General features: G+C 46.7%; 2 protein-coding genes across 2 annotated transcripts; one reads left to right on the top strand and one right to left on the bottom strand.

Moving 5' to 3' along the window:
* The first annotated feature begins 12,967 nt into the window (after positions 1-12,967).
* Positions 12,968-31,581, top strand: LOC149372029 (uncharacterized). Its single transcript, XM_089585622.1, has 9 exons — positions 12,968-13,043; positions 13,682-13,774; positions 15,710-15,962; positions 17,023-17,182; positions 23,736-23,863; positions 27,254-27,374; positions 27,935-28,093; positions 29,306-29,431; positions 31,348-31,581. The coding sequence occupies exons 1-9, from the start codon at positions 12,968-12,970 to the stop codon at positions 31,534-31,536; spliced, it is 1,305 nt and encodes a 434-aa protein (XP_089441748.1). The 3' UTR covers positions 31,537-31,581.
* A 5,152-nt stretch (positions 31,582-36,733) lies between these two features.
* On the bottom strand, positions 36,734-61,885 carry LOC149372028 (beta-galactosidase-like). Its single transcript, XM_089585619.1, has 14 exons — positions 61,791-61,885; positions 61,075-61,225; positions 58,430-58,493; positions 54,470-54,564; positions 49,979-50,159; positions 47,892-48,072; positions 46,524-46,567; positions 45,206-45,321; positions 42,966-43,043; positions 41,527-41,613; positions 40,273-40,380; positions 39,427-39,561; positions 37,667-37,903; positions 36,734-36,949 (listed from the first exon to the last, which is right to left on the bottom strand). The coding sequence occupies exons 1-14, from the start codon at positions 61,883-61,885 to the stop codon at positions 36,734-36,736; spliced, it is 1,788 nt and encodes a 595-aa protein (XP_089441745.1).
* Between the last annotated feature and the right edge of the window lie 10,037 nt (positions 61,886-71,922).

Genomic DNA, 71,922 nt, shown 5'->3' with positions numbered 1-71,922 from the left:
CGAAAGGGGTTGAGCTAATAGATAATTAGTCAGCCTTTTGCAAAACGAAGAGGGCGCTTGAAAGCTGCAAACGTTACAAGACAGCCTGTATATGAATGAAGTTACTTATTCGCTCTCTCGAGGTTACAAGAGTAACAAAGGAGAGAAGACGCAAGGCAAAATGCTGCGTCAATCCAGCTTGAAAACCACCCTGCTCTCCTCTGCCGAAGCGTAGAGCCCCAGCAGCTGATCATATCACGTGTAGTAAAAGTACTGGGGAGTAAGTGAAGGAAAGATGTTACTGCTCTAAAGAGGCTAACGAGAGGGTCGATGTACTTTCGTAGACTGAGAAGAAACAAAAAGATTAATTAGGGACATGAAGTAGTTGCAGTAAACAGTGTCATGAAGGACTTTGCAAGCACGAGAATCAAGCACCGGTCCCCCCAATGTGAAATTGAACAACCAGTTTGTACAAAAAGACGATTTTTTTTATTAATTCTGAAGTAATGTCGAAATTGACTTGAGTATCCTATACGAAAAGGAAAACTAATTGCAAAACGAGAAAAACTGGGCTTGTTTAGGGCCATTGTAGATTAATCAGTAAGTTAATTATCAAGCTTTATTCTATTTCATATTGCAGGGACCCGTACGTGCAAGCCAAGCAGGCCGCTTATAGGGGCAATGTTTTTCCTGTTGAGTTGGCATTTAACTAATGAAAAAAAACTTCTAGACCTTTTCTTTGGGTACACCGTCAGATATGCAAGGCCCATTTAACAAAATAGAGGTGTTTAGTGTCAGAGACAATACAGAATCATAGAAAGCTTCAGCAAAGGACAGGAGTGAATAAATTCCTTTTAAGTTCAGCACGCCATGCCAAGGGTAAGCATAGCGCGGGAAGCTGTATGCTTTACACGGTTAGAGGCAGTGAAAGTGCAGCTAAAATGCACACCAGGATAGCTTACCAGGCGTCAGTCTGCCGCCTACTAATGCTAAGCTGTAGAAGCGCAATGTATTTTGTTGGGCATGCCTATTTTTTACACTCTGAGCTATAGTTTCGGCATCCTGGCGCCCACGTTTCATATCCTGATCGTTTCCTCTTGCTGTGAGCACGCTGCTTTATTTTTAGGTTCACTGTGAAACTAATGCGGATTGTGCTCACAGATTCCGTGGATCACAGTTTCAGTGAACCGTTAATCTGGCTCTTAAATCACATGAAGCAGGCACTGAAAGCCAATTCATGTACAAAGAATTGGTGGTGACAACCCAGACCATCAACACCAAAAAAAGCGAAAAGGCGGGAATTGCCACTGCTCGCAGGTGTTGAGTTGTCAGCTGCTGGTGGGGTTGCCTTGCGTTTACTCTGCCGGCAATTGCTCGCAGCACGCATGAATTTTTCGTCTGAAACTGGCTCAGTAGCATATCAAGAGCAGGATGTGCATTTGCGCCGACTGAAGAGCTTTCGCCATAGCGAATCACAGCGACAGAGAAATAATATTTACGATAGCAGTTACTTTATTTCCCCTCGAAGTAAAGGCAATGATGGAGGCTTTGAATCGGCTGCGTTTCGAGAGCTCAACAAAACCTTTGTATTGGTAGTGACAAAAAAGAAAAATAGAAATGGCAAAATTTTAAAGAACTAACTCAGATGTATGCAAAAAATGAACGCCAACATGAACAAGAAACATGGCGAAAAGTCGTTATAAAAGCATTCAACTTGCAAATATTGTACGTATATGCATATTCGGTTGTCAGAATGTGAACTGCATCACATTAAAGCTTACTTCCCCTTATTAGCACAACATACTGTGCAGCATCTAGTGTACAAGCAGTCTACAGAGAGCTCTTCTGCGGATAATTATTTGGTGTGTTCCGGTTTTCATACACTCAGCGGTAAGAATTATTTCGCGAGTAGGACCAGTTTCTTAACGTGTGTTTTCAGAATCTGAAAATTAGCGAATCACGCCATCCGCTGTTAGGCAGCGTAATGCTCTTTGTTTTTTGCCAATTTACTTCAGGAGCGTCAACAAAGCCAGAAGCGACCTCTCATCGGCAAAAGGAAAAGCGACATTCGTAAGGCTGTGGGCATCCGGCATCTACCACTACGGGGTGCTTGACATTGCTGCGACGAACAAAACGAGAGAGAACGATATACAAGTAGCGTTCCGTCTTCTGGACGTACGTAAATCTTTACTATCTTTTTACTATTTTAGGAGATCTGACTTCAGTATAGGATAATAATATCTGCACTGTTCCCTTTTTGTTTGTCTGATTCCTTGCAGGAGATAAGTAACCTTTCTGCCAGCTACGTCCCTAAAAACGCCAGCTTGAACCAATATCTGGCCGTGGGAATCACATACCTCAAGACCGTCAACCAAAACATATACAGGGTTTTCGAGAACGCCATCAAGTGAGTACATCCTGCCACTTGTTTTGAATCTAATTCGTCTGACACGCGCTAACTATACTTCTCCTCTTATGTCAATTAAATTACTTCAGAAGAAAACAATGAGCATGGTAAACCTTTTTAGTCTAAGATCTCTTTATCCTAAGAGATCTAATTAATAAGGAGTGTATGTACGTAGAAGGTCACCGACAGAGTCAGCACTGAGAAGTACTATAAGCAAACGTTCCAAAAATATGGTCTTGAGAAAAATGAAACAAGCACATTCCTGATATGAGGAAAGAGAGGCTCAATAGATGTGGAAAAGATTGACGTTCCATGTTCCTCGCCTGGATATTTCCTAGAATAAGACATACCTGCTATTAGAAAGCTTGCACATCTTACTTGACTCTCAAAATTTCTATCAGTTGTATCCGCTACTACTTTCAGTTAATTTCTTAGATGGCCGTGAAGCTATGACTTCGTTGTCTCATCGGATGAGCCAATGAAGAGCCTGATATTATGATAGGCTGTCGCGAACTCGGCTTTTTAAACTTTTACCGGCGAATATTTTGATCCGCGCTAAAAAATTTTCGCTTGATTGTTTATAGCATATAGTTACCCTATTGACGCAACGGATGCGTAGCCGGATTATGTGCAAGCTCATTTTTCTCCTCTCTGCTGCTGAGCAAGTTTTTTAAGCAGGCCAGGGTCCGGTCAAGCTGTTTTTACAACTTTTTGTTCTGGCTTCTTTTTTTTACGAGTGAGTGTGAAAAGGAAGTAAAACTTGACGATGTGCAGGGAACACAAGATCCCACTCGTCATTCTGCGGACGCACCTAGGACCAAAAGGCGATGCAGGCAGAGGGGAGTGCCGGATCTCTGGGTCCACGGTGTGGGGCAAGCCAGTCACCGACAGCCACCCCAACATCGCAAGTCCACACACTTTGTCTCTAATGCTTTGTGCTCGTTGTGGCTGACGTCATATTGACCCTGTTGTGCTCCGTCTATTTAGAAATGCCATCAGTGCTTGCTTTGGGAGTAATCACTGCAAAGGCGAACCCTCCCAGCGAAACAGACCAAAACTTCAGTGGGCAGTGTAGCAACATAGAAGATGGCATGATTTCCAGCTTTTCTCCTGACTTGCTGCATGCGCCTAAGTAGGTATACACAATTTTATTGTTTTAAATTTAACTTCATTTTGAAATTGATATCGGAAAAAATATTTTTTATAAATTTACCAACTTCTTGTAAATCTGCTACAGTAGGGCCTTGAGTAATGAAATTCTTTAAATTAGGGCCTTTTATACAACATTTCCTTTGTATATTCCGGGGGTAAAGGCCAGTGTGTGTACATCACATGGTCACGTCCATCCTCGTGATACGCGTATGTTACAGCTCGACGTGTTACCGGGAGACCTCAAATTCGACCCACGCTGCGCGTGCTCCTGAGGCACTCCGCCGCTTTTTCTCACGTAGCCAGTAACCACACAGGTTGTCCTGTGACGTCACAGTGGAAGCACTTCACCGTTAGCTCGTAACAAGCTTGCACAAACAGCATGCAGTATTTGCGCAGCCCTGAGCGGAATCTCGCCACGTACAGCAAACAAAAGAATAAAATAGGGCTGCTGCGGCGTCGATAGTAAGACCTGTGCTATTCAATCTTGCACGGTTAGAGGGCGGTGTTGGGGGGAGTGATACCCTAGCAGCAACAGGACTATTCGGCCCGCAGGGAAACACGCTGGACTACGTGCGGCAGCGGAGATCGTCCTTCGGCCAGCACACCAGGCTGTCGATGTCCGTGTCGTTGGCCGGCCGCTGGTATTCCTCTCTGGTGGGAGGCAGCAAAAGAAGCGCCTACGCGGTTGGTGCCAAGTGCAAGCCCCTCGACTTCGGAGCCGGCATGCAGGAAATGGACTCCCGCGTAACGGTGAGTGAACAATAACACCCTATTTAGCCCATGCTGTTCTGCTGACGTTAGCGCAAAAAGTTTTCGCAAAAAAAGGTTCCTTTTTGCTTTATTTATGCACTTCTAGCTTCTTATTTATGCACTTCTAGCACTTCTAACACATCAAATAACCAGCGAGGCTGATGTGACAGCGACGTCAGCGCCCCGAAATCGCTTGCATGGCCAATGACCACATGACCGATGCCGTCATGTAACGTGGCGTCACCCACAACGAGGAGCCGCCTAAGTGCGCTCCTCACAGTTGGTGGTGGAGTTACTGTATTTAATCGTAAATGGCCAAAGGACGAGCAGGTGTGCAAGAGGCCTATTAGATTTTTGCCGGTGCGCTGGTACATTCGTTATACTGATTTCCACCATCGAGTGTGCCACATCGCATTGCGTGCATTGTCTCCAATGAAACGAACCAGATCCTAAAATCTACTAGACGGTACGCAGTAGATTGAGCTAAATATACACTACAGGAGAAGGAGGCCAGTGACCGCACAAGATCTTTGAAGCCTGTTTTATATCTTTAGTGTTGTAAGGCTGGCCCTTTGCTGAACTTGATATGCCGTGGTCCGCATTTTAGTGCATGCTTTGCGAACAACAAACGGTTGTTATTGAGCGCTTATATTTTGCGGTCACTTTTCGTCTTCTCATGAGATTTCCTTTAATACAGCAACAATCGTTGAAAACCCGCAGCGTTTGGCTTCGGTACCTAGCCTCGGTAGAAGCTTTGTTTTCTTAACGAAGTGAGTAGTCTGTGATAATGTTATCAAAAATAAGGATGGGATGGAGATTAACTGCTGCTAATTCAACATAAATTAACTCGCGGAAGTTTATGCAGGCTTTGATTGTATGGGATCTCGTAGTGTACCTAAACAGACATCAAATTGAATTTCGGTTCAGGTTGTGTACTGAATCCATGACTTCACTTTGGTTCTCTGCCGCTCTTATTACCTGCCACACCTAGAGGCAGGTCTTCCCGATGGCGGAGGCATGGCGTCACTTGGGCTCATGACGAACAGCGAAATAATTAACACTGGAACAGAACAGATTAGTACATCGTCCATGCCATGGTGACTCTGCCTTGAACAGCGCTTCTCATGTTCCCATCCAGTATGAACAACTGCACATGTCCTCAGCTAAAGAGGCGCTGAATCCAAAATGTTCGGACGACCAGCGGTACAACCAAGGTGATTGTCCGAAGAGCTATGCGCACCTTGCACAACGAAGCCGGTTTTAGTGAGCGAAATTTAAATAAAACGTCTTCGGTCGCATGTGACCTATGCTCCACAACTTTCACAGGCGTGCACAGAGCAGCACTACGTGGCGAACGCCGTCAGGGACCAGCAGCACGAGGTGATGGACACCTACGACGACAGCGCCGCCCTGGCCTTTGTGTTTGACAGCGAGGGAACGTTGTTTGCCAAGGCGAGCATTTCAGTTGTCTTTCTAACACCATCTTTAATCAATCATAACGGTCGCAGTTCAATCAACTGTAACGCCACAATCGCTCCACATGGGCCACGTCATGAGACAGAATAGTATTTTGGTTGCTGCCAACACGATTGTGATCGTCCTCTTTGCAGGTATGTAAGGCATGGAACACCGTGAAGGAAGGCGTCCAGCACATTGGCCTCACCGTCTTCGACGTCGAGTTCGACGACTGGTCCAACACGTGCTCGAGCTGGAACAAGTTTGGAAACTACACACTCGTGCGCACCGCTCGCAAAGCCGTGGATGTGATCGCCGCACATAACACCACGCACGCTCTGGACTGCTCCGTGCTGCCCAAGTGAAGGTTCAGTGACCTCGTGAGCTATTAAAGGGGCATTTTTTTGTTTTGCTGTGTTGCTTTTTTCGCGAAAATGAAAAGCATAATTTACTCAAACCGGAGGGGGTACCGTCATTTGTACTATCCATGAATGACGCAAATGATGAAAACGAAAGCCAAAAGACCATTTATCCTTCGCACAATGGTCCTGTTGCTTGCATCGACGTCACCAATGTATCCATAACACCATTTTAACATTGCTTGCAGGTGACAGCTAACGCACGTATGACAGAGGAAGCTCAGGTAAGGCATCGTGTCCGCCGTTAAGGAGCTCGTGTCGCAGAAAATTCGGCGTCGCCGCCGGCGCCGTCAGCAAAAAATCCACGAAAAATTCCCATATAATCAACCTAGTAGGCAGGTGGGCCACCTAGATCACGTGGCCTCCCGTCGTCATCACAACCTGCCCACCAGAGAGTGAACTAACTTCCCGCATTGGTAGGCGGCAGTTACTTTAATGATTGGCTGCCCACAGGTGGCAGCACATGCCATCGCATGTTCAGTGGCACATTGCTTAACCACTGCGCCACTGCACCAGAAGGGGCATGCGGACTCGTAGGGATCTATGAATGTAAAGTATTGAATGACCAATTTTTCATGTAAGGGAATTAACCCATTACGCTATCGCGTCATACTCTTAAGTCCCCTCCAATTTTTTTATTGAAACCAGTATGACTTTGCCACAAATTTAAAACACTGACTGTAAGGCGCAACTGCCAACCTGCCGACCTAAATTTATTATTATCTCGTCAGTACTAATCTTCATTAGAAAAAGAAGCCTATCATGACCTATTTTGATATTGATTCTTTCAATAAGTACATTCTGAATTCTGGAAAGTCTCTCAACAATTCTCTCAGTTTTTTTTTCATTTAAATGCACGAAGCCTGCAAAACAAAATAGATGAAATGGTTGTGTTGCTGTCAACTTTGAGGTTAAAGTGGGATGTATTAGTATTTTCTGAAACCTGGTTTAGCAATGATAATGATGCTCCTAACATTGATAATTATAAATGCGTATCTTTGGCGCGACAACAGAAAAGAGGAGGGGGCTTATCAATTTATTTGAGGAATGAAATCGGCTATCACTGTTTACCTGAATGCTGTGAAATGAATGAAGATGTAGAAGCTTTGTCTTTGTGCTGCGGAAAAATTGTTGTTATAGGTATATACAGACCGCCTTCAGGTTCGGTATCTGCGTTTTGTAACTTTGTTGAAAAAACTTTGGAATATGTGTCTCTTAATAATTATGAAGTGGTTTTTCTTGGTGATATAAATGTTGATATTCTGGGTGAAACGTCCGTTACGAGAAATTTGCTAGATTTGTACAACAACTATGGATTTGTGAACTTAATTTCCTCACCAACAAGAGTTACTGACAACTCTGAAACGCTTATTGATGTGTGCTTTACGAATATTTGCACTAGTGATGTCCCGGCTGGCGTTTTGACATTAAGCATTAGTGACCACATGCCTATATTCTGTATAGTTCCGAGTCAACCAAAACAACACAGGAGTAAACCGGAATCTTCCACATTTAGGAGAATTGATGAAAACAGCTTATCAGAGTTTCGACGTCTTTGTGCTAGAACAGATTGGAGTAATATTTTAAGACAGGAGAATGCATGCCAATCGTACACAAATTTTATATCTACTATTCAAGAACACTACAATACTGCATTTCCGCAAGCAACGCGCAGAACTCATAGAAAATCAAGAAAGCCGTGGATTTCAAAACAACTGTATGACCGCATACAGGAAAAGAACAGACTTTTTTCGCGTTTTGTGAGAACAAAAGACACTGACATTCTCCGTCAATTCAAAACGTTCCGCAATAAGTTAGGCGCTGACATTAAAAAAGCAAGAAGTGATTATTACGCGAGAAAGTTCTCCATGTCTGATGGCTCGAAGGGAACATGGAATACACTTAACGATCTTCTAGGTAAAAACAGAACCAACGCACCCGTCTCACTCCACATTCATGGCGCGAACTATGATGGCGCTGACCTAGCGAATGAATTTAATGGGCATTTCTTATCTGTTTTTCCGCCAAAATCAACTGATGGTCCACATCAAGATGCCTCAGTCTATATAACCAGTAAACAAAGTAATTCCATGTTTTTGTTACCATGCACTGACTCAGAAATAATTACCATTATTCACTCCTTACGCAGTAATAGTGCTCCAGGTGTCGACGGCATAGCTCCAGTCCCGATCAAGAAAGTAGCAGATGTCATTGCGATACCATTAGCACATATAGTTAACCTAATGTTCACGACAGGCACATTTCCACATCAGTTGAAAATAGCTCGTGTCACTGCCATTCACAAAGGGGGTGACATTAATGATTTAAATAATTATCGGCCGATCTCCGTTCTTTCAGTTTTTTCTAAGATTGCAGAACTTGCAATCAACACACGTCTTTCTCAATATCTCGAGAAAAACCATGTCATCTCCAAGCAACAGTACGGATTTCAAAAAAACAAAACAACTGAGGCCGCCTTACTGGAAATCAAAGAAAAGCTAATTGAAAACATAGAAAATAAACTGCTAACAGTTGGCATATTCCTTGATATGAGGAAAGCGTTTGACTCCGTTAACCATAAGATATTGCTTGAAAAAATGCAGTGTTATGGAATACGCGGCGTTCCTTTAACCTTATTTGCTAGCTACCTTGACAACCGATCTCAAACAACTATCATTAACGGTATTTCATCTGGGATCGGTCAGATTGTGTCTGGTGTGCCACAGGGCTCCGTTCTAGGACCAACGTTGTTCTTATTATATATTAATGATATCGTCAACCTTCGTCCAGCAGACAACATTATAATCTATGCAGACGATACTAACGTATTTTTTTCAGGGCAAGATAGTAATATTTTGCAAGCAGCCTCCAATAGTTGGTTATCCCAATTGTCTGTTTGGTTAAAATCAAATAGGTTAGAACTTAATGTCAGGAAAACAAAGTACATACTGTTTAGAGCCAAAAATAAGGAAGTTCCGAACAACTTCCAAATTCACTTCGAACAAGCTCCTATAACTCGTGTCAGCTCTACAATGTTCCTTGGAGTCATTTTTGAAGAACATTTACTCTGGACATATCATGTAAACTACGTTTGCACTAAAATGGCTCGCTCTGTTGGTGTCCTAAATAAATTTCGCACAATACTGCCTCGGAAATTCAAACTACAAATTTATTTCTCTCTAGTCTTTTCGCATGTACAATATTGTTTGTTGATCTGGGTAACGACTACCTCAACCAATCTTGTGAAAGTACTTACTTTACAAAAAAGAGCTGTACGAGCGATTGATAATTTACATTACAGTGAGAGCACGGGTCTTTCCTTCCTCAACCATAGACTGCTAACCATCACGGCCGCTTACCACTAGAAGCTTGCTGTTTATATCAGAAACCTTATGAAAGGAAACTGGCAGACTTTCGAGAGCACATATTTAATTGCCCAAACAGCATACAGTCTTAGGCACCCTCAATACCATGCATCAAAATCCCGTACAAACTATGGGTTCCAAAAACTAACTCACATAATTCCTCATACATTAAACACCTATCCATATTTAACAGAATTGTCACTACAAAATATGTCCGAGGTCAGATTTAGGAAAACTGTTCATGAATATTTTTGTTATAGCTAGTTGTGGTGTGTTTTTACCTAATCAGTTATTGTCTTTGTTATGTTTTGATCTTAGTTTTGTTGTGCTTAGCTCTATGCATGCCTGATCTCTGTTTCGTTGTCAGTATATCCGCTGCTTTTCTAGTTTCTGTTACTTATGAAAACTTTGTACCATTGCCAAGTGCCACTTTGTTTTTGTTTTTTTTACATGGGGAGGGCAGGCCTCAGTCAGGCGCTACTAGGCGCCTTTAGCTTGCTCTCCATTGTTTGCAGTCTCTGTACTGGCCAAACAAAACCAATAAATGAAATGAAATTCCGCCTTTTTTTTAGAGAGAATCATAAATATTCCATGACATCAACCTCCTTCTGCATTGTTCCGTTCCTCACCTTAATTTCCGAATTGTTCTCCGGGGAAAAGAGAAAAATCATGGATGGCGAAGCATTGGTTTTATTCTTTCTTTCAAAAATTATTCTTAGGCTCCGTCTATTTAACTGCGGAAGATTATTTGAGCTGTTCTCATTTTATATCATGGACTCTAGATTTGCTTTTCTTTATTCATAGTCGCGTAAATAGCTGCCATGGTCTTTGAGAAATCAAGACGCACGTGATGTGAAAAAAGAGGTCGAGGAAGCAGAAAACAAACACGTTCAGCTGTTCTTGATTGACACCCTAACGTTTGCAGGAATCCTCCAAAGAATGAGTGAGTTGTAGCCAAAAAAGGCCCTTTTCTAGCAAACTTATCTTTGGACAGAATTCTTGTAAGACAATTCCGTGCTGGTATTTTTAGCTACAGCAACACTGGTGCTTGTCAGCCACGGAGCAGGAACTGCAGAGGTTTCAACCGTGTCATCGAAACCTCTATAATGACCCGCTTTTCAAGACTTGTTTCAGATTCCTTGAGACTCACTCGATCAAGTCCAAAACTCGACTTTACTAAGAAAAGTATGGCTGCGTGGTTCAAACAATGCAGTCACGAAGCACAACACTCAACGCGGCAGATATAGAGCAATGTGACCTCCGATTTCGCAGTAACTTTCCTTGGTAACCAACGCAATTTTTTTTTCGTTCCCTTTCAGCGGAGTCATCGGAAATCGCAATCATGTCTCGTAAGTATATATACGCAAATACGGTCGTGAACTGGCTTTTTTACCAAATAAATCACAGCTCAGCTTTGAAATGCATGGTAAAGCCGGCTGCAAGTTTAAGCCTTATACATCAATGCCGTGGTAGAGGTTTGAGCAAAAGTGGAGAGTCCTCGAAAACCGTGGCAGAACTGCTTGCCAGCACTACACGACGGCGCTTGCCTGTTGTTGAGCTATGTATGCGCAGTGCGCCCTTCTTGACATGCCGGCCTGTTCATTAACCCATCTCTGTTGAACCCTGCTTTTCTGTAGCACCACTCTTCACTTCCGCGGTGACAGACTGTCTGAGCGAGTGAGTTACCGCACTAGAACTGTTTTATAGGTAATTTTCTATCGCAATTAGTTATGGCGGCACAACCCTGCTGCACTTTTTTCATCTGGCTCTGCACGAATAATCCGTGAACGGCCAGCACGGCTGAAGCGTTCGTGCTGCGTATGAACTTGTGAGCAGAGCTCAATGATATGTCCTCTTTCGTTGACTGGTACAGGCGGCGACTTTCGCAGGAGCTCGGCGCGAGAAACTGGCTGAATAGCTTTCACTCTGCTTCATCGTCACGTGACAATCACCACCCAGTGGAAGGCGCGGGCTGCTTTAAACAGCATGCAGAACCTACGCGCAAAGTTGGGCTGCGATGGCGACTTGAGATAGAGACCGACTGACGGAACGGCCCATGTCCGCTAGCTCGTTCACCTAAGTCTGCCACTGCGGATAAGGCCCATCCCTGGCGACTTCTCTGTCGAAAAAGCCGTGTCCGACGGAAATACATGTGCGAAAATTCCAGCACATTAAGACAGCGTGCATTGCACATATCTCCAAACAGGCACGCGCCTTCAGGTACCGCTGACAAGCATTTGTTCCACTGTTCCCTAGGCCTCTCCACTTTTTCTCACGCCTTCACAAGAGCTATCTCGCGTTACTGGGCTTGTGTGCTGCTGAAGCAACCAAACAACGCCCCGCAATGGCACGCTTTTTTCTCTAATTGATACCAAGCAACCATTTCCAAGGTATATTCCGTCTTTTGCAGAGTCAGTGCTCCTAGCCGGCAACAGGAAACCGCCACGCCAGGGTGAGCAGTTGTGAATTATTATTTTAAAATTTAAGCGCAAAACCACAAAAGTAGTAAAATGCTGTTTCGGTAAATCTCCACTGAATGCTAGCAGTCGTAGAGATGAACTTTTTCCTTCAATTCCTATTTAATCGAGTGCTTAGGGAAATGTCTATTAAATATATTAGAGACAATATATGCAGTCGTATGGTTCATGACAAATGGCGTTGCAAATTATTGCTTGATCGTTTTAAGCATGCTTCTTCTGAATGAAATTTGGCAGACCACAATTATCGAATCACTTCCTAATTTACTTTGAAATTTTGGCTTATAGCAGTAACAAAGTAAGTACATACAAGACAACCTCATATCACCGGGGTTGTGTGAACACTTAATGCATCACAGGAAACAAGTGCATTCATATTTTAACCCTGCAATGCTTGGGCACTGAAAGTGGGGGATTGAAGTTACGAACTCCCAATATTTCACAGTAGTGGTCCTTTCAATGCTGAAAATTAAAACCTAGGAAATTTATTTGAAAAACCTTTATCGCAGCATAAATGAATCTTGATATTTTGTTGATTTCTGAATACCTTAGGAGGATAAAATTGCGCACAGCTACCCAGGCTTTGACTATTAAATAAAGGGAAAAAAATCAAACCTTCTCCATCGCATGCCAATACAGCATTACGACCTCAGACATTTCAATCTGTTCTACCTATGGGGTTAGATTTTGCGTGAATTTCTCTTACAGCAAGCCTCCTGCACATGTTAGAGCTGACACTTAGACCTTCCGTTGATAAATATGTCGGAAAAGGCCATTTTATCTTTTTCTCTAGGAGTTCTTCGGGTAAAAATTAAAATTATTGGTATTTTTACACTCTACGTCACACGCGATACACCGGGCATTACAAGGTTAAGAATTTCGAGGTCATACACCACCTGAATCCTTTTATTTACGCCACTTTTTTTTTTTTTCAGCAACAAGACTGCATGGAAACCTTTCGCTATGTGCAGTGCAGCACTATTAATCGGCGGTTCTCTGATCGCCGGCGGCATCTTCGTAGTCTTGCGGCAAGGCGAAGGTAACAAACTACCGTCCCACTGTAAGCCAACCCATCAAACCCTTAATTCGTCAAAGTCCTTAATACTTTCCTGCTGTCCTTTGGAATAGTTTCCAGATTTTCTGATTAAAATAATTTTCTGTAGTTCTTATTCGCAGCACAAAAGAATAGGCTCAAACAATGGAGTAATTGCCATTAGCACCCACCCGGGCACAGCCGAGTGACTACCAAGAAAATCTGTACAGCTTTCCCAATCCTAGTAGTTGCAGAATATTTTTTTCTCTTCCTAATGTGGAGCCTAGGATCACCCTTCCCCGGAGTGTAGTTGTTTTTTTTTTGTTTTTTTTTTAAACGTCTTTATTTCTGCATTTAGTAGGCCGATACCTTGCGGCAGAACTAAGGTGCTTCATGGAGGTTGGGGTGGGGGAGTGGTTAAGGGTTACAACCAATCTAACAGCGACAGTTGACACGAAGGACCAAAGCGCAGCCTGTGATGGAGTTACCATGAAAAGGGAAGGGGCTGCTTAAATATTATCGTATCAATGGTTTCTATTAAGCCGTAGCTTAGTGGCCGTGCCCAGGAGCCTCCTTTTTTCTTTTGTTTAATTTGTGTGTGTGTGTGTGTGTGTGTGTGTGTGTGCCTTCCCGCACCTCTCCAGCCACACAGACAGAGCCAGACGTCACGGACTCCTACCAGGCCATCATACATGTTGAGCCAGAGGTCCACAGCGTGGCCTTGAACGACACAGGTGGTAAGGCGCATCGGTCACGTGTTCTCGCGTTGGATGCGCTTGACAAGTGGACGTGTTTGCGTTATTTTCATCTCGCTTAGAAATATGAGTCGCAAGCATTCGGCGTTACTGAGTAATTGCTTGTGTCCCATGGGGTGGCGTCGACAGGAGTTGCCCTAAGTGTAGTCTACCTATCTCTAATCATTAAATCGCAGCAACAAGAAATTAGAATGGGATGAAAAATTAGTCATCCCTATCGCTTTGTTTACCTGCCTCAATGACATGTTACGTCGATTGCAGTTTTAGGTTGATAGCTTTAGAGGTATGTTGATATTCGAGAGGATGCGAGGCTAAATTTTACCCAGAACATTTTTCTCTTTTTTATTCTTTAATCTCACAGTTATCCTGTGTGCCACATTATAAAGTTTAGATGCGTAGATGAAGTATTTCTGAGAATACTGCATCTGCTTCGCCACAGGCACTGAGCTGATTGAGGAAACTACGGGGATGACTGCTGAAGACTAAGCCCAGAAAAAAAAAATCAGACATGTATTAGCAATCTTAATGCCAGTGCCCTTTTACAAGTTATCAGGATGTAGTATTGCGAATGGATGTGTCAACTCGTAGTTGCCGCAAAATAGCCAGCCATGTGGTCTCTTAACGATGAAGTGAGACTCTGAATGTTAATATCGCAAAACCACTCGCGAGCTCAGACACTCTCCTGGAGAGTCTGCCAATCAAGTCGACCTAAGCAGCCGAATGTGTGTCTGAGATCGTTAGACAAGGGATAAAATATTTAAGCTTTGCAATTCTGATGCCATGCTATTCAGGATGACTTGCATAAGAAAAGACGGTACCTCCTGCGCTGCCAAGCACTGGCACGATTACACTGGGATGAGCTGATGCTTTTTATTAATCCGTTAGTATTACGCGTGACGTTTGACGCGGTTCGAAACGTTGGGACGTCATTACAACCTGCCTACCGCGGCAGGTGAAAACCTGCCTACCGGACTGTGAGCAAAATGCCAACCGTTGCAGGTAGAAGACAAATCAGTGATTGGTCGCTAGACGTTGCTCGGCAGGAGCAACCTCAGGGGCAGCGGCGCATCGCTTAACCGCTGCACCACTACGCCAGGAGTAGAATCAGCAAGACCAGCAAACTATGAATGCAAAGTAGAAAATGACCACTTCCGCGTATAAAGTCATTAGCTTAAATAGAAGCAGCAAGAACAGAAAATGCTCACGCGTTCAAACAATCCGCCGAGGATCACTTAAGAGTTTTTTTTTTCTTTCCGCATTCTATCTGTTTTTTTACACTAAAGCAGAAAAAATAATCACATAACACTTGTCAATTCCTCCCGTTCCTAGTAGCACGTCTCACAAATGCGACAGTAAACGAACCATAAACGAATTAAAGGGTTAACGTTTGGGACCATTATATCCACTTTTCTAAATGGGTTCAGGGGTTAATTGCCTCAACCTGCAGCACACAGGCATCGCTGGTGAAAGATATGAAAAATGTAGCTAAATCACCAGCATGATAACAAAAAGTGAATTTCGTGCGGAGTAATTGGGCTGAGTCAAAGGTGTCTGGTCAGAGCGTAGAGATTTTGTTCCGGCTTCTTTCTTTCCAGTTTTTATGCATTGTATTCAGGTTATTTGGTGATCATATCACGTGCAATATTTTTATCTCCCTCAATTTTATTCCAATTGATTGGGAACGCTTTGAAAAATAAGAAATTTTAGCTATAAAGTGCTTCCTGACATCCAGCTATTGAGATTATTAAATTTGACTTACTTCTCATTTTTACGCACCTCCATTTACTCCTTCTCTCCCCAAAACCCACCAGAACATTCAACTGAGCAAAACAAGTGCAGACACTTAAAATCATTCGACACAGAATGGCGAGCCCCAGCTGTGTTTCTAACATGCATAACTCGTCGCTACGTTTACAGCAGCGGCAACCCGGCTGTCGCAGACGCCGTTCGTGTGCACGGTGGGCCTCTCCTTGGACGTCTTCAAGCACGCCGGCCTGCTTCGCGAGGACGGTCTCTGCGAGTACCTCATCTTCCACTCCACCTTCATGGTCGACAGCAGCGGCAGAGCGGACCTGTGGGACGGCCGAAACCGCACGCGCGCCTTCCACACGTTCCTGGCGTTCGCCAAGGTGGCCTCCAAGACAGCCTACGGCGTGGCGATTGCGCACAGGTCGGACCACAGGCCCGCTTCTTTACTGTGACCTCTGCTAAACCTGTTCAGTTCAGGTTTTAGCACTAAAGACCCCCGCAGGGGCATTACGTTAGGGGCGGAATTTTGCAAAGTAAATACAATGATTCCCACACGATTTCAACATGAAATATGACCTGTTACAGATTTCGACCAGATTGATTGGTAGGTAATAGCTGCGATGGTGTAGTAAAGGTATTTTCATTCTAATTCTCCAAATTAGAAGGATGCAGAATATGTTCTTGTCTGTCCTCACCTAGGCTATTTCATAGCACGACTTTGCATTGACAGGCGGAAGCCAACGAACGTCCGTGACCCTCAGCTACGGAGACCGACTTGCGATTTACTTGCTGGCTGCTTAGCACTCGTACAAAGTACAGCGGGTCACATACAGACACAACACAATATTCGTGTATGTCCCTTGTCTGATTTTATCAGTTCTTAACAGCACATGGAAACTAGCCAAATTATCTTTTATAACACTGCGCCACTTGCGAGCTCCGCCGTCGTGGGTGTGTTGCCTCAATTTGAGCACGTGATGCCAAGCTTTATGCGCCTGCGCATAAACTCGACGCTATGAACTGGTGTTGGCTAGTAAAAAATCGTACCTCCGCAAAGAACGCGTTGAGACTGGTTTGCAACACCTATCTTACTCCACACGTTTTCGTAATAACGTTCCCGAAAGAAATACAAAACTGCGAATGTATTTACCCGTCTCTGTGTCAAGAAATGACACCTGTGACTGCCACCATCCCCAGCGAGGCACCACGAAGCGAATACGTACAGCTCTTGCACTGTTGTGCATGTAGAGAGTCAACATCGAAAACGTCCTAATGCCACAAAAAAAATTGGAGATCACGTGACGCCTAATATAGGGTCGCTTTGCCTGATGCTCTCGCAGATTTTGCGGCTACTGACCCATACACAGGCAGCTATGTTTGTGAAAATGCATGAACCGTGTGAACACGCCCTGATTGGCTAGGGTGCCAAACGGCATCCGCTACTTTGTCACCAAGCAGTGGCTCTAAATGCGTGCATGCAGGAAATCTGGAGAAGCGCTCCGCCAGCTGGGCACTACGGTGGGCATAGGAGAATTCGTGACGTACTGGGCCAACGGCGTCCGCAACCACGCAGTGCTGGACGTGCACGAGCGCTACGTGAAGAGCCCGAAGGACTTGAGGCTCACCTTCTCCCTGCTCAAGGTGGGCTGCCTCGAGGCAGGAGCGGTTCCTGCTTTTTAACAGCGTTACTCATTGAGGCACACCTCGCCGCATTTGATATTTAATATGCGGCGAGAAATCTGAGCGCAGGGGAAAAAAATTACTGGCTAAGGTAGGCTGCAGCTTCTTCACATCCATTTCTCTCTCCAAGAAGGTGTCCCGCCGCGGTGGCTGAGTGGTTATGGCTATCGGCTACTGACCCCAAAGACGCGGGTTCGATCCTGGCCATGGCGGTCGAATTTCGATGGAGGCGAAATTCTAGGAGCCCGTTTACTGTGTGATGTCAGTGCACTATAGAGACCCCCCCTCATACGTGGGCGAAATTTCCGGAGCCCTTCACTACGGCGTTTCTTATAGCATGAGTCGCTTTGGGACGTTAAACTCCCATAAACCTTCGTTATCTCTTCTTCTCTCCTTTTCTTTCTCAGTCTTTTTCTTTTCTTCTTATTTTTCTTCTCTCTTCTCTTTCTCTCTTTTGGTTTGGCATGGCTCTTGTTTTGGAATGCCTTGGCTCACTGATCCTCATAGGGCCAAGCCAAGGCAAAGCCTGGCCAACGAACAACTCCAACAACGGGTGCGTTCCAATTCTCTAGGCGTCCGACAAGACGTCTAGTGTGACGTCTAGGAAGCCGTCTAGATGTCTACATATTGGAACGTGTCTACTTCACGCGCCGCCTTGCGGCATACAACTTGAACTAAAGTTTACAAATAGTTCCACTCCTGTGTTCTTAAATATAGTTAACAAAACAAGTTGAAAACACCATGTTAGTAGTTTGCTTGTTTTGTTTTGTTTTTGTTTTTTGCTGCAATAATGGTGTGTTCATCGCTACCACTTTAGCAGACGGTCTCACCCGCAAGATTTCCTTCCCCGCGATTCACACATATAAACTGCTATAGCAATCGTAGGTCCACAAAGACTGCTTTATTGGCCGCCATTTCTTATAAAGATCAACTTAACGGAGTGACTCACACTTGAAAGATGGTGTGTCTCCGTGCCCACGAAGAGCACGGCTCGCTCAGCTCCGACTGCACCGCCATCTTTAGACAGGAAGTTAGCCTGCATCGATGTTCACTGCGGTGAAGCAGTCTTCTTGGACGGCTTCGTGAAAAATGTAACGTGCCTCAAAATAACGGCTGTCCGGCAAGACGTCCAAGTAGACGTCTACTCGGGAGTATTGGAACGCACCCTACATATTCCTTCTTCTTCTTCGCTCTTCTCTCCCTTGATTTGCCTTGGTTTGACGCCGATCCGCTGGGCGCCAAGCCAAGACAAGCCAAGCCAAACCAAAACAAGGCAAAGAAGAACTGGTACTGCGGTCTTCAGCTGCACACCGAGTTAGGATGGGTTTCCATTAATTTAATGCGGGCCACATGCTATGCATCTTATTATACACCACGCTCGCTTTACTGCAGCTCATATTTGCCTCAGTACCAGCGGAGTAATGGTGGTGAACCGAACACACTGTGCCCCACCGCGGTGGCTCAGTGGTTACGGTGCTCGGCTGCTGACCCGAAAGACGCGGGTTCGATCCCGGCCGCGGCGGCTGAATTTCGATGAAGGCGAAATTCTGGAGGCCCGTGTTCTGTGCGATGTCAGTGCACGTTAAAGAACCCCACGTGGCAGAAATTTCCGGAGCCCCTCACTACGGCGTCCCTCATAGCCTGAGTTGCTTCGGGACGTTAAACCCCAATAAACCAAACCAAACTGAACATACTGTGTTCTCTATCAAAGTGCGGCCTAGCTTTCGAAGAGAGAAAAACTAGCGGCAGGCCCTTTTTACCACGAAAATTATGTTTGCACGGTGAGCAAAAAAAAAAAGTACATCTTAGCCCCTGAAGGTGATAAGTAATCCAATCTAGCTATAGATTGTTCACCCGAGGTTGCAAATACGTTCAGCCAAAATCCAGGAACCGGGGACAATTGTGCATTTCGGTCGAAACCTTGAAGAGTGCATTTGAAAAAGGTGGCTTCTCATGCAGAAGCCATTGTACATCTATAGCTGTTAGTGCGAAGGTTACATGGCACAGCGTATTCGTCGTCGTCGTCAAAGCGTGTCTGTGCACCCAAGCCCAACCGGCTGGAGGGGGACAGAATAAACACTGCGCACGGGCACTCCGCGCGGGGTGCCACCTCACGGAGATGCGATTGAACACGTGACCACTCCGTACACACAGCCCGTGCCTCGCGCTAACCTTCCCAAAACAAACACGGTCCTCATTAACTCATGCGCAGGAAATGCAACAGTTCCAAATCCCAAGAAGGGACAGCTAGCTCTGGTCATCCGCCTTACCACAGGTGTAACAACCATTAATCTTTATATATATATATATATATATATATATATATATATATATATATATATATATATATATATATATATATATATATATATATATATATATATATATATATATATATATATATATATATATATAGGTTGCGAAAGCGTGAAGTACTAGACTGCTTATAAGAATATATAGCGAAGTATACGCTTCGTTAAAGGAAACATATTTATTCAACTCGACGTTTCGATCGGAAGACCGACCTTCTTCAGGAGTGATTTTACATTGTGAAGGCATCCCCTTTTATAGGGGCGGGCACAGAACAGGAAAGTGGGAAACACAAAGCACATAGCAGAAAAATACACATAAAAAATTATTAGAGGCAGTGCGACCCACACACACACATACACCAAAAAAAAGAGTGCGAGGAACAGGTACTCAGTCAGAAAATACAACGTCCAGATGCGGCCTCTGCTTTGTTAAGCACCACAGGCTTGCTTATTGACAGTCGTGTCCAGCTGGGAGGTGCTCGACAGGTGCGTGGCCGTGCAACAACATTCGTAGAAAAATGCGAAAACTTGTTCCTTCTCCTGGCCGCGAGAGCAAAAAAATAAAATATGACCCTCCAACAGAGAGAGCCGACAACAGAAAAAAAAAAAAGGGAAAATGAACAGAGCAAGGAAGAAACCTCGGAAAAAAAAAGTGAAATAGGTAAAAGAAAACCTTTAAAGTAGTGCTTTTTCTTCGCACCCAGCTATAGTGCACCCACCCCTGGTTGAGGGGAAGTATTGGAAGGAATGTAAAAAAAGAAAAAAATATAAGAAAAAAATATTAAAAAAATGTGAGCTTACATAGTAAAATTAAAAAGAAAAAAAGAAATTGTGCGGCATTCGCGTGACCACAAGGTAAGCGCACCCGGGGGGGGGGGGGGGGGGGGGGGGAACGGCACAGGTGTGGCACAGGTGTGGCATGCAGAAAGGGGTATGACCTCAGACGACTTAGTCAGTGTTGCTTTGTTTAATTTCGTAGGCCCCTGACCTCGGAAGAGAGGTGAGGGTGCCGTAAGTTTCATTAATGCCATTTTGCACTGTGTTAAATTTAAAAATAAAATATGATTCTCGTTGCTCGCGCTCACGAGTGTTTTTGAAGCCACTCTGTAGTATTGTTACTTTAAGTTTGTCAAACTCGTGACCTTTCTCGCGGAGGTGTTTCGAAAGAGGGAGGTTGGGGAGGGATTGGGTATGTGAGCGGTGGTTATTAAATCTGAAACGGAAGGAATTGTCTGTTTGGCCTATGTATTGCATTCGACAGTCGCCACACTCGAGCATGTAAACCACGTTGCTGGAATCGCAATTCAGGTCTTCCCGGATAGAATGCTTGAAATTTGAATGGGTGCTTTTAGCCAGTGCCGTGGTTTCCATGTGTTTGCAGACTTGACATCGGCTTTTTTTGCATGGTGTGCAACCTACAGCTCTCGGTTTATTGACTGTCGAATGGACAACATGGTTTTGCAGATTTTTTGGTCTCCTATATGTTACTTGGGGGACCGTTGTGAAAATATTTGAAAGACGGTCACTCTGTTCTATGATATTAAAGTGTTTTTTTAGGATGTTGTTAATATTCGGGGATCATTTGTGAAGGTTAGTATAAGATTACAGCGCTGTGATGATGGCTGAGATTCCTTAATGACATGATTAATATTAGTTGCTTCTGCCTTTTTAATGGCATCGTTGATTATAGAAGACGGGTAATGTTGTTTTTTTAGAGTGTCCCGCATGCGATTAGCATTTTCGTGAAAATCTTCCGATCGTGAGCAAATTCGTTTGAATCTGATGGCCTGTGAGTATGGGATTGAAGTTTTGCAGTGGCGTGGGTGGCAGCTGTTGAAATGAAGATACTGTTGTCTGTCTGTGGGTTTTTTATAGACACTAGTGATTAATGTACTTCCTTCTACTCGAACCAGAACATCCAGGAAGTTAATTTTATTGGTTGAGTAGGTGTGTGTGAAAGAGATATTGGGATGGATTTTGTTGAATGAGGCGATAAAATGGATGAGTTCGTCCTCGGTTTCTGTCCAAACTATGAATATGTCATCCAGAAAGCGTTTGTAAAAAGCTGGTTTTGTTGGATATGAGGACAGAAAGTCAGATTCAATTTTGTTCATAAATATGTTGGCGTAATTTGGAGCCATTTTTGTGCCCATAGCTGTACCGCTAGTTTGAAGATAATATGAGTTGTTGAACTCAAAGGTGTTAAGTTTAAGAACCAAATTTGCAAGTGTCTCGACGGCACTTGGACTAGGGGTGTCTAGAATTTTGTATTCTTTATATGATCCAACCATTGCCTGAATTCCGTCGTCATGTGGGATGTTAGTGTAAAGTGATACCACATCCAGGGTAACTAGGAAAGCGCCTTGAGGGAAGGTGACATTCGATAATTCTTTCAGGAAGTGATTAGTGTCGCGTATGTAAGATGGATGTTTCGGAGGTATATGTTTGATGAGCGAATCGATATACTCTGAGATATATATATATATATATATATATATATATATATATATATATATATATATATATATGTAGAGCACCGGACGCGTAATTCGGAGGTCGTGGGTACGGATCCCACCGGCGGCAGTGGTTGTTTTTTCTTCTGCTTTTCTAATCAATTAGCTTTAAGCGATAACATGTTCAGTAATATTCTAAATTGATCAACACCACAAAATAAATAAATTAATTAAAAAAAAATCCCCTGTGCCCTTGGTTTCTGTGGCTGTTGGCTTCTTTCATATGTATATATATATATATATATATATATATATATATAGTTCTTTATTTCTCGACCGAAAAAAGGGGCCCTACCCTCTTAAAATATGATCTGCCGAAAACAAAGTTTTAAAGGGCCAAAATGCTACTGGCGGACAAAGCATTCAAATGTGCTCTAGGACGAATGCAGGCGCCCAGTAACATGCATTCTTATAAGTGCACGATTAATGTATTGCTTTCTGGTGCAAACTATATCGACGGGCAACTACGCTGAAGCAAGAACAGTGCAGCGAGCGCTGATATGATGTAATTCGAAGCGCCACTGGCTTGAAAATCCGCCTACTCAGCCAGTCTCGCACTCCGACTTCAGAAGCACAAGCGAAGCAGCAGGTACCATTTGTGTTCGCGCTCTCGCTTGAAGGTGCGCCCGCTATGTCTTTGCGAGAAAAAAAAAAAAAAAATTTTTAAGTACGCTACACGGCGCACAGTATAGTGGCGCCATCTATTCACAAATCTCGTAACGTTCGGCCAGGCTGTTTGGCGGGTAAAACGGTTTCGCTTTCTTAGACATCGTGAATCTCCGTAATTCACAAAGAACTAAAAATCTCTTACGTGATACAGGTTATGTATATTCTACGTGTTGTGAAAAGGCTTAAATGAGGAAATAAGTTGCAGGCTTTACTTTATATTTTATCTGTAGCGGGTCGGCCATCTTTTAGCTCAATAAAAGCAACAGTGTAATCTTCTAGGGTAGCGGGGGGGGGGGGGGGAGGGGGGGTGAATGTATTAGCATACGGTAACCTATTGCTTGCCTGTATTGTCCCTTAACGTCATATGTATTCATAACTCTCCTTTTTTCGATGTGTTAGACCAACAGGCCAGCAAGCAAAAATTTAGGCTACATTTTCTCTCATTGTACTTTTCCTTGCTAGAGATATACCAGCGTCAGATCATGACGAGACATCTCTTTAGATGCAATAACAGAATTCGTGTGTAGCACTGCTATGAACTCCACTTTTTGCATTCCTTTGGTATTTCTCGGAATCACTATCGGTTTTCTTTTCTCCTTCTCTGTCATTGTTAGAGCCTAAAGTGACTGCTCCTTTAAATCCTGCTTCTGATTCTTGTTTTCTACGTAAAACAAAAATAACCGGTTTCACTAAATATGTTCCAACAGACAACAATCTTTCTCCAAAACCGCTACCTTAAAACTTCCTCATAAAACTTTTCTTAAAATGCTCTTAAAACTTGCAAATATGTGAATAATGATCCTTAATTTTTTCTCCGTAAACTCTGTAACTTGTCCCTTTTTTGTGTCTGCTTTCCTGTGTTGCTACTCGTTTTGTAACCTTTCAATGGTACAAAATGTATGTTGCTGCCTTGTGTATACTTACGACGGCCCCAGGACAAAGGAACTTTCAGCTGACGAGACCGTCCAGTGCTGAGGAGAATAAATATGTGAATAAAGGTTTATCGACATTCGTCCACAGGCGTTCAGGTTGCTTCAGCAGGCGCAGCAGGAAAATGCCACTTCTAACGCGGGCGCCATCTTCTTCGGCTGTTCCTCCGCGCTGCCGAAGAAGAGCTTGCTACATGACGTTCTCAGGAAAGAATTAAGGTGAGACATGCTGAAAAGTTGTAGCCGTAACACTTCATTATGAAAAGCGCATGACAGGCTACTAATGCTCCTGCGTCTCATTCCTCTCTGCCGGCGTGAGAACGTGTTCTTTAATGTGCCCCCTGCACAGAAGTTTAGAGCCCAAGATGTTTGCTTCTGAGGCTCACCGTGTGGCTTATTTGCATATACAATTATGCATATGTAGTCAAATCTCTATAAAACGAGGTAACTGATATAATGAACACGGACTCATTGCCCTTGGTAGCCCCCATAGAACCCCGTGTAAATTACGTCTCGTTTTCAAGGAGTGCAATTTTCCTAGACGGGGATATACTTAACCTCCAATGACTACCTGTAGTCATCTCGGGCTACGTAGGTCGATTCGTAACGATACCTCGATTTGTAAAACATCCTTACGGATTCGCTGTGGCGAAGTTAAACAGCCGCGGATAGCCTACTTTACCGAACACCGCACAAAGCAACTTAAGCCGCCTCAAGTAGGGCCTGTACGAAGAGCTTGTCTGCACAATTCGTCAGCTTCAGCGCATGGTTTGACTCTGGCGCACTGCTTTTCAGCGAAAATTGTTTGCGCAGTGCGCTGAACGATGCGCGGTGCGCACCGCCAAACTGTGGCATGCTTCCGCCTCCGCAGAGTTGGCAACGCCTTCGGAGTTCCCCAGTTTCATGACCTCCCCGCCGCACACGGCCCACTGCAAGCGCTCTACCTCTCTAGAGAATTCCATGAGCAGTTAAATTTCTATTTTCCCAGCATGGCCGCTAAATAAAACCGCCTGGCAATGTGCTTGGTATGCTTTACGGTGACGTCCCACTGGTTTCAGAGGGCCAAGCGGCGGAACACGCAAGAACAACTTCCCTTGACCAGAAGGCGACCATCATCTAAAACTTCGCACAGGCGTGCGCATTCTTGACAAGACATTTCTGTCATGTGGTGAAGTGTGAGCGCATGATCGTGGGCTGTGCGACGAAGCCCACCAAAACGGGTGCTCTCAATGAAACCGCCACCACACGCCCTCTTTTATATCGGCCCGTTTCGGCTTAGGCACCTGCAAAACGGCGCTAAATATTCTGAACAGAATTCTCCGTCTTGTATGCAACATTATTCCTCCAAGACTCATGTTCTGGGCGTTGAGAACGTTGCGGGCCGTGGAATAAATGTGTGCGCGTTCAAAAGACTGATCTGCTGTGTTGGTATACGTATATCCTGCCGCGTGGTGGCCGCTCGGTAGTGCTGCCAACCCTAGGGATTTTTCCTAGATCTAGAGAATTTGGACGCCATTTAGGGGAAAAGAATTTTTTTGTACAATCTAGGGAAATTTCGTTTGCTCGGAGAGTTTTTGTTTCTCTCTCTCTCTCAAATTGGGAAGACAGTACAAGCTTTTCGTTGTTTTTGCTCTACAACTGACGGAGGCCCGCACAACACTGCCGCGCGCTCGGGTAAAGTTTGTTTCACATGCAAGTGCAAACACTTTTTTTTTTGCTGCGGCGCAAAAGCTTTTTAGAGCCATCGCGGCGGCTCCAGCAGTCAGAGTGGCGATGTTCCAACAAGTTAAAAATTTTTCGCCGCGCTGCGCTGCTCAATTTTCAGTCGCTTGCATGCATGTGAACCTGCCTTTACACGGACGTAGTCGGACGTGTATGGTCCCTGACGTAGCCAGTGGCACCCGCTGATGTGATCTGGCGCGCCACCGTCTTCCCTCAACACGCGCGCCCCTTCCTCACGCTGTGCTTGGAGCTCGCTGCACGGCGTGAATTTCCCATTTAGTAAGCATATCTGCATGTTTATTTTGATAATTAAGAAAGAACAAGGGTGCCATTTCTTTGATAAAGGAGCGCCAGGTTGGAAATCTTAGCTAGTCTAACTAGGGGAAGAATTCCCAGTTCACCCTCCGCGGTGGCTCGGCGGTTATGACGCTGGGCTGCTGACCCGAAAGGCAAGGCTTCGATCCCGGTCTCGGCAGTCGAATTTTGATGGAGGAGAAATTCTAGAGGTCCGTGCACTGTGCGATGTGAGTGCACGTCAAAGAACCATAGGTGGTCGAAATTTCTGGTTCCCTTCACTACGGCGTCCCCCATAGCCTGAGTCGCTTAGGGACGTTAAACCCCAATAAACCAAACCAATCGAACTGTTACGTCAGCCACCCTCTAGAGAAATCGCAGACAATGAACAAGCAGCTTTTATGTTGCAGTTTCTGTACACTCCTCAAGCGACCTCCAGGCATTTTGTATATGGTATCCTTCGGGTGAAGTCTAAACCGACTCAACATGAGGGAAAAAAAAAAACAGTTAATTCCACATTCCGATGCATGTTTACTAATATCTTGCTTACAGTGAGAAAAAAAAACATAAACGATATAGCGCGTTTAATTTGCAATTTCCAAAGAGCGCTATAGCTACGGTTTATCTTGTAGCTTCATTTAAAAGTTCTTCATTTCAGAACCTTCATTTCAAATTGAGAGTTAATTTTCTTACCAACGTCTGGTAATAGGGTAGCTGCATGATAAAACTTGCTACTGAACTACGCATAAATATACATTTTTTTTTTTTTTCACAATTGAACACTATATTTTGTATCTAGGGAAATCTAGGGATTTTTTGTTTGCATATTTGGGGAGAAGTGGCTCTGGAGGTTGGCAGCACTGCTGCTCGGTGCGCGTATTGAAGGCTCCCCCAAAGTGCATAGGCGGGACGCTTAATGTCAGCTATGTCGGCAGGCGAAAGTTGCAAGTAATGTCCCATATTGTTATAACTAAGCAATGGCTGTAACGAAGAAAATCGCGGGGCCCTTTCGAGTTCGTTATAACGAGGGTCAACTCTTTTCACAACCTGTTGCAAAGCAACGTTTTTCTTCAGGACGGGTAAAATACGCCATTACGTGTTCGCGTTTTATTTTGCCACAAGTGTTGGAAAAGCACAACGGAGCACGAGAACGACGCGGAAAAAAACTGCATCGCGGCGCGTTCTATAAGCTGCTGCGCATGCGTGCAGTAACGGCGCAGGTGGCACTTCTGGCTGACCACTGATACACTTTCGATGTCGCGTTATCTGCAGCAGATCGAAGGAAGCAGCGCAGTTGTTCTCCAATACGTGTGCTCCGTTTCAACTCGACAACAAATTCTGAAACTTGCGTATTAGTTTTATTAATATCTGCCCGTAACACCACGGATTGCTTAGCACTATATCTGGCTTCATTATATGAGTCGTACCGCTGAGGTAAAGATAGGAACGATACGGACAAGTTCGTCCCGATAAATCTGTCCGTAACGTACTAAGCTGCAGCTCGTTTCTGGCAGAAAATCTTGCAGCCACTTTGCTCTTCCGCTTCTGGCCTGCTCTGCATCCGAAGCTGATCCGTCTGATGCTATCCTACAGCCTCCTCCCCGTCGACGTCATGGTCCTGACCACTCACGCGATGGTTTCCGAGGACAGCGAGAGGCTGGTTGTTCCGCCCACAGCCCTTCGATCCTCGGAAGGAAGCTATCCGCCGTCCATCGTGAGTTATCTCCACTGACAGGCAACTGCTTATCCACCGGAGCGAACACGCTTGCTCTTGCGTATCTCAAAACTCGCACAGGGTTACAAGTAAATTGACAAAAGTCTTCTCTGCAACTAGATGCCAGGAAGTCCATCGAGCTATACCCTCTTATATAAGTATTTTTTAGAGATGGGAATCCTGTTCATCGCAAACCGTGAACAGGATTTGATATAATTTCATTTCATTTCATGGACGTAGACTCGCGAGAACGTATCTAGAGAGCTCCTCCCGTAAGGCCTCGGGGCGTCCGCGTGCCCAGCTGTGGGCGAACACTCGCTCGCAACCCTCTGCGGGTGAGTCGATTCCCCAGCGCAGTCCTTTCCCGAAGCTTCTCCCCACCAGTTTCCAGCCGACATGACTACTTTAGTAGCAGTGAATATTTTGTGTAAGCACTGTCCGCAAAAGAGCAAAAGCCGGCCTCAGGGGCTTACGGGAGTGTCATCGCTAATCCAGTTTACTGTACATGTTACTCTGCGACCTGTGTTCGCATGCGGCGCCCCCACATCTCCTCGCTGCAGCTGAACGTGGCGCTACACGCTGCTGAGGCGGAATACATGAGCCAGCCCACTGCGATCGCGTTCACGCTGACCGCGTCGGTGCTCGCCTATGAGGTGCCCGAGAGGACCCGCGTGGGAGCGGTCTGCGACAGGGGCCCCGTCCAGGCCGCCATGAAGGAGGTGCGTACACATTCACTCTCCTCTACTCGCGACTCGTGGACTGACGCAAGCGGCAAAATATATAGAAAGATCGATTTAGTATAATTTACAGCGAGCTTTTGTCATGCAGAGAGCTATGGAAAGAAAAATGATAGGTGTAACGTTAAAAGATCGGAAGCGGGCGGAATGGGTGAGGGAACAAACACGGGTTAATGGCATCCTAGTCGAAATCAAGACGAAGAACTGAGCTTGGGCAGGGCACGTAATGCGAAGGCAAGATAACCGCTGGTCCTTAAGGCTGACGGAGTGGATTCCAAGAAAAGGCAAGCGTAGCAGGGGGCGGCAGAAAGTTAGGTGAGCGGATGAGATTAAGAAGTTTGCGGGGACACGGTGGGCGCAGCTGGCAAAGGACAGAGTTAAATGGAGAGGCATGGAAGAGGCCTTTGCCCTGCAGTGGGCGTAGTCAGGCTGATGATGATGATGATGACAGGTTTTGCAGGGCACTAGCTTCGGAGGGTTACATACAAATAATAAACAAAATGTAAGAGTAACAAAACAAACACACACCTAACACAGAGCAGTTTCCTTCAAAGAGCAATCATGTCGAAACACGCACCGACACCGTCGGTCATAAACAGCTGACATCGCCTCCTGGACAGCGCGAGCGTTCAGGATCCGAGTCTGGCTACTCTGACGCGCTTCGATTCGATAACAGATGAACCAAGGTCTTGTTCGCTCGTATCTTGCAACTGGAGGCGCCACCACTACAAACACATTCTTGCAAAGCGCAGCGGATAGACTGGCTGCCACTGGGTGATTGGCTTGCATGCCAGTCAATACCCTAATTCTCGTGAGGAAAAACTCCCCGGACATTTGTTTAGCCAAAACGTAAACACTGATAAAATGAAGACTTTGTCGTATTCCGACAAACTGAAAATGCAGATGGGGCGAATTCTGGCATCGACTAATGCTGATATACTGTCCTCGCGATGTCTAATAACAAGTTGCCAACGCGGAACGCAGGCACACGGGCATTACAGAAAGATAACTTCTACACTCCAAACACGAATACGCCTATATGGGAGTAAAAAGGGAGTAAAGTTGTCCTCTAGCGCACACCCACTTAAAGAAAGGGCGGGCTCCAGGGGACAGTTTACTCCCCTTTCTACTCCTTTCTGTTTGGAGTGTGCTTTCCGGGCTGGACCTAGCGTAATTTATTTCCTTTTTCTGCAGGTGTGCACGAAAAGCAACTACCCGGTTTATGTCAAGTACGAAAACAGCACAATAATCGGTCGCTCTTACTCTCCGACGATGGGCCGCCTTTACCTTTTCGACACGAAGGAGACGTTCCACTTCAAGGTACGGCCCGATATCGCACACTCACGTTTCGCCAAGCAAGTTCAACGCCGCTAACGTCAGCCATTTGCAAGAGCTCACCTGGCATAATTAGCATAAGTGCTCACTAAGGCACGACAGCAGTCGCTTTCGATTATTTAGCCAATGTCGTTTGTGATCACGTGAGCCAAATGGCATTTCCATGTGGTGAACCTTGAAGTGGGTTCCCGCATGAGGTTTGGGGGAGGGGAGAACAGTGGGGCGATGGATGGTGAAGGTAGGGTAGTTAACCCTCCTCCACAAGAGGAAGGCGTAGAAGTCGGGAAGAGTCTCAACACCAGCATTTTTTTTTACCCCATCAAATTTTACAGAACCTTAACGGTACGTTTCCCCGCTGTTTTCTTGTCACTTGTACGAAATTTCGCAGCAGGGCGGCGTTTTGTCGCAGCTGAAATGATTTAAAGTTTCACTTTTTTTTGGCCCGGATCGGCGCGATTTCTACGGGCAGCGTTGGCTGCAGTGGCGAAGGAGAGGATTAATTGGAAAGACTTGAGACAGGCCTTTGCCCTGCAGTGGGCGTGGTCAGGCTGATGATGATGAGCTTGCTATTGAGGGCAATTATTCCTATGTCCGCATATCACATGCGGCTCAGGCATCAAGGCAACATTTTTTTTTTTAGCTTTGGCAGCACATAAACGGTGGTGGATGTTTACCACAAAACTGCAGCGCTGACGTGGACACTGTCTCCTCCCCAGAAAATGCCCAGTCAGGGAGATATTGCAATGAAATGAAAATTACGAGGAACTTTAGCGGCTAAAGTGCTGACAGGCGAAAGCCTGAGTGCTGCATTCTGCTACGCGATTGTTCACTTAACATTTTGTTGGTGCATTAATTAACTGCCAATTAATGACGCTTAAGCTTCGCCTTTAGGAGTGGAACGCGACAGCGTGTTGTAGCGCTGCCACGGAGTCCATTGAACGCCACCACCCGTTCGGCGCGATGTCTTGCCCTTTGAACGAAACCCTTTTTAAGGAAAGGAAATGGCGCAGTAATTCTCTGTCGTCTCGGTGGACACCTGAGCCGCACTGTACAGGAAGGGAGGAAGTGGACTGAAAGAAGAAAGAGGGGCCGTAATGAAGAAAATGAAAATTGTATTTGAGGAAAGGAAATTACGCATTAACTGTCTCGCATATCTCAGTAGACACTAGTCGAAAATTGTATTTGACGAAAGAAAGTTGCGCAGTAACTGTCTCACATATTTCGGTGGACACCCGTCAAAATTCGCGCGTGGTGACATCACGACAATTTGGAGCAATCTGAAACGCGGACAAATACGCCTTACTCGTTGGTAAATTGGTTTTTGAGGAAAGGAAATGTATCTGTCTTGCATATCTCGGTGCACACCTGAACCTCGCCGTAACGGGAAGGGAGGAAGATGGGAGTGAACGAAGACACCGTATTCACTAGACGCACCTTTGTTCATTCCAAACCATCGAGCTGGCATGGCGGAGTGGTAGCGTGCTCGACTCGCACTCCGGAGACCGGGGTTCGATTCCCAAGCTCGGCCAATTTCTTACTCAGTTTTATTTATTTATCTGGTCTGACTAGAAAGGTTAATTGGACTAATTGGTTAAGTAAGCAATTAACTAAACTCAAACTTACTTGGAGCATCACTAAACGATCCCTTTAATTGGTTGCAAGGTTAGTAGCCAAAGTACAATTGGCCCCGTTTGAAATTCGCGCACTGTGACGTTACGACCGTTTCGACCAACTGAAAAGCGTGGCATTTCTGTCGACAGCTCCTGCTTACAACGATGAGGCATTAAAGGCTTCCGCCTTAATAAGAACCACACACTGACCGCTATGTCGCTCTCAACGACACAAATTGCCGTATGCCCGACGATCCCACTCCTTAACTCGTGCGTTCCCCGCTGTCGCAGATGTGTACCGTTCGCGACGAGATTCCCGATTTCGTGCACGGCTGGGTCATCTTCAACGTGGACCTGGCAGACTACGACGGCTCGTGCAACGGCGCCTCCAGGACCCTAGAGCGCGTGCGCGCCATTCGAGAGACCTTCGACGAATACCGGAAACTGGACGTCGGTCAGCCGCCCGATGAAGCGTGCTGACGTCGTCCCCCCCAAAGCGCGCAGCTAGAGTAGGAGAATAAAGAGCACGTCTGCGGATTTCCATGCTCGCAAAAGCCGCGTATAGCTAACTCGATAAACGTAGCCGCAGCGTGCTCGCTTTTAAGCATATAGCGCTATACTTTCCATTTCCTTGACGCTTTGGTCCTCTTTCGGCCTCCAAACAAGTGAACCAAAACAATAGACGAATAGTCCTATGCATAATTGCAAAAGCACTACCTAGACGGCCGTACAGAAGAGAGAATACGTCACGTCAATCGCACACGTGTTCAACACTTTCATAGCCTTCCTGGAAGGCGACTCTGGGCAAGGTGAAGGCTTTCTCCATATCTGTAACGCTCTCTCCTATCGAGCTTCACGAAGCGTTTCAGCAACGCTCAGGCCGGAGCCCAGCAAATCTAAGTTCTCAGGTTGCACGAGGCACAATGCATCTGGCTACGCCTGTTTTCAGACGACATGTTCACTACAGACGAATTCATAAAATTGAAGCTAATCGGTAGAGTCTGCATCTTGACCAAAATGCTGGTCTGTACAGGCGACAATAAATTCCACCTCATCCATAGGCTTACGTACCACGAAAATCTTTCAGTCAGGGAGAAAGCAGAAGCTGTTTATGAGCGCACCGAATACATGTTTTCAACAAAAAGTAGCCAAGCCCGCTGCATTGTTGCCAGCGTCGAGGTTGCGCCACACGTGCTGCCAGAGCGACGATTCGTGAGTTGCAGTGTGCGTGCCCCGGTCGCTTCTTGTAGCTCTCTGCTGATGCTCACAGGACAGAAGGAGAGTGGTAGAAAAAAAAAAAAGCTCAAACTGACATCAGTTTATTCGCACTGTTCCTTTGCTCCGGCTGCTGTTCGCCAAAACACTCATTGTCGTTTCCAAGGTCGATCCCAACACTTACCTTCTTCGACAACGGCAATTTCCATTTCACAGTTCATGACAACTCTAATTTTAAGATTTCCTCTATTTGCCGCTAGGAATATCCATGTCAGCAGTCCAACAAACTCATCATTGTAGTTGCATCCGGAAAAAGACCAGCAGATGTACTAGAAAGATTGGCCACCGCTGGCTATTGAGTGATGTCAGAAACTTATTGCAGCGCAGCCTCTGCGTATTCAACAATATTTACGACGCGGGTAAGAGCTTGGATAGGCGTTTCGCAAAGCATTCAAAAATCTGAGCGGAAAGGAAGGAATTGCTGGTGAGATATCTACAAATTTGTTATACGATCGTCGTCTTCAGCTGTGTCTACCATGCTTCTGCTTCTTCTTTCTAAGGCAGCACAGGTCAATGGAACTGCGTGAAAAGCGATTCAGATAGCAACAAGAATCTTGGAGTGAGTGAGTGAGTGAGTGAAAACTTTATTAGCTCTAGATTCGGATTGTGTTCGGCGGTTTTGAGATGGCTTCGTCCATCTTGCTCAAAGGTCGGTTGCCCTTAGTCCAGGGCTCCGCTGGATGCTGCTGCCAGTTTTGCTCGCCGAATCAGACCTTCTTGGTCGACCCGACGATCGCTGGAGAGCACTCCCTCCCATTGCTCCGCACTCGGGTTTGTTATCACTGGTACCACGCTTATCCTCTGGCATGCCCACGTTATGTGGTACAGCGTGGGGGGTTCTTGGCACCAAGGGCATTTGTCATTGTATTGTGTTGGATATATTTTGTTGAGTACGTGTAGGTTCGGGTAGGAGCCCGAGGAAATATCCTATCAAGTTAATAGCATTTTGATCCATTACTGAGGCGCCAGTGGAATACTTGTTTTGTGGTGTCAGTTGACATCACCAGAGTAGAAAGAGTTAGCCCACACGGAACTGCGGTGCGCGTATAGCATAGATTCTTCCGCTGCGTTCTTTGAGATGCACGCGTTTCAAGTTTTCTTCGTTTTTCGGTTTTTCTGTTTTTGCTCCAGCGTGAATGCAGTTCGAACGAAGACATCGCTCAGCGACGAAGAGATCATGGATTATATTAATAATCTGCAGGAAGCGAGGAAAATTACTAAAGGAGCGGAAGTATGCAGAGATCACCACCATTCCTAAGCCAGGAATGAAGCCCTGCCTGGTGGCACTCCGACCCAAGTCATTAACGTCACGCCTAGGAAAGCTGTATGAAAGAGTGATCCTCAACGGACGTCAAAATCACATTCAGGGCGGGGCTTGCAACTCAAGACACCTTCCTACGTCTGAGAAAAGAGGTACCATCGGCCAACCCGAGAGGCGGAGAACCCCTAATCATGGCCCTGGATCTGAAGGGGGCCTTCGATAATGGCTCAAACAGAGCCATTCTGAACGAGCTCAGTGACCTGCAATGCGGGAAAAATATCAACTACGTTAAACCCTTCCTAACAGATCGAAAAGCAGCAAGAAGGATGGGAGAGGTGACGTCCGACAAACTGAGGATGCCAAACGAGGGCACTCCACAAAGCCCGATCGTCTCCCCTCTATTAAATATCGCATTGATAGGGTTAACTAAGAAGCTCGGGGAAATCAAGGGGATAAGCTACACCCTGTACGCAGACGACATACAAATATGGGCAAACGAGGGATCCCTAGCGGAAAAGAGGAAGCGCTCCAGCGAGCAGCGACATGCGTGGAAGAACACGATGCAAGACATGGCCTCAGATGCGCACCAGAAAAATTGGAAATCAGGGTCCACGGCACACACTGCAAGAGCCCGAGCGAACTAGACATCACGCTGGAGGGGCAGAGCATCTCGGAACTATCCATAGTACGTATAGTTGGCATCTGTATACAAAGAAACTTGAGAATATACAATATCATAAAGCATCTCAAATCAACTAGCCGACAAATTACGAGAATGGTTAGACACATCACCAGAAATTGAAAGGAGATGCAGGAATAAGGCAAGCCAATGCTCGTTCAAGCATTTGTACTATGCAGAGTACGGTTTACACTATCATCGACATAGCAAAAGAGGGACGAACAAAAGAGTGACGATAATCCGGAGAGAATACAAAACCAGCCAACGGACTCCCACAGTGCACCTCCACTGAAAGACTGGAGGAGCTAACGATCATGAACACCCTCGATGAAATCAGGGAAGCCCTACCGTTGGCGCCCATAGCCCGCGTCCAGAACACCACAGCCCAGCCGCCCCATTCTGGACAGGATTGCCTCCCCGACCGAAAAGAAGGAGTCTGGAACCAAAAACAGATCTGGCACACAACATCAGAAACAAAATCAGGGTGGCGCCTATACCCGGACAGCATGCATGCGAAAGTAGCTAAGAGTTGACCACCTGAGAAAGAAACGAAGACGATCTGACGTAGACGCCTTCATGTACTCCAACAACAGAGACGCGGTAGCAGTGGAGACTGACAGAAACCACAGAGGTTAACAGCAACAGCAGGAGAAACGGCCGTCGTTTTAGCCCCAGCGCAAAGAGAAGTTGAAAGCCGGGCACTGCGCATCACATCCGACTCTACACTAACCTGTCAATTCGATTCGATTCGGACTAACTGTTAACTAGTCCGTTGGACTACACCAACGGAAGGATCCCCGTGGAGGATAGCGATGGCGCTGCTCAAAAGGGTAGAGGAGCACCCTCTTAGCAGGGAGCATCATATCACGTGGGCCCAGGCCACGAGGGGCTCGAGGGAAAAGAGGCGGCAGACAGTCAAGCTCGTGAGTACACAAACCGAGCGGACGGCGAAAACACCTTCACTGCACTTCCCCGACAATATAGGGAAAAACTCGAGATACTCAAATCCAATAGGGCCCCGCTGCGGTGGCTCAGGGGTTACGGCGCTCGGCTGCTGACCCGAAAGACGCGGGCTCGATCCCGGCCGCGGCGGCAGAATTTCGATGGAGGCTAAATTCTAGAGGCCCGTGTACTGTACGATATCAGCGCACGTTAAAGAACCCCAGGTGGTCGAAATTTCCAGAGCCCTTCGCTACGGCGTCCCTCGCAGCCTGAGTCGCTTTGGGATGTGAAGCCCCAGTAAAAGATCCAATCAAAGCGAATAGGAGGCTCTACCCTCCTCCGGACAAAGAACTAAACTGAGAAGAAGCCACCTTCTGGCGAAAAATAAAAACGCGTACCCAAACCTTCATAATTACAGAGTAATCAATCCAGACCGATACAGGAAAGGATGCGCTTGGTGTGAGCAGGCACCGACTCTCTGCCACCTACGCGGGAGTGCTCAGGCGTAACATCAGCAGAAGAAACAACACATGCAACACGAGTGCATTGGGAAGCAGCCCTTACCAGCTCTGACCTTGAACACCGGCGTAAGCTGACTAACCGGATCCGGGAGGCAGCGCAAGCTACTGGCGTCCTGAAAAGAGGATGCCGCCCACCGGACTCCAGCAGAGCATCTAGGTTCAATAAAGTTTGTCTCCATCCCTCTCCTCTTCCTCCTCCTCCTCCACCTCTTCCGCTGCGTTCGTGGGAATTCTCGGCGTCCGAACGAAAGCGTTGTCACGTGACACCTGGACCTGAAGACCATCCGCAATCAGGTACGCTCGTACGAACCCACTCTAACCTCCGCAAAATGGTCGCAGCGAATAGCCAGATTTTGAATCGGAGTTGGGGAACCGGTATGACAAAATGGTTCTGATAATGGCTCGAGTAGGATGTTCGATAAATTAAGAGCTGGCAATTTTGGTTAGCAATATCGCGATAAAAAGCATGATTGCGGCCCACTCACGCAATCCAGTCGCCTGAAACTGCCTGAAAAGTGTCAACGTATGAGGAGTGCACAATCTATCCGCTGGTAACAATACAACGCAAATAGTTCGCGAGGCCAAATCTTTTCAACACGATGGTATACACGATTTTAACGTTTGTAAGCAAACATGGGTGCTGATGATTACACTGGCCCCAAAATGCTTCCCATATTTGTGGCGCGGCGTTTAAAAAGATTTTCGGTAGTGCAGACGACGCGTGCCGCGCTGGTTTTGACAAGGCAGCGCAGCAAGCCAAGCATTCCGTGCAGTGTTTGATAAAGCGCCGGTGCAGGTGACACTCTAGCTTTCGATGCTTCAGACAGAAAGAATTCTGGGGCTAACTCGCAGTGTTGCCAGAACAAAAAACGCTCGACAAAACCGTGCATATCCGCTCTTAACCGAAAGTTAAGAACTTAAGTTAACTTCAGTTAAGAAGTAACTTGGTTCTACGCCACAGGGAAGCGCACTGTGCAGAGGTCAGGGCGAGGTTGTTTATTATAGCGGCCAGCGCACTGGCGCGTCGAAGTTTGGTTTGGATACGAAGTTCACGCTGCATGAATCTTGCGACAAACACTTGGTGGATTCCAATTCCAGCAGCACCAGGAGGTTGACTCCACTTTTGAAGAGAACTCCGGGCACGTACAGCGTCCTCTGTGGGCCCGCGAGATTCCAGTACCGGCCCAAGTTGAAACCGTTGAGAAAGGCAACGCCCTGAAGGTGAGCAAGGCGGCTGTTGTCTCAGTCAAACAAAAGAATGCGCCTCCCATTTGTGCAATACATCATCATCAGCCTGACTACGCCCACTGCAGGGCAAAGGCCTCTCCCATGTCTCTCCAATTAACCCTGTCCTTTGCCAGTTGCGGCCACCGTATCCCCGCAAACTTCTTGATCTCAACCGCCCACCTAATTTTCTGCCGCCTCCTGCTACGTTTGCCTTCACTTGGAACCCACTCCGTTACCCTTAAGGTTCAGCGGTTACCTTGCCTTCGCATTACATGCCCTGCCCAAGCCCATTTCTTCCTCTTGATTTCAACTAGGATGTCATTAACCTGCGTTTGTTCCCTCATCCACTACGCCCGCTTCCGATCTCTTAACGTTACACCTATCATTTTCCTTTCCATAGCTCGCTGCGTTGTCCTTAACTTAAGCTGAAGCCTATTTGTTAGCCTCCACGTTTCTGTCCCATAGGTGAGAACCGGTAAGATACAAAGATGTCACTATTCCATGGTGATATTGTGCAGTACGAGAAAACATCAATCGATTCTTAGTGGGATTAGGCTAAGCTTGCTAAGCTTGTACCTAGTAAGAAAATTCGATAAGGACATGCGGAAACCACGCTCATGCATTTTGTTAGCGTTGACTGAATGCTAATGGAGGCAGGTTTTGGGCCTGTTAATTACTATCATGTCGCAGGCCCGGCTAGCGTACCTTCCCGAAGTCGTCGAGCTGCAGGAAGGTGTCGTAGAAGCTCTCGTTTTGAGGAAGCGACATGTTGGCCGCGTACACCGCAAGCCCTGTGGTCCCATTCTTCGGAGAGACGCCCCCGCGTCTTAGCGCAGCCAGAGCCTCGGTGTCACGGAGCCAGGATGCGTCGGAAAGGCCAATGGGGCGCATCTCCCAACCGGTCAGAAGACGGTCGTCCATGGTCACGTTCTCGATGATACCCTACATTCACGGAACAGCAGGAACTCTCTATTCATGTACCGTTCTCTGAATTCTTAGACGCACGTTAGTGCTTCAAAAGATGGCACACGCGACTTGACCCTTAATTTTTAGGGATGCGTTCAGGTTTGCAATCCTCCCAACATTCTCGTTCCCTTCAACCAATGTTCCAATATTTAGCCTTCGATTACTACATAAAGGCAATCCGCCCTACATTCTCGTTCCCCTCAACCAGTGTTCCAACCTTTAGTCACTTATTACTTCATAAAGACAATTCACAACATCCTAAACCTTGAAAGAAACTCACAAGACGGTTACCGCTGTGTTACATTAAGATGCGGCGACAGGTATGTTACGCTGTTTCAGTGGTCTGGATGGTTACTCTGTTTTAACTGCCTAGCCACAGAACAGAACGCGAATCCGCAAAACCACTCTTCAAGTTATGAAAGAAGGCCTAGACTAATCGACTGCTCGATTCGCCGATACAGTGCGTCACCATGCTCGGGACAATTACTGTGGAGAGTTACCGCGACGCCACTCATAGCTTCATTGTTTTCAGACCAGTAAAAGTGGTGAATCGCCCCTGTTATATTATGTCGTGCGTGATCTCAATCGGCGACGCGCGAAGTTGTGGCAGTATACCGGGGGAAAGCTTCCCGTTTACTTTCACCGCGACAGCTGTTGACGGCACGATTCTGTGGCGTCGGAGCAAAGCAGTACCTCACTGACTTAGCATGCAGTGGCGCGCCACGTTGACTGGTTCGAATGTAGTGACGTCACGAATGGCGTCCCTGCAACGCGCCAACCAGGACAGCGCAGCACGCTGAGTGGTAAAAACACAGTGACGCCACGAGTGATAGCATAGTTGCATCACGTGCACTCCGCCAGAGGAGACTGAATAAACAATATCGTATTCACCACCGCGAACAGCTGCCGCTCTATCTCACGTTACACAGTGGTAACTGTCCGGTGAGTTTGTTTTTTGTTTTCTTTTTTAATTAATGCCCTTTCTTTACCGCCGCCGGACGAGGGACGAGTTACGTTTTCACAATTCTCCTGATTCTCCGCTTGTGTGATCAGGCAACCCAAATTTACGGCGCTACCCACGAAGGTAAGGGTAGTTTTCTTTGTTAACCCTGCGTAATGTTTGAAATTGATTAATTTTAATGGGCAGGGTGTTAGTCAAATGTATCTTAAGCGAATTTCTCCAGAATGAGCCACTTTAAACACGGAATAAGAGAGCTACCGCACAGGCAGATAACCTTATTGTAATTTGTCTGCCAATTTACTTGACTATGGTCGTTTTCTCAAACATGATCGACCAAAATAGTTTCCACCTCAAGTTGCACAGTCATCGGCCTGTTGCCAGCTTTATTAGCTTGGTTGCTACAGTGACAGCCCTAAGTCCGCTTCGAACTTCATGTCACTTAAGAGGACCTGAGAAGATTGTGTATTTTCCCTAGGTGGAAACACAACGGCGCTCAGCTAAGTGGTAACTGCAATTAATTCTGCAGTTTTATGCCTACCTTAGGGTCACTGATGTAGGGTCCGAAGTTTATGCGTCCTTGATTCTCAACGAGAATTGATAATCGCTGCCCAGGTTTAGCCTCAGTGGTGATTTCAGACATGTTTTCCATCCGGGAAACAAGGCCTATGAATGTCTGGAAAGAAATGAGAAGAAAAGCGATTCATGAGGGCGTCATTACCTTGGCGCTTAAGTGTGATCACTCTCAATATGAAAATGGTGAAAAAATAATTCAACGGACGGCCGAATCAATGAACTGACAAAGTATTAACTGCAAAACTAGCCTCATGGTTTGTCGTTAACGTTGGCTAACCGGGTTACTTCTGCATCCAAGTCGAGGTGGAGCGAACGAGCGAGCCTGTGTTTAAAACGCCCAGTGGCAGGAAGCTCCAGCAGTACACTCGATTGTACATCGTCACTACGTGCAAGGCATCGGAAACTACACTGGAACAGAAACTGGGAGGATTTACTTGCAAGTTTTACATTAGGTACAACGCTGCAATCCGCAACCAAGCATTATAGTTGACGATAAAGTGAATAATGCATAAGTAAAATCATAAGCGCCAAGATGGAAACAGTTTTTCTTGTTTGCGATTGTCCGTAGTGGGTTATTCCTTGTACCGACTAGTGAAATATGCCGCATGCTGTTTCGTTTTACGAGACTGAAATGGAATATTCCTGTGACGTCAGGATCGGTATATGCAATTGAATGTAACGAATTAAACACTTGCCGATGAGTTTGGCAACACCGAAAGAAAAACATGAGTACAAGATACATCATTAACGGTGTTTTCTTTGCTCGTGTCACTGCGCGAGGTGAAGAATGGTCAAACGTGCAAGTACGTACATCGTCTACATAGACGTAGCCGCGATCCCGTATACCATGCACCGCCACAGTCGAGGGAAGCTTGGTATCGAAGTGGAGGATGGTATCGTAGAGCATGAAGCCGTACGCCTGCAGCAGTGAAATAAAGCGGGGAGCGCTGCATTTCGAAAGCATTTTAATGAGGACAGCGCGTGTAATTAACAATAAACGCCAAGGAAAGCGTGGTTTGTTTCACCTGGACAATAAATTTTAATTTTTTTTAAACTTTCCAGCCGACTTTGCCTGTCATCGTGGCAGTCAAATTGCGTATCTGCCGTTCTCCAGCAGTTCTAGGCTCTTTAGGAAGTGCGGACGTTAGACGGCACCATACCATGTTAAAAGCTCCAAAGGCGAATGAGTTCTGCAGAATTAAATAGGATTGTCTCGATCGATGCCAGCTGCCCCGTTTAAGGAGAAGATGGTCACTGTTCGGTCGGGAGACGCCATTTTCGGGCCCGTATAGTCCGCGTGAAAGGATGGTTTCCAGTTTCTAAACGTACACCTCAAATAAGACGATGACACCCGTCAGTATTGTAAATTGTGCAGGTTCACCGTACCCAAGTCACACATTGGCTATGAGGAACGCCATATTGCAATGCTCCAGACTGATTTAGAACAGTTCTTTATTGCGCGTAAACATCCGTTTTGTACGGCGCCTTAGTGCGCAACACCGAAAATGCTCCGATCTGTAGTATAACCCAGCGGCGAAAAACTACGTCTGTGCACAAGGAGTGGTATTCACCCTAGACGAATGAAGTGGCCCATTTTCATTTCTTTCCAGATGGCTGTAGACGTAACGCTAGCAGGTTAAAATGCTTCAGTCGGAATGCCTGCCTTTCGAGGTCTGACCGCGATATTAGTATGCGCGACACAATGGTTTCCGACTAGAGAAAATGCGAAACGTCTGCTTACAACGCTCCTTCCACAAAGCTTAAGATCTGCACATTCTAAAACGAAAGGAAAAACGGAACGAAAAAGGAGTTCACGGCGAGCGTTCACCCTGGAATGGGAGATTCGGTCAAGCTCCGAAGCTCCGACTACGTCCATCCCATGACGGTACGCAACAATTTTTTTTTTTAATTTCTAATCGACTTTAGCTAGTTTTTAAGCGGGGAAGTGTACAGAGAACTGTTTTTTTCTGACAAAGAGGTTACCAGTGTCATATGGCAAGAAGGCATGAAAAGCGAGAGCGGCACAGCCCAGCACCTGGGTGCGGCTCCTGAAAGCGCGTCTTACGTGGCCGACTTGTTCAAACGTCTGCGGGTAGGGCGACGCCACAGTCCTGTCGGCCATCAGCTCCCGCAGTTCCTTCAGGCCGAACATCTGCAGTGGCATGTGCGCATAGCCAGCACGGTTACTTTAGCGGTGGCGGGGAACAGCCCACGACAGAATGAAAGTGAGCATTATGAGGGCCTATCGCAAGGGACCATGATTCATATTGGATAGGCGATTTCTTTTTAATCAAGTTTTTTTTTTCTTTGGGGCTCCTGAAGTGCGCACGCGCAGACATTTTTTTTTTTTTTACTTAACGATACTGCACGGCCTCTTTCGGGCCCCTGTAGGAGTGTTTACAAAACATTCGTGTGGTAAAGACAGGAAGTACACACACAAAAAAACTGAAAGTTCACTCATCTAAAACACATACACGCAAATAAAGGGAGGCAGTTAAGCATCAAGGTTAATGTTCTGAAGAAAATTAACAAATGAATAAACAGACATACCCTTTACAGCCTTTTCTGGCAATTTATTCAAATAAGAAGTGGCAGCTGGAAACAGGGAGTACTTGTGGATATTTACATGGCTAAGTGGTTGAATTATTTTACCATGGTTCTAGATGAGTGTCTGAAAGTATTGCAAATTTGAATTTGAAGGAGGCAAGAATCTGCCTTTTGCGGAGACAAGATATATAAGAGTCTTCTCTAGCTGCTCCACTGGTGTCATGTGGGTTGAGGTAAAGAAATCCGCGTGCTGACAGAATTGCATGATTGCTTTTACAGCTTTGTTTTCCCTTGCTATGCTATGGTCTCTACGCAGCCTCTCTGAAGCGATTTCACTGACGCGTGCATCGACAATAGTTGTCTTTTCATCTACTTTGATGCGCATCAAGGGCCAGCTGTGGCTACCCTGGAAAAGTTGCGCATATCCCGCGCTTTGGTGCCGGCCAAATCAGAAAAGTGTGCACCATGAAGCAGCCGCCTGCTGTGATAGGTTGTTGCTTCAGCGCATTCTCGGCAGCTTTTTTTTTTTTTCTCAATGTATTCGGTGTCACTTTAAGGTTGCCATTATTCCAGCAAATCATGCAGCAACCTTCTCACTCTAAGTTAATCGAAATACGGCTGTGATTATAAGCAAGCCGAAGTGAATATCCCTTTATGCTGCAATACATTCGGGCAAAGAATAGCCCTGCCTGGGAATTGTTTTCTTAGGTATGTGACATTTTCAACTGCGACGGCGCAAAAAACGTAAAGAGCAAACAGTATGACAAGTGCCTCCAAGTGCTCTTCATTTGTTTGTCCCTTAGAGACGTGCATTATACACGCTTTCCAGAAATATTCACGAGCAAATTTTCTAGTTCAAATGATTAGCAGCTTTAAGCTCGAGGCCCAAACATATGATAATTCGGTGTAAAGCAAAAGAAATAAAAACGAAACTACAACTGGTATTTCCATGCTTACGCGTTTCATGTCAATTTTTCCGAGGGCCATTTTCTTCTTCGGGGCTGGAATTTCTCCCTTGACTCGGTCGGGAAAGAACTGTAAAATGTGGCACGATGAAACAACCATTAAAAGGCAAAAGGCAGCTTTCCCGGAGTCATATTTGCATAAATAATCAGAGGTTTACGCAAACATTCATTAATAACAAATACAACATTAATGTCGAATGCGAATGAACCTGCGGTGAAATTGAAGTTCCTTGGACTAACCCTTAAACAAGAAAGCCGCGAAGGTTTGGCACCCAGCAGGGTTTGCCTCGATAGACTTCTGCGACCACGTCGCTTTTTCAGACTCTGTGGTGAAAGCCACAGGGCAAGGTTGGATGCAATTTCCTAGAGCTGTGAATGCCGCATTCTTAGTGTTTTGACTGGTTGAATTGGACGCGCTAATAAAAATATCGGTATGCAAATTATGGACACTCAATTGCGCCGCTGCCGCTAAGAGAACTATGCATCTTCGTGGGCAGCCGTTACAACGCGTGAATAAAGCGCTTTTGTCCCCTGGAAAGCGCAGTGAACAGACCAGTATCCAGGCGCGAAAACGGGACGGCACTCATCGATGGGACGCGGGCTTTCCTTTCCACTGCTGCAGGTCTTTTTGCGCAAACAGGATATACTATTCTGCAGGATTCATTCATTCATTCATGTTCGGAGCTTACTCTTAATCCTCAAACGAAGCTCTAGAACCCCTTGAGGTTTGACCGCATCATGCGCGCTGGAGCAGTGGTGACAGCCGCTAAGCACTGACCGCCAATGGATTGTTTAATTCGTGGCTAATACCACAAGGTTGTTCAATGCTTCCTGCATGCCTTATCTAGTCAGTGTGAAGGAAAAAAAACGTTCAAAAGAAATCAGAAGTCCTCATGCCGGCACGTCGACTCGCTGTACTACTGACGTTAAGCCGCGACTAAATCATGAGATTTCTATGTACTGTCAGTAGACTGGATAGTCGTCTCTCTAGCGCAGCGTTGGAACGCTGACACACTTTAGCGACCGCAACGTTACAGCCGTTAAAACGTTTGAGATCACTGCGGTAACTCGCACTGGAGGAATGCGAAAGCATTGACGCATCCTCGCCCATTTTTGCCCTTCTTTGTCTCTCTCTTCCCCTCTTTTTCTCCTCTCGCCACCACATCACGCCACTGCTGACGTCACGGTGGTACGATCCAAGGAGGCGCACATGCATACTAGTCGTTTCCATGGCAACCCCCTTGGCGCGGCGGCGCACGGAGGCGACGCGGTGGGCGCGCTCATTCGCCGCCCGGTGACGTCACGTAACTTCACGCTATGACGTCACGACGTTACGTCATCCGCTCCATAATAACTGCGTTGATCCATCACCACCATGTTCCTAATTACATCATTAAAATTGTGGTTATTAGTACACTCATTGAACGTTTGTTTTTGATTGATTAGGCGATCGATGATTGGTCGATGATGGGTTGATCTACGCTCATTTACTTACTCGTCTTATTAATTAACCATCTAATTAATCATTGATCACTAATTAGATATTTATTCGTATCCACGACTTCTGTCTTTTGATTAATCATTAATTGATTGATTGGACTCCGATTATTGCCTCGTTTCATTTCAGTACCCATTTTGCGTTTTCAAATTTTGGCGCCACGCATGGCACCGCCCACACTTCCGGTTTTTCAAATTTGGCGCCATGCTTTGCCCACTTTTTGGACATCTCTGGCTCTAATTAATTAACTAATCATCCTATCAACATAATTATTTCTTCGACATCATCCTCACATCACCCTCTTTTTATTACACCACTCGTTCGACGATATCTCTTCACAGAACCTCACAACTGCTGCGGGCATCTTTTGGTGACACGAGCCCCGCCGACATAGCCTACAAATGCTTTTGCATTGGGTGGTTGGTTTATTGGTTTATTGGTTTATTGGGGTTTAACGTCCCAAAGCGACTCAGGCTATGAGGGACGCCGTAGTGGACGGCTCCGGAAATTTCGACCGCCTGGGGTTCTTTACGTGCACTGACATCGCACAGTACACGGGCCTCTAGAATTTAGCCTCCATCGAAATTCGGCCGCCGCGGCCGGGATCGAACCGGGATAAAAGGTGCATTTATAAAGCCTGCTGGTCTGCTACGGTATAACTCATTTACAATATCTCCCACCCTGCCCGCTGCTGGTGTGGGCCTCTCACGTTCCACCGGAAACGAGGCACTGACCTCGGCTATGGCGTCGCGGACAGCTTTGAACTTCTCGGTGACGTCGCCGGCCTCATTGATGGGTGCGTCGTAGTCGTAACTGGTGAGCTGCGGCCGGAAACCTGCTTCGTAGTTGGCTGCACGCGCCAGCAAGCGTGAAAAGTTGCGCGGCGTAAAGTCGCAACTGGACAGGAATTGAAGAATATAGCCATAGCAGTAGCAGTGGTCGAAACGACACAGTGACCTCGTCCGTACAAAAAAAAAAAAACTACGATGACGTGAAGTCCCAATGTTCAGTCCCCCAGTGCAGCCATAACCCTGCGCAGTATAGCCTGACGAGGCATGTGCGCGTGCGGTCATGTGACACCTTTTTTACACCTGCCTCTGCACAGGGACATTTTCGCGAGACTGCTGTAATGTGTCCTGCAGGATAGGAGCCTTTCCCACTCATCTCCCGCTAATCCAATCGAAACCTCATGTCCATGTACCAGAAAAAACGGTGGTCAGATTTGCCAGAAATTTGGGTGTTTACGGACTGTCGCGACGCCCGTGGTCAATAATGTAAACTCTGTTCAAGTGCCAAACTTTGGAATTGTTTATACACGTGCAACCGCCGGGAAGAAAATTCAAGGGAACAAAATCTATTAACAGGAATCCATAGATACTGCAATCCGAGAGATCAACTAAGAGGTAAAAGAAGCAGTAAAGAGCAAAGTTTTTAAAGAAAATAATGCCAACATATGGCGATAATTTTTGCTGGGCGCTTCCAGATGCCGCCATCCGTGAGTACCCCTCTCACCCCCCTCTAAAAAAACAAAACTTTGTATCTAGTGCAAATGTGCCAGTCGAACGAATTTCTCAATACTGCAACTTTCAGTTCAGCGAACATTTTGAGAGGCATTGTGGTATTGCTTACAGGTCAGAATGGTTTCAGAACACATGCACAGCAATTTTAGAAGAATAAACTTCAGATATTGCAACTGTGAGACTGTGCAGCAAGCGAAATTTTGCGTGGCCATACTTTCACTTGCAAAACTTGGAGATTTCATATCCGCCTCAGTTTCGTAGGTCTACGCCACATACTTGCACTTTGGATTTCAGACGAACGCATTCGCTAACCGCGCTTGCCTTCCGCTGTCTCGGGACGATGTCAACTAAAAACTTTTCCGAAGAAAATAACATGAGAATTTAGGCCGAAAGCACAAATGAATAAATAGGATTTGAAAGCCTTTGTTTATTTTTGAAGTCCTAAAGGTCTTCTTAAGGGCCTGACCTCGGACGCAATGACCGCCCGCTGGCGAGGTATAAGGTAGCTGCACCTGGAACCTGCAGCACTTACCACCAGCTTTGAATCCAAAGTTCGTCCCACCATGAAACATGTACCTGCAAAAAGAAGAAAAAACTAACTTTGCGAAGTTACGTCCAGTAATGGCATTCGAATTTGCAGAGGACAACCGGCCGCAGCGAACTCCCATCGCTTTCCACAAAGCTCGTAACACTGTAGCGTATACGTATAGTGGAAAGGAGGAGGAGAGCACCCAGACCAAAACTTCCCGGCAGTGCGATGCGCTCACAGGTTTCCGAAGCACTCGACGCGTCGAACGTAGCACAGGTTCAGCTAAGACTGTACATTTTTACACACTATCTGACCTCTAGTGGCTTTCACCAGTGCCATTGCATTCGATTTAACCTTAAAAAAAAATAGAAAGCATAAAAAAGCAAGTAAAGAAATTACTAGCCTAGCTGTTTGTCGGCAGCCAACATTATATGTTTCCGAAGAGCATAAGCTCAGCGAATGTTGCCTCTGGTGCCAGGCGAAATGTCCTCGCGATCTATGACGTCAATGCTGCGAGATTATTAGTGCGTCTACAGCTGTGTTCCAGCATGACTGCACCACAGAACGCGTAGCGTGTAGCTTGTACTCCGAAGGCCGGTGGTTCAAACCTATTGTTTCGCTGTTAATCACAATAATTCTCACGATATTAGAGATTTTTTTTTTACACTGCGAATGGACAGACTGTGAGCCATTCTGCGGAACGCGCTTCTATTTTCATCTAAACGGCGCCATTAAATCAGCGGAAGGCCGCTTATCAGAAGGACGCTCTGTCGGGCTAGCTGACGTTGCATGATGTTACAGTATTCCTCATTGATGCGAGTGTCCATATGTAGGCCAAACTGTCTGCTGCATCAGTGACCGGCTCCGGGTGCATGGAAAAAATATAAAATAGGGACAATACCTCGAACCTTGCGCTGCATTTTTCTTCCTGTGCAAACACGTGTAGAGCTAGATTTGAGAACAAGACTGTGGGCAGGAACATCAATCTAAAGGCTCGGCTCCTATCGAGGCCTTCCGTATCAAAAAGCTGGCTCGGCTCCTTCTCGAGGCCTTCCGTATCAAAAAGCTATCTGGTCGCGGCGCGAGTGACACTGCTTTGCATATTTATGATCCTGAATGTGCTTTTATCAATTATTTTTCGCCACATAAAAGTGCGGTTGCGTGATGTGTGTGCCTATACTGCCCGCCATCCTTGTGCATGCGCATATTTTGCTTTATATTCTCCGCTTTATATCTCAATAAAGCATTTGGAAGCAGTAGCGCTTGTTAATCGTCATGTGTATCACCTCCCTTGTCCTTTGTCTCTATTTCTGCGCTAATTTCTTCACATTCGGATCACTTAAAAGTGCTACTAATGTATACTTTACTGACAGATTGAAGGATGCGTTCATGGCAAGCAGCTCGCGGATACGGCTGCCCAGCTGCTTCGCCTCCAGTCTGTTCTTGGGCTCTCCCCAGTGGTCCAGCCAGCCGGTGTACATCTCCGAGTTCATCAGGGGGCCCGCCTTCTGGAAGCGCCGCTTCACCTCGAACTCGGCTTTGGGCTCCGCGTCTGCGCGGCACGAACGGGGAAAGAGGGCACGTGGTGCGTCATTTTTCGAATCCATAACTCTATACTGCCGATAACAAAAACGATAATTCAAGCATCGTGACTGCATGCCTTCTTCGCAAGGAGGCCTGCAACTTTGTCAGCTGTCTGTGCCTGCCTGTATCACGTAAGACCCCAGGTCACGTGCTTGCCGGTGACACCGCCAATAGTGACGTGACGTCATTTTCAAGTGACATACAAACCGGTCATTGTACGTTTACAATGTCATCGATAGGTCTCACACAGACATAGGTCTCACACTGAGGAACTCGAGCGGAAGAGGCAACAGGCTCACAAGCCTGTGCATTAAGTTCCAGTGTCGCCATCTGCCGACAACAGACTGTACAGTCCAAGGAGTCGGCGCCTCCAGCTCGCAGCTATTCCTCGTGTGATGCCTCTGCTGCAATTTACATCACAAGCCAGCACGAAAATTCACCACATAACAACGCCGCAACCATGTAACGCTGCTTTCGTCCTAATAAAGTCTGCATTTGTCACAAATAGTCGATGATTTCTATTGTTTTCTTTCCCGTCAAGCACAAATTCCTTCAAACAACGGATACCAAATGCCAGTACGTGACTCAGCTCACCTTGTACGCTCTGCGGTTGTCATTGCGAACTCCCTTTAAGACCACAACGCCCAGTGCGGTGTACAAAATGCGTTTCGCATAGTTCCGTGAAAGGTTTCGCGATTGAGGGCTAAAATTTAAAATTCTGATCAACTCGGCGTGTTTCCAGTTTTCTTTCTCATTCCACAGAAGCGACGTGAAATAATCAGCGACGTCTCATCAGCGCGCACTGACTTGCCTGATAATGATGGCGCAGGTTGCGCCGTCGCCTGTGGTGCTGCACTCACCGTGCGAAGCATGAGGCAGCATTGGCAAACACTACGGTTTATCGTGCAGTGCTTTTTAGAGAGCGCTAGCTCTGCACATAGGGATACAACTTCAGAAAATGCCTCATACCGGTACTTTGACCATCAAGATCAGCCAAGGTTGAAGCGGTACTTTGTAGATTTCGCTACTGTCTAGTTATGTATTTTAGTATATGTCACGTGATCGACCATGAGTGTGGACGATCAGTTTGGAACATTGGTTAATTACGTAGTTAGGTCGACTAATTATTGGACCATATTAATTAGCGTTAATTATGTAATCGTAATTAAAACCAAAATTTTCGCTTTAGAATCAAGTCATATACCGCTGAAAAGCTTAGGTCAAGTATATATGCACTGTGCTACTTTGCGACCCAAATTAATTGGCGCTAATTAGTCAATTGCAATTAAAACCAAAGCGAATCATAACCACAGAGCTAACGCTCTAGTAACAACTTTTACTAGAGTTTAACCGTTGCTGATTTTTTAACGCTCTTGCTGCTTCGCTTGACTAACGCGGCAACCCGCCGCGGTGGCTCAGTGGTTACGGTGCTCGGCTGCTAACCCGAAAGACATGGGTTCGAACCCGGCCGCGGCGGTCGAATTTCGATGGAGGCGAAATTTTAGAGCCCGTGTACTATGCGATGTCAGTGCACGTTAAAGAACCCCGGGTGGTCGAAATTTCCGGAGCCCTTCACTACTGCGTCCCTCATAGCCTGAGTTGCTTTGGGACGTTAAACCCGCCCAAACCAAACTAACATGGCAGTTTGGGCTCGTTGGTTTGTTATGCGTGACAAAACAAAAAAGCCCAACATGCTTCGCTTGGCGCGTTTCGATGGCGAAGCGTCAAGCCCAACACACAACACTCTACCCAGCGCCCATACGCAGCTAGCTCACCACCATATTGGCATCTGCACTCAACGAATAGCTCTAGTGCGGCTCTGTTAAGTTTCCTGCTGGGGAAGTTCGACGTTACACACCACTCCAAAGGCTTACATGCGTTGAAGTCGACGGTGGTGAGCGTTCCACCGACACGACCGCACTTCAGCATTCTGTCCCCGCAGCCGTCCGTGGTGAAGAGGACGACATCTCTTCCCAGTTGCGCCCTCATCAAGTCTCGCATGTACGCCATGTACCCCGAGTCGCACTCGATGTAGCTGCCGTACTCGTTTTCCACCTGAACAGAAAGGCACAAGCATACACCGACACCGTGTTTCCAAACGCAGGGGGCACTCACTGAAGCCAGAGGCGTCCCGACGTATCGTATGCGCCGTCGTCATATACACTAGCGGCGCTTCGCTTAGTTCGTTTATCATGCCGTTTGGGCAGCTTTCATGTAGAGCTGCCTATACTAGTTTCAATAAATTTTATCATCATCTGCTTAAATACGTCAACTACGGGAAAAAGGCATCTCCCATACCCCTCCAGTTAACCCTGTCCTGTGTCAGCTGCGGCCACCTTACCCCCCCCCCCCCACACCGCACGCACGCACGCACGCTCGCACGCTCACACGCACACACGCACACACGCGCACGCACGCACACACACACACACACCTTCGCATTACATGCTTTGGCCTTGCCCATTTCTTCTTTATTACGACTAAAATGTCATTAACTCGCGTTTGTTCCCTGGCCGACTCAGCTCTTTTCCTGTCTCAAAACGTTACACTTATCATCACCTTCCTTTCCATAGCTCGTTTTGTTTCCCTCAGTTTCGGCTCAACCCTTTTCCTCAGCCGCCACGTTTCTGCACCATATGTGAGCACCGGTAAGATACCGCTCTTGTGTACTTTCCCCCTGAGGAATAATGGTGAACTGCTGTTCATCACCTGAGAGTGCCTGCCAAATGCAGTACCAGCCCCCACTCTTGTTCTCTTAGCTATCAATGCGTTAGCGATAGATGGGTCAGCACAAGCGGAAATGACTACAGCCGTTTGTCAGTAGCCAGTGACAGGTGGCCCACATGCCCACAGGGCTGCGAACGAACTTTCTATACTACCATACGAACTTAGTATACTACCTCGGATATGACGAGCCCTAGTATTCCACCTCCGATACAGCGACTGTTAACCTCGGATAACGAACCTTAGTATGCCAGCTCGCACAAAATAAACTTTTACGTCTGGACCTTGGATGTAACGAACTGAGTGCGTTGACCTCGGATATAACAAGCCCAAGTGCTGTGGTGCTTCTCTCGCCTCACCACTTCACTGCTCCAGCGCGGGTGGAGCAGAGATTGTCGCGTGGTACGTGCGTCGCCGAGTGTCGTGATTTGATTTACCTCGCGTTGCACTCTCCACATGCACGCAGTGTTCGAAGAGTGCGAGAAATTGACAAAATAGTTCAGCCACAACGGCCAGGGTAATAGCGTTTTCGAACGTCTAAAAACTTATATGGCTGTTGCTAACGTTCTGCTATAAATATTATTGCGAGTGGACGCCTAGCGGTAATAGTTAAAAGTTAACTATTAGAATTTAGTTAATCGCTTTACTATACTCCATCTCACAAGTCGCTTGCAGCGCTGTGAAGGCTGCGGCGATCTGGGCCAATCAGAACAGCGTGCACTGCAAAAGCGTGATCATCTGCGCCCGTCACCTCGCGACTGGTGGCTCCATCCCTGGGAAGGAAGGAGCACCAGGTGTAGCACCAGTATGGAGCTGCTGCGGGCAGGTGTAGCGCAAGAGATTCGTCCGCGTCGCCGGACGCACCACTTCACAGCAAGTCTGCGCAGGGTTGTGTCCATGCAGACTTTCTGTGCTAATTTAACCAGTGAATAAAAGGCTGCTTTAATTTCAAAACACCACCACGAACTACAATTTCGGTTACTGCAATAACTGTTTGAAAAATAATCACAACACTACTCAAATATTTGAAGGACTATTTGTTGTCTTCCTCGACCCTGATTGGACGAGAGAGTCTACCTTTCACAGTGCTGCAAACAAACTGTGAGGTTAAGTATGGTAAACATGAATCGCCTGTTTTCTGACTTCCGCTAACGCTAGCGTTACTAGGCCGCAAAAAGCTTCTCTTTACGTCAAAAACCCTATTTCTGAAAATTCGTGGCGGGCTTCCCTGACGCATCTTGTATACCATCATGTACAGTTTTCTCCCCACAACTAGCGTCAGGGAGGGCATGTCCTTGTGAACAGTAGTTCCAACTGTGCGAAATGGATATTATGAAAATAAGTAGGTTAAAGGGACAACACTCTATAGGTGAAGAAATATGAAGGCTATGCGCCAAATTAACACAGTTTCAATGGCAACCACACGATGTATATTTATATGAAAGTTGGAGTCGTTATGAACGTAAAATTTATCGTTTAAATGCTCATGTTACAGTGCATACAACGGTACTGACCTCACAGAGAATGTAGCGAGGGGAATGGGATAGCCAGCAAGAGCCAGAAAAGTAAAATGTCTGGTTCGCGGTCTTCTTTGATCCTGAGTCGGACAAGACTACGCAGCAAGCAAAGCTACCCACGTAAGTGGGATGTCATCACCATAACAGTATGATACAGGGTCTGTTCTGAAAGTAGTAGGACTGGTTTTTTCCTGGGCGAACGGGTGGACGAGAGGCGGTCTGGGCGTGCAGGATCGTTGAAGGGGGATATTGGGAATGCTTGGGAAAATCGGCAGTCGGCTCTCGGCCGTTGAAGAGAGCAGGTCACTTGTACTGTGAACCCCTGTCGAAACGTCTCGTCACGCAGAATCATAGAGCGTTTACTGGATCAGCGCTACGCGATACAATTTTGTGTAAATCTTGGTAAAACGGGCAAAGAGACTCACGACATGATTAAGGAGGCCTATACAGTGACGCTGTCATGGGTAGATCAGGTGTTTTTTGTGTGGAACAAGCGGTTCCGAGAAGGTAAGGAGAGAGTGGAAGACGTCGACCGCTCCGGACGCCCTTCGACCAGCAAGACCAACGAAAATGTGTAGCGAGTGAAACATTTACGGAACTGTGATCGCAGGATGAGTATCACAATGATTGCTGATGAGATCGTGACAGAAAACTTAGCCATGAGGAAAGTGTTCGCGAAGTTGGTGCTGGGAGTGTTGTCAGAGGAGCAAAAGGCCAACCGGAAAGCGATCTGCCAGGATCTTCATCATGTGAATGAGGACCCCGATTTTTTGCCCAGCACAAGGCGGCAACGCTACCTCAGGCCCCCTACAGCCCTGACTTGGCCCCGCCAGACTTTTTTCTATTCCTGAGAATAAAATCGACGCTCAAGGGGAAGCATCACGGATCAGTAGAGGCGGTTCAATAGGTCGTGACAAGGGATCTAAACTGCATTCCGGTCCAGGCGTTCCTGGAGGCGTACGAAAACTGGAAAACTCATTGGCGGCAGCGTGTAGGTGCGCAAGGGTGCTACTTTGAAAAATTCTAATCGTTTGTACTATTCTCTTGAATAAATTTTATAAAATAAAATGAGTCCTACTACTTTCAGAACAGACCCTGTACCTTCGTCCACTCATGAAGAACTGTTGTGCGAAGGAAACCCGACAGGCAGACAGGAAGAAATGGACAGGAGTTATGCATTAATTAATGCGAAGTTAAGTGAACACAAAAATTAGCTTAGTGGAGACCCGCCACATATGTAAGTATAAAAAAAAAAGAAAAAGTGTGCCTCCAAGTTCTCTATGACAATCATTTATACCGTCTAACAGGTACCGTCTAGCAGGAGCCGCGCAAAAGAACTCACGGGTATTCAAGAGCGGCTCAAAAAATTGATGACCGTAATGTTGAGATAGCAAGGGCACATGGCATTCAAACGCCATCAGCCCTTGCTAACCTTGCGCCATGAAGCTCAAACTGTTCACGGCGCCAACTGCAATCGGACTCGCAACACTACGTATTCGGCGATTCTAAATTATTACAAGGGCTGCAGAAAGCGGTATCCACCACCGGACAACTCCCTTAGAAGAGAGGACTCTGTCGCGTGGAGGCAGCTACAGACGGGCTCCTACCCGAACCTACACGTACTCAACAAAATGTATCCAACACAATACAATGACAAATGCCCTTGGTGCCAAGAAGCCCCCACGCTGTACCACATAACGTGGGCATGCCAGAGAATAAGCGTGCTACCAGTGATAACAAACCCGAGTGCGGAACAATGGGAGGGAGTGCTCTCCAGCGATCGCCGGGTCGACCAAGAAGGTCTGATTCGGCGAGCAAAACTGGCAGCAGCATCCAGCGGAGCCCTGGACTAAGGGCAGCCGACCTTTGAGCAAGATGGACGAAGCCATCTCAAAACCGTTGAATACAACCGAATCTAGAGCTAATAAAGTTTTCACTTCACTTCACTTCTTAGAGATGAATGCTGTCGTTCGTCTTTTTCATGGCTTCCAGGCTGAAAGATTACCAGAAAAAATTGCGTCGAATTTAACGATCGTTACAGTTTTTACCGGTTTCGACAAGAGCTTGCCTTCCTCTTTAAAATGCACTATCAAAATAAGCACCTAGAAGAATAGGCCAACTTACTTGTACCATTATGATCGGTCCCCCATTCTTGATAAGAAGCGGTTTGACCTGCTCGAACAGCCTGGCCATAAAGCGCTCGACGTAGAAGAGGTACCCTGGGCAAAGGACGGCACACTTCATCATCATCGTCATCAGCCTGACTACGCCCAGTGCAGGGCAAAGGCCTCTCCCATGTCTCTCCATTTAACCCTATCCTTTGCCAACTGCAACCACCGTATCCCCGCAAACTTCTTAATCTCATCCGCTCCCCTAACTTTCTGCCGCCCCCTGCTACGCTTGTCTTCTCTTGGAATCCACTCCGTTACCCTTAAGGATCAGCGGTTATCTTGCCTTCGCATTACATGCCCTGCCCAAGCCCATTTCTTCCTCTCGATTTCAACTAAGATGTCATTAACCTGCGTTTGTTCCCTCACCCACTCCGCCCGCTTCCGATCTCTTAACGTTACACCTATCATTTTTCTTTCCATAGCTCGCTGCGTTGTCCTTAACTTAAGTTAGCCCCCACGTTTCTGCCCCATAGGTGAGTACTGGTCAAATACAAGCGTTTTATACTCTTCTCTTGAGGGATATTGGTAAACTGCCATTCAAAATCTGAGAGAACCTGTCATATATGCTCCAATCCATTTTTATTCTTCAGGTTATCTTCCTCTCATGATCCGGATCAGCGGTCACTACCTACCCGAAGTATATGTATTATTCCCTTACCACTTCCAGCACCTCGCCACCAATTGCAAACTGCTCTTCCCTTGCTAGAATGTTCAACATTACTTTGGTTTTCTGCATGTTGATTTTTAGCCCCACCGTTCTGCTCTGCCTGTATAACTCATTGATCATGCGTGGCAGTTCATCTCCTGAGCGACTCAGCAAGGCAATGTCATCAGCGAATCGCAAAATATTTAGGTATTCTCCTTAACTCTTTTTCCCAACTGTTCCCAATTCAGGCCTCGAATACCTCCTATAAGCATGCACTGAATTCCATTGGCGATATCGTGTCTTCCTGCCTGACGCCCTTCTTTTGCTGACCTTATGGAGGACTATGCATCTGTGCAGTTGCTATAGATATCTTCCGGCATTTTCACATAAGGCTCTTCTACGACACACGTACAGGCGCGGCCAGAATAATACGGAGCACGCGAAAGGCGGCCAAGCTAGCAGAAACTGCATCTAAGCGCCACCTATCAGCACAACAAAGACACCACTGGCTATCCGCGCGCAGCGAGAGTGCCTGCCGCCGAGCCCGCCTCTTTGCTGCAACCCTGCCGTTATCACTGTTGGAAAGATGCTGAGCTGGTTCGGGCAACACCGCCAGGTGCTGCCTTCACCCAGGCGTTCTCACTTCAGCCTCGGTGGCCGCGCGGACTCAAGGGTCGAGATAACACGTAATGCCAAAACGGCCGTCTTGCGCCCGTTTACAGCGCACGCCGCTCCTCGATGCGAGAAACGGGGCAACGAAGCGCATGGCGCTGTCACCAGAGTATCAGTCGATCATGAGGCAAGGGACTGCATGCTATGTGCTGTGATGTTGATAGGCCTGCACTAAAAGTGGGACCGTGCTACCGGCGCCATCTCGCCGCGTCCAAATTAAGATAGTTCCTGTCGCCGCTGCTAGGCAGCGCGCATAAGTACGTTTCCGCTGCTCCGCGACCCTTCCTGTGCTCCGTATTATTCTGGCCGCACCTGTACGTGGACTCAGCGCTAGCCAGCGAGCTTGGTATTGCCGCGTATCATTGTAGCGCCCGTTCGTTCGCGCAAGGCAGCAGGAAAGGGGTGTTATCATTTTTGTTCGTGACGCGAGAAGCGACCGGACTTATCTCGATTGATCACAGCCATGAAGAGCTGCATCTACGTGTTTCCAGATTAGTCTAGATGATATCGGCCTATTATCTCGAAGTTTCCTTGCCGGCTTTAAATTGAACGATGCCGCGAGCAGCGGGCATTCGAAGTTCGACGATTGACGAGCACGCTTGTTGCTTACGCCGCCGCCGAGTGACTCGGTTCTTTTGTGGGCGCAAGTCAGCCCAAATAAAGAGCTTCGTTTGCAAGCCTTGTTGCTGTATTCCTCACCACTGGCCTGCCGTCACTACAACGTGAGAGTATTAAAGTCCCAGCTAGCAATCACCTCGGTGGTGGTTTCGATCTAGATAACGCAAAATCCCAAACAAACCCGCCGCGGTGGCTCAGCGGTCAAGGTTTTCAACTGCTAAGTACGAGGACGCCGGGTTCAAATTCCGGCCGCGGCGGACTTGTTCTGATGGGAACGAAGTGCGACGAAAGATTGTAGTCTTATATATTGCCACGTTTCCACAAGCAGCCACTAGGCGGCTGCTCTTCGCAAGTCGCGTGCACCGCAGCCACTAGGCGGCTGCTCTTCGCAAGTCGCGTGCACCGCCGAGTGAAAGAAGAGGAAGATCGGTTCCGGCTTCCTTTGGGTGCTCTTGGCTTGTTCTCCGGTGCCGTCCACGTCAACCATTAAAGCGTTTCGGTTACGAGCCCCAACGGCTACGTAACAATATCTTCGTCGAGGTAAGTGTAAGCATGCAATGCATCGCATAAAAGGCATAGCCCATTCTAAGACGCCTCATAGATGGTGGTGTAGCCGCCCTTGGGTATTGGCCAAGTTTTTTTACTGCTGGACTGACCATCTCTTTCATCCGTTTCTGTTCATCGGCTCGGGCAGCGCTCCTAGCTTCCCTGGCGTGATAGCATGTTTCCGAACTAGTTGGCGCGGTTCGGTTCGTGCGGGCCAGCTTGAACCAGAGAACTGATTGAAGCGTTCTATATCAATAAGAAAGGAAGTTAGTGTGTCAGTGAAACATCTGTTGCTCTGTATCAGGCGGAAAAAAGTTTTTAGAGCGTTCGTTACCTCATTGATACGTAGATTTGCTCTTTGCGCAGGCGCTGGCTAAGTGTATATATGTATCTGGGTTCTGCAAAATAAACTAGTTGTGAGTGGCGCTCTGTGCCGTTCTCTTGTCTTGTGTGTGTGTGTGGCTTTTGGCGCTTTTACTTTTACAATAAATTACTAACTAGCCCAGCAAGAAGTTCTCTTTGAACATTGGACACGGACGTATAAAGAAAAACGATAAACGTCGCTGAGTCCTGTTTGTCTTTCTGCGTCTGGTCCCCAGTGTTTAAGCTGGTCCACCTAAAAGAACTCTCTGGCTGCGTTCGGGCGTCCGCAAACAGCCGCTTCTCTTCCTGCTGAACAGCGTATCATTGGCGTTAACAGACGAAAGATGAGGAAGACGATGAATTGAATCATTAGCGCCAGAACTTGGAACATACAACGCTAGAGTGGCGAAGGCGGAGTCATCTATCGTCGGGAAACAAAGTTGTGCCATTTGCGCCGGCTATATGTCGGTAGGAATCCCGCTTCGGTTTTTTCCCACACTGGATACCAAGTGGACGGAAATGTTCGGAAGTTTTCGGGTAAGTTCGCTTCATCTTCGGTCTCAGTTCGGCTTCACGTTCGGCATGAAGCCATTTGATCGTTGTTCGCCCTAATTAGTGGAGAATCGGAGCTGAAGGCACATCACGCTTAAAACACGCCTGCGGGCTGTGCCAGGTCAGTGCACGTTAAATAACCTAAGGCGGTCGAAATTAACAAGTAGCCCTCTACTGCGGTGCCACTCTCTCTCTTGTTTCTTACACCCTCCTTCTCTTTCCTCAGAGCACGGTTCAAGGGTCAACCGAGAGTGAGACACGTACTGCACCTCTCACTCAGATCACCCGCATCAAACCTACGCTGGAAGAGAGCGGATCCCGTGAAAACCTGGCGGAATGAGCTCTTGTCATCCCGTTTCTGCTAGCAACGTTTCAGATTACTCGTACTATTGTTTTGGCGACATTTTGGCTCTTCCACGCAAAGCAAAGTGCACCACAGCGTTTACCGATCCCCACACACACACAAAAAAAAATAGTAATGTGTGGGAAGGTTGCATAGGCTGCCCCCGTACTCACTTTTGTTCATGGCCCGTAGCTGAATATCAGTGCCGTAGCGTAATAACCAGTATGGGAAGCCTCCCTGCAATGAAGGGAAAAAGCTTATCTTCAAGAACTGCTACACGAATGCGGTTGATGTATTTTTTTTATAGCGTCGCAAGAGGAAACATTGTCGAGCTGTCATTATCACCAGAAAAACATGAAAGTCGGGGGAAAATAGAAAATCTTTAACATAGTCATGAAGTACCATCGCTGTTTCTATAAGCACTGCTGAGGCATAAATTAAACCATAAATTGCAGTTAACAGAAATCCATAGCAGTAATATATTCAATATAAGTTTTTTCACCAGAATACAAATATATTTCAACAGAAATCGAGATTGAAGCAAAAGTTTTGTACACAACCATCAGTTTAAGATTCCGGTCATATTTTGTGATGTGCTATTTATGCATGTAAAATGAGCTACCACAATGTCACACAGTAATTATTACGAGGGTATTTTTGTAGTTGTTTATATCTAAAAATATGATTTTGCTCTTATACTTGTTATGCAGCATACATTTACCATTCCGTTCTGAATGCTTGCTTTGGGCGACCTGCCACTCTACATAAAGAAAGGAACGTTAGCGCAGCCCGCTGCTCTCATTATTTTGGCGACAAACCTGAGGAGCAATGCGGGTGTGAAGCACATTTAAGTTTTATTGCTCATAGAACACCTTTTTGACTTAGCACAACCTTGGCTAGATTTGCAAACCGGAACCCTGATCCTCGCAGCATGTGCAGTAGTCATTGAGTCATTGAGTCATTGTCATAGTTTCGTTATTCCTTTGTTCGTAATATTAAAAATACTGCAGCGAATCATGTTTCGATGCTGCCCGGACATTTTTCGGAAAGTGGTTACCCGGAGCTTGCAGCTTCAGTGTTTTTGTTGTTTGTTTGTTTTTTTGCGGGGGTATGTTTGCGTAATTCTTGTATGTCTCTGGCACACCTGTATGAGTTCTCTCTCTTTAAAACAGGCACAGCTTTCGTCAGCGTGCACTTAGACAGCGCCACAAATCATTCAATTCACGGCTTCTCAGTATTCAGTATTCTAGCCTCGCGAAACACCACAAGCTTTCAAAAGGCGCTGAAGAACCTTATCTGGCTTGGTTTCCATGCCTTTCTGCCCAAAATGCGTGTAAAAATAGAGCATGCATAAACACAGCCCCCAATAAAATGCCTAAATTCTGTTAATAACGACCGGCTATGTACTGAACCATGCGCTGCAAGTACTAAATATATGGTTATGTCCTAAAATAAAGGGGGTGCATTAAAAATATGGATTCAGCCACCCGTGGATTTTGGGGGTTTGGGGAAGCCCTTTTGAAGGAACCGAAAGCTGCCACAGAATCCAGTTTGAATGCTCCTGCCTTATTCGTACGTTTTGTGCGGCGTTTGTAAATTGTTTCTCGGGTTCTTGAACGCTTCCAGTTACCCAGTCATTCGTACCTGCTTACCTCCATCGAAAAGTACTAGCGAAAAAAACAAAACAGTTCGCTCTGAACGGGAAACGGTAAACGTGGCGTACAGTTTGTAGACAGACGAGTTAAGCCTCAAATTGGCTCGCTATTCTCGACTCATATAGATTTGAACAAGCCTTGTACTTGGCTATGTTTTAACTCAAAACGTGCAGTGTACATAAATTGGCTAATTTTTACTCACTTCGGGGTTCGTCACAAGCCTCCTAGGCGCAAGACTGGTACAAAAAAAATGGCCTCAGTTTCGCTAGAGAACTACCCCAGAAAAACTTGCCTTAAGCAATTTTTTTGATAACTTTCGTCAGAAGCAGCAGAGTTTGTCAGAATAGCAGAAGAATTTATCGCATTAATAATCCATCGTATGGAAAAAAGCCCACTTTATAACTTTCTTCAACCATTAGTGGACAATTATTAATACCGCACTACAGTAATCAGGGGTTGTACAATCCTTCATTCTTCCGGTTTATTCATTCGCCTGCTACCGTTAGTTGTTTCCGAATGTGCCATCAGGGTTGATAATCTGCGAGAAATGCATGCCTCCGACGCTGCCAAAAATGCCGACAGCTGACGGTGAAGGTTGAAAAATGAAGTCAGAAAAAGGACTGTCCCTGCAGGACACTGCCCTTAGCCGCTTCCAACTGTCCCGGGTGCAATTCGTATGTATTGCATTACGCGTATGTAGAGTGAACTGTGAACTAGTACAGAGTCGCGGGATAAAAATAAGATGCTGTTTCACTTCTGGTCTATTTTTATTCCTGTTTGCCCTTCGTCACTGCCTCAACCCTCGCCGCGCCACACACCGCCAGTGCCTTTGAGTGGAAACGAAAAAATGCATCACTGACTTAGTCAAAAGTAATAGAATTGATGTTCCGGAGCAATATACGCACGATCACTAAGCCCTCTCTTCTCTGTTCGTTTCTTGGTGAACAAATAATCCGTATGGACTGCGAAACGTCAGTTCCATCATCTCTGACTTAGTAACTGCGTTTCTCCGTTCCCATTGTGGTAGGGTACCAGACGAAATTTCGTCGAACTCTTGAAAACGGCATCGGTCAGTTTAGGCGTGGAAAATTACATGCAAGGATTAGAATGGACAGACAAACGATCGGCATGATATGCGTGTGGCCCGTATCTGGGCTGCTCACGAAGTCCCGTTCGGCGCAGATGTACGGGCCGGGCCGTAGGATGACCATGAAGCCCAGGGATTGAGCGATCCACAGGAAGCGGACCAGGTCCTGCTGCCCTTCGAAGTCGAACTGGCCTTCCTCAGGCTCGTGGCTGCTCCATTCAACGTACCTGCGCCAGCAGACCAGCCAGCGTTGCTAAAGTGCGCTTCTTTGGGAAACACGCGACGCTACGCTACACACGTCTAAGTGTCACGGGGCCAGACGCGTTCGCTGAGTTTTATGACGTCGCCCTCTTGCCCGTGCATCATTCTTTTGTCAGACGTAGCGTGAATACCGTAGAAAGGCGTACTTAGTTCACCGCGTCTGTGGCGCTTGCCGACTGCCAACAACGCGCCTTCAGTGGCAGAAAGGGGGCAGCAAAGGACCAGGCTTAAATGGTGGGCGGCTGAATGCTCTGCAGCTATAACTGTGCTGACTGCGCTGCAGTAAGAGACAGATGAAGCAAAAGCTGGCCTATATCTTTCTCGTTTCTTTCGTAGAACGGTGAAAGCAACAATGAAAACAAACACCAGACACACTAGAAGGATACTCGAAGCAGTGGCTTTATCATATGCTCTTCCTCCGCTTCCTCACAATGTCGCGCAGCAGCGCACATCCTGTGCGGTACTAAGCCAGCAAAATGAGCGGTGTGATGAGCCTTACACTCGTACTGATAAGATACAAAGGCACCGTACGTCTCAATGGTGTTCAAGCCGGCCGCCTGCATGGTGGTGAGGCGGTCCTTCCAGAGCTCGGGCAGGATCCTGAAGTAATGTATGGCACCCGACATTATCTGCACCGGTTTGCCACGCAGCAGGAAAGTGTTCCTCTTGTAGTCGACGGCGAACAGTCGACGCGGCTGGGAGAGAAAAATAAATCATCTCGTGAAAGCCACTAGGAGGACACACCAGAGTGCTACGGACTAGTTGCTATTCGCAGAGAAAATTACTTGATATAAATAAATAACCTACAACGTAAAAGCCTACGCAACAATCAATACAATTGAGATATTACACCGCATGGGGACGTATAAGTACGTACAAATAAGGGACCATGCAAAACATATACACTTGATATAAAAAAAAGAAAGCCTCAAAGACACGCGACGGGCATTTCGATGCATGCGCACCTTGACTGCCAGCGATAGTGCCATTCCACTACGACACACAAAGGCACCCAGTGTCCTCCACATGCATGAGTCTTGTCTCAATTTACGTACGATGGCGCAGCTATGTAGGCGCTCGTGAACAACGGACAGCCATTTGACAGTTTTTCTTTGCCAACGGTAGCAAGCATTTGGACCAGACGAGCGCGTCTCAATGCCAGATGCAAAAAAAAATGTCCATTTTAGCAGATGACCGTGCATCTGCTAAAGCATTTTAGCAGATGACCGTGCATTTTTTTTTTTTTCTGTTGTCTCTCATAGTATTTCTCCAACTGTAGATAAATGTTCAAGATGAAATTACTGCAGTTCACTGTTAACCAATCCTTTCTGTATTTCCATTTCGTTTTTGTGTCTATTTTACTCGCTGAATGTCTTGTGCTCTCGAATGGGAGCAAGAAGGGCGTGGACTCTTTGTCAGGCATCCTTTTGCCTTTCAGTCTGCGCCCTAGGCAACTGTACCTTTGAGTTGTCTGAATAAACACTTTGACTTTGACTTTGACTTATCTGAAGTGATTCAGAGTGAGCGTCAAGAAAAGCGCAACTGGGGTGGGCTTAGGGTCAAGTGGGGTACGCCGAGAAATTGGCTGGCATGGAGCAGCAGCAGATGTCGCGCATTACGGGGCTAATTGGAGAACAGTGAGGGAGCTGGGCCTTAGTCCGGAAGTTGTCGTAAACTGTCGGATGACAATGGCACTGTAACTTGCATCGCCCGGTATTCTTCGTAGCCATATCCTGCCGTTCAGAACGCCGTAAAACTGACACTCCATAAATGGCTGTCATCGCTGCACAGGTGGTGATTGCTTTCACAGTTGCCTTCAAACAAAATCATAAACAAATTGCCAAGTGTTTATACTCTGCTGCATAACGCGCTAAACTCAATGAAAGCTGCTGCAGTGATGCAGGCTGTCTTTTGCGACGCTGCCTAAGGCCTACAGGCTTTCTGGCAAATGGGCAACCAAAAAGATTGCAGAGTGCATGGTAACGAGAACGGCGCTGGTCACGGCATGACAGGTTACCGGACATGGACGATCAACACCGTCAACATCCGTCGAGGACGGCCCATTATAACAGCGTTCGCTGTAAAATGTCATGTAGTAGCATGCAAAATTTATGAGGGCAGTTAACATCATACGCTGAATTCTTACCGTGTGTGGCCTCAGGTATCGGTTTGAGACGAACCAAACCACGAAGCAGACCACCCAGCCTGCAATCAGCCATTTTAAGATCCTGACACGTAGAGGCCAATGAGTTAATAGAACCTTCCGCTTCATCCTGCAATTATAACCGCGTCGCTGAGTGAGAATATGGACGGAAAAGGAGCAACTAAACAGGGCTTAGCAGAGTTCGCTTTGCCGGCTAAATAACTTGTCGGATTCGTGAATCTTAACGTATAAGTTGAACTAGACGACCGTGCATGTCGGCAGGCGGGTCTTCTCGTTCGTAAGAAGCGACACAGTGTAGTTGAGTGCAATGGACTCCAGTAGACAAGTCGGCGGATGGTGAGATCTGTGTGAGGAACAGGCTCTGTACTCTTGCTGGTACACCTGTGAGCTCGCGAAGCTCTATCCGGATTGCTCAAGCCCATTGTCTTGCTTTTTTCTGCTGCACCTAACCTATCAATGTTTCCCTGTCACTTTTCCTTATCATTATGTATTCCCCGCACCTTTCTGTTGAAAGACGTCCGAAGGTCGTTCGTCAGAATATGCAACCTCAAAGTTTGGTTTGGTTCGGTTTATGGGGTTTAACGTCCCAAAGCGACTCAGGCTATGAGGGACGCCGTAGTGAAGGGCTCCGGAAATATCGACCACCCGGAGTTCTTTAACGCGCACTGACATCGCACAGTACACGGGCTATAAAATTTCGCCTCCATAGAAATTCGACCGCCGCGGCCGGGATCGAACCCGCGTGTTTCGGGTCAGCAGCCGAGCACCATAACACACTGAGCCACCGCGGCGGGTGCAACCTCAAAGTATACGCAGACTATAAAGGTTGTGAAAAGCCGTCCTACACCCGGCAAATGCAGCCAGTGGTACCTGCGAAATCGCACATGTTTCGTGGCTCCACCTGTACCTTCTAACATAGCTGAGCAACCCGAGAAAATGAGATGTGCCGTTGTAGGGCTTGGGCTGCCTCAGAGATCACTGTCTTAAAGGCGCGGTATAAGAGTTTCTTTTGAACTTCTTAGAGGACTTAGACATTATGGGGAAATGGCAGCTGATGCAATTCATTTTAGTGCGAAAGCACTGCTTCACGCAGTCAAGCCCAGCCAAGAATTTTGTGCCGTCCCTGACCTTGAGGGTGCAGAAATAAAATAAATACTGCTGCGACTTGGTTTCGGACCCGCGTCGGCGCGAACATATCAGCTTCGATGGCCCCTGCACGAGAGCACTATGATATCGCCGCAGCCGATCACTCCTCGCGTTAAACTGCAACACACTCTCGCGCTGTGCACTGCACATCGTCGTCTTCATCAACTTCCATCTGTGGCGCGAAGCGATCAGATCAGCTTAACCTCGATCAAAGCTTCACCTGAGTCTAATATCGTCGCCAGACGTGCCGACGACCCAGCAGAGCAAAACCATGGGCCAACCAGGCTAAACGCATGCTTTCGCGCGTCTACTCTTTACACTACGATAAAATCCTACCACCTTTTTCTGGGCGGAAAGCCGCAGGTTATCCAAATGCCGACATCATTGTCGCACCTCACCCTGCACAACCGCGTTCCTTCCGATTCAGGCGTATGCACATGACGACGGCATCTTAGGGCACATTGTCGCATAACGTTGTTCTCGAGATGATGAGCACCAGTTCACCGCTTTTGACCACTGTGAATGAAGGAGAACATCCAAAGGCCCCTTACCTGTTCGGTTGTCTTCGAGCTCTTCTTTTTCTTCTTGAATATCTGCGCGTTGCACGTGCAGCCACTTGGTCGGGTGCTTGCGGCTTGAGCAACGTAATAGAGACCACCATGGGAGCGTGCGCGTGCGGTTAGCGGTGTGCTTTCCTTCGAGTGAAAAGTGTGGCCGGCTCCAAATAAGATCAGCTAATTCTTTATTACCCAACTACAGATGCCTGAAGCACGGCACATATCTCGCCTCCCTCCATGCCTACCTGGGTCCTTGTACGAAGAGGTTCTAAGTTACGCCGTTTTAACAGGTGGTGAACAGAAGTGTGATCACGAAAGCTAGGTAAAGAGGTACCTGATTCGGGACTACTGCAAGCGGTAAGATACGGAAGCAGGAGCCTAGACAACGATATCCTTGAGGTTATCAGTCGCTGTGATTTGGCATAGAGTTCTAAGCGCATTCAGTGTTTCCCGTAGGGCATATATGGCAAAACTATTTGGCCATGAGCGACTTTTCCAGACCGCATAGCTTTCGGCTCAGTCAGCACCGCTTAGCGATCAAACGTGGGCACGAGGATTCTTGTGTCTCGAGTGAAAAGCGATGAAATTAGGATTGCCCCATCGAGCAGGTTCTTTATGGGCCCGTTCAGGTTTCATGCCGGCCCGGTAGCACATTAAAAAAATTGACAGGATGGTTACCACAGGTTAACGCGAGATTCAGTGACTGCTTTTAAGGTATTTATGCTTTAGGATACGTTGTGGTAGAGAATATGAGAGAGACCTCAAATCTCTATAATTCTAGGGCATTCTTTTTAGTCTTCCACACAGTTGTTTTTCTTCTAGTTCTCCAGCCGCCGCTCTAGAAGCGCAGCGCCGGTCCCTTATAAAAGTGGTCTATAGACAGTCTATACACTTCTTATAGACTCTATTGCCTTCCTGTAGATATTTCTTTTTGTCTATTCACAGCCTATACACCATTTTAGTGAAGGCAAGCTGGGGAGGAGGAAAATACTCTCTAACCGCATATCTTGGCTTCAAAGCCCATTTCCGTTTCCGCCGCTACATTGTTGCCAGTCTCGAGTGGGCTGTGCAGTCGCACGCTTTCTGCATTGCAGAGCAGCCTTTTTCGTCAGACTTTTGCCGTTTTAAAGATTTCTATCCCTTTATCAATGCCGTTCTCGGTTGCAAGGCCGTCGGGACAGCACTGCGTGACTGTGGACTCCACAAATAACCAAAGAAATTGGAAGTGGATTGCCGAAAGCATGTGCGGGAAGCATGCAAAATCAGTCCCAATGCAGTTCCGACATATTTCTGTTACACCAATATCCCGCCGACCAGGAATTAAATTGCCAGTAGACGTCTTACGCAAATGGGAACGTTTTCGTACCAATTACAAACCCTCGGATATGTTCAACCTATTTCGGGAATGATAGGCGAACTGAAGAAAGTCCGGTACTGGTGTTGAACCGGGGATACAAGCGCTGGACAACTGATTTTTGAATTTTATCGCGTCACGCATTGTTTAATAAATCCTTTTCGCTACCGTGAAATTAGTGAGACCATGTCGTAACAGCGATAGTAAATTTACCTCCGTTTTGTGTTAAATTTCACCTGGTTAATTATCTCTGTTATGACCGCGGTGCCTCGCCATCACTTTAACATACCATGGGCAGGTCCTCCAACGCGCACTCGGTTTATACGTTGCAATTACAATATCGTCACAATACAGTGCGCTGCAAATTTCTGGCCACTCCTTGACTTCATCCAGCAATTCGACGAATTCCAGCGCTGTGTGTATACGAGCAATCTCTGAAAAAATAATTAAAGAGAGAGGATCGTGAAAATAGCAATATCTTTCGGCACACAACACTAGCAACATCTCGGCACTAGTGACCGTTCCCACAGTGCACACAAAGGTTAGTAACCTGAATTCGGTGCTAAATCCCAATGCTAGTTTTTCCCCAACGTCTGTTAAACGGGAGAGCTCTTGCGGCTGCAGCTCAACATGATCATCGACTTCGATCAGAACGAGTTGCGAAAATACTTTTCGGCGCGCATTCAATACCCCGAGATGGACGAGGCGAATCAGCAGCCCAATACCACGGCATAGCCCAGCAGGTAAAAGAGACGACGTATGATTTCATGTAGACCGGGACAGGATGACAAACTGCATAACAGTGAACGATGCGCATGTGACTTGTTCTGCTAAACTTAAAATTCTTTCATGCGATATGAAGGTAGCACACCTTTAAGTCGTGACAGGCCCCATCGGGAGATACATACATGAAACAAGCCTCACTACGCGATGATCAGTGCGCGATGCAGCTGTACTGCGGAAAACCCTAGTACACCTGCATTGCGCGATCGGTCGCTACGCATGAAGTTCCCGCGCTGTGCACTTGTATGCACAGCACTTGCATTTGCAGTTAGTTACAATTCATAATTGGAAATATGGGCTCTACAAAAGATAAAGCAAGACATCTGGGTAGTAAGCCCTTCGCCGTCGCTCTGGTCGCTACTGCTGCTTAAAATTTCTTCCGGCGTGCAGCAGTGACGATCTCTTACTCAGAATATGTGGTTTGTTGGCTCACTTAAACGAAACACTCATATTCTCATTTCACGAATACCGAAAAACACCAAGCTGCCGGGCAGCGTTTACAAGCTTCGCGCAGTAGCCGCTGCATTATCACCGTACGCACAGCCCAAGATGGCGTCGGTGCTGGCTTTTAGGCTTGGCTCATACGGGGCGCCACCAGCAAAGTAAGATGGTGGCGTCCAGGCATCGAAACTAAAATCGTCTATAGACTGTCTATAGACAAATGCGAACTAAAAGTGTGCGGCCATAAATACATAGAATGTCTATGGACTGTCTATAGGATTTGTATTTCCTATAGACTATTCTCTAGGATTTGTCTCTAGAGAGTCTTTAGACATACAGACAGAAGTCTATAGAAAGTCTATAGACTGTCTAAAGAAATTTTTGTAAGGATCGGGCAGAGCGTTTCGCAACAGCAGCCGTAGATGGGTCATGCTACATTCCCCTGCTCTCGTTATACCCTCCCTCTTCCTATACGGGGACCACGTTCCGGATGGTTATAGTGGTACGCATTCCAACACTCTCCCCACACCCTCCTCCTTGAAGCCCTCCTCGACCTTCTAGGCCAACTACTACCATCGCAGTAGTTATCGTAGCAACCACCGACCGGCTGAGCTATGTTATAATAAGGGAGTAATTGCTCATTGACATCCACCCAAGCGCAGCCAATGGCTACAAAGGAAAGCTATACAGCTTTCTCAGAAACTTCGTAGTTGAAGAAAAACTCGTCCTGGTCCATGATTCGAGCCCGGGACTACCGCTTCACCGGAGCAGTCGCTCTATGAACTCAGCTAACCGGGACGGCAAGCCTATGGTCGGGCGAGAGCGAATTGATCAATAACTCGAAGTGGAAACAGTGTTGGTCAAATGGTTAGGGGAATCACCCAAGGTGAAGTAGATTTATAATAAGGGAGTGATTACTCATTGACATCCACCCAAGCGCAGCCAACGGCTACAAAGGAATGCTAGCTTTCCTTTTGCACCGACGGCGGTGAATCACCGCGGAAGCTGGTAGCGTGCACGCCCAGTCGTTAGGCCTCGGAAAGGAGACGAAGAAGCCCGCTTGCCGCGTTGCACCGCCCACAATTAGAATGGTCTACCCCTTTGTCCAGTCCTTGTTGTGCCTCGACGGTGGCCCTTGTTTCGTCTCTCTCTATAGTGAGCATGTTCCACAGGTCACTTTGGTTTCTCTTCTCTCTACTCGGCTATTTCTTGTTTCATCCAACCTTGCGCTCTAACACCTGAAAAAGACGCACGCTGAATATCGCTGTGCACTCGAACGGAAGAAGATTGGAAAGGCTCGGGGATAAATAGATATACAGTTGAAGTACATAACGAAAATAATGGCAGGGATCGAAGCAAAGTGTGCAAATGGAGACTATAGTATTTAAAGAGCAAAGCAACCTTGCAGATTACAGAACAGCCGGACTGAAGTCCACCTAGCTTGATGAAGAGGCTCCCTTGAAAGTATATAAATATGCCTAATTAGCCCATAAAATGTGGGCAATCAGTAATTACTCCAAAAATTGTCTTTTTGCTTAATAATTGCACAGGCACAGGAAGTATGTAATTTTCCATGAATGATTACAACCAAACAATATAAATTAAATAGGCAGTTTGCAAATAAGAAAGTAAAATTTGTAAAAAATTCAAGAACACGAACATTAAGCGCTAACCGCATGAGGCGATAATTCGCGGCGACGCGCCGCGCGATGGCATCGCGCGATGAGCTGAGGGCCGCCGAACCACTGTCGCTCATCGCGTCGCCCGGTTTCTGGGTTTGCAGAAAATTTCGCCCATCGCCCGGAAGTGCCGCGCGAGAATAGCCAATGACGGTAGTATCTTGCGGGTGCGCAACTTCCGAGCCGTTTTGCGCGCGAAAGTCGTTTCTTTTTTTTTCACCGGAGCAGCAGCCGACCTACCCCTCACCGCCGGTCTCGACGCGCGCGCTGCTGAGCAGCGCGCGTCGAGACCGGCCGTGCCCTCACCATGGCAGGTTGTTGTGGTGTTTTTTTTTTTTATTTTGCATTGAATATGGAAGGTAAAAGAATTTTTCTACCCCGGCATCTGCCATCGCTGCTGGAAGCACCTGAGCTGGGGCAGCGGATATAAAGGATAGCAGGCAGTACATAGGAGTGAAAAGAAAGAGGGAAGGGGATAGTAGAAAGACAGACATTGCGAGTTTCCGTCGGCGTTCTATGGCGGACAAAGACGCTGGGGAGGCCGGCAGCCATGCCGGCAGCAGACGGAAAGAGCGCGCGCTCATGGAGGAAGGAAAAAATGCGTGCGCTTTTATATGTCACGTGACTTTGCGTATTAGACAAAAATAAAATTATTGTCCACATATATTTTTGTCAGTGTTTTTATTGTGTTTTATCTTGTGTGGAGCCTTAGGAACGTTGTTCTACGCGTTAATTAACGCGAAATGACTGAACGCTGAAGTGGCAGCAGTCGAGCAACAGTGAAAACGCGCCGCTCCGACGCCGAGTCCCGTCGCTTCGTGCGGTTTGCGCCAGCGACTGCGGTGGGCGACGGCGTCGTCATCGTCATCGCGCGACGCATCGCGAAGGAATATCGCCTCATGCGGTTACCGCTTTATTGTATCTGGGAAATATTCGGAGACTGTGAGAGAAAAAAAAACTGCATCTCTGCGATCGCAAAAAGTTGAAAATACAGTGACTAAGGTTAAACTTGGGCATACTGTTCTGCGTGTTAATCATTTCATACACATCTATGGTGACACTGCCAACGAAGTTGTACCATTAAAGGGTCCACGCGAATATCTGCTCACGAGGCTTTCGTTTCTTGTTGCGAATTGTCGTAGCGTCAAAACCGAGATTAATGAATTCTCCAGCGTTGCCCATGCTGTCACACCGTCAGTAGCTGTCAGACTTAATCCTAGTTAAAAGATGACATCGACGATAACGATGTATTTCCAGCAAATTTTCTCATGGAGGACTCATGTTGACTGTTTCTCTTTAATTTATTTCATGGGGTCTAACGTCATAAAGCGACTCAGGCTGTGAGGGACGCCCTAGTGAAGGGCTCCAGAAATTTCGACCACCTGGGCTTCATTAACGTGCACTGATATCGCACAGTAGTCGGGCCTCCAGAATTTCGCCTCCTATCGTCGTGGCCAGGATCGTCGTGGCTATCATCGTGGCCGGGATCGAACTCGCCTCTTCCGGGTCAGCAGCCAAGTACCATAACCACTGAGCCACCGCGGCGGCGACTCGTGTTTATTCTGGTGGAAAAAAGTACCAAATAAATGATTGCTGATCATGAGAAGCACTATCGTGTCAGCTGAGTCTTCGAAATGGTAAATCTTCATAAGTTCATTTATAGGCCGCCAGGAAGTTCAGCCGATTCAATATAAACCTAACTGATTTAACTTAATTAAAGTGCACGTTAAAGAACCCTAGGTGGTCGAAATTTCCGGAGCCCTTCACTACGGCGTCCCTCATAGCCTGAGTTGCTTTGGGACGTTAAGCCCCAATAAACCAATAAACCAACCAATTTAACTATTAGCGCTTGTTTCAACCTGCCAAACATCGATTGACACCAGCAAACTGCCATTTTATCAACTGTATGAAGGAAGCCAACATCCATTGATACCAAGGCCAGGAGAATATTCTTTTATTACTTCTGGTGTTTATCAATGGGAAATTCATAGTGTAATTATTGTACCGTTGAAAGATAACGGATTGGAAAGTACAACATTAAACAACCACATGCCACCGGTGCAATCAGAATGCGCCACCTCCGAACTTCGCGTCCGGTGCTCTACCAACTGAGCTACGGTGGCGACTGTACAATCCTACCTTGGGAGGTATATGTGGTTGGTGGGGTTTACGTCCCAAAGCGACTCAGGCTATGAGGGACGCCGTAGTGAAGGGCTCCGGAAATTTCGACCACCTGGGGTTCTTTAACGTTGCACTGACATCGCAGAGTACACGGGCCTCTAGAATTTCGCCTTCATCGAAATTCGACCACCGCGGCCGGGATCGAACCCGCGTCTTCCGGGTCAGCAGCCGAGCACCATAACCACTGAGCCACCGGGGCAACGCCGGGAGGTATTCTATAAGCTGCGTGTACCCGCCGCGGTGGCTGAGTGGTTACGGCGCTCGGCTGCTGGCCCGAAAGACGCGGGTTCGATCCCGGCCGCGGCGGCTGAATTTCTTTGGAGGAGAAATTCTAGAGGCCCGTGTACTGTGCGATGTC

The sequence above is a fragment of the Amblyomma mixtum genome, chromosome 1, assembly GCF_055824585.1.
Source record: "Amblyomma mixtum isolate Tamu chromosome 1, ASM5582458v1, whole genome shotgun sequence".
Taxonomy (NCBI): Eukaryota; Metazoa; Arthropoda; class Arachnida; order Ixodida; family Ixodidae; genus Amblyomma; species Amblyomma mixtum.
The sequence above is the reverse complement of the archived record's forward strand: the minus strand, read 5'-3'. Positions and strand labels throughout refer to the sequence as shown.

What these genes read in the sequence shown, in the direction of transcription:
- LOC149372029 (XM_089585622.1), top strand. Translation starts at nt 12,968, where the DNA reads ATGTGCAGTGCAGCACTATTAATCGGCGGTTCTCTGATCGCCGGCGGC. An exon ending in GGCCTTGAACGACACAGGTG is followed by an intron (nt 13,775 to 15,709) that starts GTAAGGCGCATC and finishes CTACGTTTACAG; the next exon opens with CAGCGGCAACCCGGCTGTCG. An exon ending in GAAGCTATCCGCCGTCCATC is followed by an intron (nt 27,375 to 27,934) that starts GTGAGTTATCTC and finishes TCCTCGCTGCAG; the next exon opens with CTGAACGTGGCGCTACACGC.
- LOC149372028 (XM_089585619.1), bottom strand. Translation starts at nt 61,885, where the DNA reads ATGTCGGGTGCCATACATTACTTCAGGATCCTGCCCGAGCTCTGGAAG. An exon ending in GCTACGGGCCATGAACAAAA is followed by an intron (nt 54,565 to 58,429) that starts GTGAGTACGGGG and finishes TCCTTTGCCCAG; the next exon opens with GGTACCTCTTCTACGTCGAG. An exon ending in CCTACATCAGTGACCCTAAG is followed by an intron (nt 37,904 to 39,426) that starts GTAGGCATAAAA and finishes CCGTGAATGTAG; the next exon opens with GGTATCATCGAGAACGTGAC.